At 44.6% G+C, this 72,089-nt stretch overlaps 1 protein-coding gene across 1 annotated transcript; it reads left to right on the forward strand.

The window, feature by feature from the left end:
- The first annotated feature begins 4,109 nt into the window (after positions 1–4,109).
- On the forward strand, positions 4,110–59,135 carry LOC118113259 (metallophosphoesterase MPPED2). The gene is given in 8 exon segments (XM_035162806.2): positions 4,110–5,257; positions 6,350–6,614; positions 23,500–23,681; positions 30,676–30,901; positions 56,801–56,916; positions 57,901–57,981; positions 57,984–58,013; positions 58,994–59,135. Coding segments are annotated over 7 exon segments (867 nt in total). The 5' UTR covers positions 4,110–5,257; positions 6,350–6,501; the 3' UTR covers positions 59,113–59,135.
- The last annotated feature ends 12,954 nt before the right edge of the window (positions 59,136–72,089 follow it).

The raw sequence follows: 72,089 nt of genomic DNA on the forward strand, positions 1-72,089 counted from the left end.
GCCCTGGGAAATTGAAGCATGTCAGTAAAATTAGACAGAAAAAGAAAAAGCTGGCGCTGCCTCGACCAGCAGACATGTAAATGTGGCAGAGCCCCTCAGATGAGTCCATTATGGAGCCTTTTCTCATCAGAAATCCCATCAGTGTATTAAAAGGTATAGCCTTGGCACTGACAAATTAATTCTTTCATCCCCCCCCCCCCGACTGATTTGAATCGCTGCTGAACTCGGGGACGGGCGGCAATTCAACATTATCATTCATCTTCATTCAGCAGAAAGTGGCGCAAAAGAAAAACACGGAAATGATTCATCATGATACACAACTGTGTTTTCTAAATTAATGATATTATGTAAATGTTGTACAGGGCACGTCTCACAAATTAGTTTCATCACACTTTATTTGGTGTGTGAGTTGATGCTGTTGATGTCAACGTGATTATTTTGCACATTTATTTATTCTTTATGCCTCTGAACACTCCTGTATTAAACACTTTATACTGGAGTCAGCCAAGGCCACAAAAAAACACAAAAACACGCAGCGATATTTAGTAACAGGTTTTACAGGATTAAGAGATTACAGCCGAGTGGAGGGAAACAAGCTCCGTGTGTATGAACTAATGAACAGAGTCAGTTTTCATCTGAGTGTTAACTGAAGGTGATAGAATATGAAAAGGACGTTAAGGTGGGGATGAAGAGAACAAGCGGTACTTCCTGTTTACAATCGATTCTTTTCTATATCGACTCAGCGACGACTCACACTGATAATGACGGTAACTCTTGAGAGAAAGGCTGAGGCAATATTCACATCGGGTTTGTCTGTAGCGACGAGGATTTCTCCAGAAAACTGTCCATGAATAGTTCTTCGAAGATTCTTAACTTAACTGTACTTTAATGTTTCCTGCTTCTTACCTTCCGGTTTCTTTGAGATCCTGTGCCACAGTCAATGCAGGTCGCTTTTGTCTCTATCAAACTGCTTCCTTCACTAAGAGTCTAACAGTCAATTAACCAATTAACCAATTAACCAATTAACCAATTAAATAATTCAACAATTAAATAATTAACCTATTAATCACTTATATTTGTGTAGCTCATAATCACAGATCACAGTTTGCACAACCCCGTGATGCACTGAAAACTATATTCCGCTCACATAGTTGATACCAAAATACAACAGCTAACTGAGACTAAAACTGAAGCTGTGCTTCAACATAGTAATATAAAGTTCAATGAAGACATTTCCATGGCAGCTGTAAATCATTATGAACAATAATGGGAACACAAGCCCGTTGTGTAAATATCCAGACACGTCCAACCTGATAATTGACACAACGAAACAAAAGACACGTGAGACACATGAGTTCAGGTGTGTTTGCTTGTTTGTTCTTCGCTATAATTCAGTGAATTGATAATCAGCGACTTAAACCTTATGATCAGGACACGTTTTTTTTTACATCCAATCATCCGATTTGCTGGATTCTCCCAGTTTGGAATCCGTGTTGCCCCAGTTCAGGTTGTGTGAAGCTCTCCCACAGGTACTCATTAGTATTGTTTACTTGCGAACCCAAAGGGGCCGTGCTTTCCTCTAATCAGAGATTTCACAACACCTTCTACACTCTGCCACCATTTTCCCACACATCTGTGATCTCACGGAGAAATATTCCAGGTCAACGATTTGCACCAAACAGTTTCCTACAGAGGAGCATGCATGTTACCTTGTGCTCGAATAGAGAGTGTGGCCTCCAGGTGTCACAGTTATCCAAGGTCCAATTTACTAGTAAAAAACACATCCCCCGTTACTGTCTATTATCATCGAGACGATCAATTGGTTCCAGTGCATGTGAACGCTGGTTTACAAACAAGGCGGTGTGTGCATAGTTCAAGGTGCAGCAACCACATTATTGAATTCTGCATAAGATTTCATGGGATGGAATCAATAAGCTTCTTTTTACGCCATTGACATGAAGCCTTGCAGCCTGAAGTCAACCTGTCACAGTGACACCTTTTCTTCGGGGCCGGCAGAGACACACACAGAGAAAACAATCGATTCAAAAGCATATAGGTGGATGTTCCTGTTCCCCGTGTCTCCAGGAGGTGCAGGAGGAGCAGGGCGACGGAGGCTGGGCTTTGTTTTCCAATCGGAGAATTCAAAACCTCATGAATGCGACCAGCTAACTTTTGAACAAAGTGCAAATGAGGCCAGTTAGAAATGTTTGAACCGATTTGGTACAATGTGAATGAAGATGGACGACATGACGGCTCCCCGTAAGTAAAACATCTCCATTGTTCCCCTGGTGGCCGGCTGCAGTATAGGTTGTAAATCCGGTCTCCTCCATGTCAGTGGATGGGACGTGGACCGAACTAAAAACTGAACGTCAAATACATGTATTTTAAAGATGGTTTCTGTCATTTGAGGTGGTTCTTATAACACCGATCGGCAGCTGAGGTCGGCGCAAGATGGCAGTGTTCGTATCTGAGATGTTTTTGGCTTCATGTCTTTGAAGCTCTGGATCACTAGGAGGATGATATCAGAGGCTATTTAGGATATTTAGGCTCCGAACACGGCGTCAATGAGGCCGTTTCAAGTCGAATGTGAACGTTGGTTCCTCCGGACACTTGGATGACACAACACGAGCGGCACGGAGGCATTTTGTGTGTTTTTCTTTTCTGTTGTTTTTACTACGTGTGAAGAATCGGTCACCGTTTACTCCATCGGCATAATGGTGAGTAGATAAAGAGGGAATTCTCATTTTTGGGTGAACTTTCACCTTTAAATGAACGTGTGGAATTAAACTGTTTTGGTAAAACTAAAATCATCCCTGGACGGTTTCCTGCCTGTGACTGTGACACTTTAACTTCCTGTGGCAAATAACTGAACTTTGCAAAAACCCAGTCTCTTGTGTTTATAGTATTTTCATATGTTTTATGGTGTAAACCTGCTCGGGCAATAAAACCTGATTATGATTCTGTATATAATGTACATGCTCAGCACTTTTAATTTGTATTCTATTGCCTTTTTATAACGTCATATCTTATCTTCTGATTCTGAAATGTTGACGTGGTAAAATATAGAAATATATGAAGTGGATTCCATTAATACGTGAATATAATTATTATTTATATTAATTTTATACATTTCTGCTTTGGCATTATTTCCTGCATGTTTAACACTGAAGCATTTATTAGTGTGTGTGTGTGTGTGTGTGTGTGTGTGTGTGTGTGTGTGTGTGTGTGTGTGCGTGTGAGGTGCATGTTATTATTTCCCACAGCACGTGAACGCTGCACGAACTCCTCCTCCTCCTCCCGCGCCTCCTCGCCGTGCGTGTGCCCGCCGGTGAAGGCGCGCGCACGGGGAGGTGGCGGGGGGTTGTGCTCGCTCCCGGCTCCCGGTGCTCTCTGACCCCAGCGGCGGCTCCGTCTCACTGCACCGAGCCTCGCTCTCCTTCTCCCCGCTGTCCGCCTGCGTCTCTCTGCCTCCTCTCCGGTTCTCCTCTCTCTCTCTCTCTCTGCCTCCCCCCCTCCTCCTCCTCCTCCTCCGCTCTCTTGTCTGGTTCCTACCCACAGGAGAGAGGTCCCGCCGGGTCGAAGGTTCTGCCCTGCCCGCCCAGACTGCCGCAACCTCCGGCTTCTGCTGCCGCCGCCGCCGCCGCCGCATGGACCCGCGTCCCTCCGCCTCCACCGCCGCGTAGAGGGCGACCCCGACCCGACACTCCACCTCCGGGCAGATTCAAACAAAAAAAACACCCGCTCTGAAAAAGCAACCACCAAAGGTAGAGCAACCTTTCCGCCTTGCTTGCTTGTTGGGGTGGGGGGGAGCACCGGGGAGCACCGGGGAGCACCGGGGCCGGGAGGGAGCGGACCCGGGAGGAGAAGGAGGGATCCCTGACACAAAGCCGTCGGTTGAAAGGTGGCTTGTCATCCGGGAGGGAGAGCAGGAGGTTAGCCGCCGTGACACCCACCGCCTCCCCGGCGCTGCGCTGCATTTCACCGGGGGAGGAGGGAGAGCATCGCGCGGATCTTTCTCTTTTTCCATCCTGGGTTTTTTTAAAAATCTTTTTATTATTATTATTATTTTTAATTTTTTTTGATTTGTGCAGGCGCGCGGCGCGTCGCTCTCGCACCGTGTAGCCGACATGCACGCTACCAGACGGGGTCAATCTATTTCGCCTTCGCCCCCTCTGCTGCACCGGAGTGATCCCTCCGCGCGAAGTTAGCTACACGGTGTGGAGATGCAGCCACAGCACTGCCTGTGTGTGCGTGTGTGCGTGCGTGTGTGTGCAGCCTGGTTGTGTTACAGCAGCTAACCCGTGCATAGCAATAAAAAAAAACTATGATAATAAAAAAAAAAAATCTATTATTGCCAGGGCAGGTTTAGCAGCAGGCTAAGCTAGAGAGCTAGTTGCTGCTACTGTAGCCATAAGGTAGGTGCACACACACGCACACACACACACACACACACACGCACACACACAGGGAAGCATGCTGCACACAAATCCGTCCTCAGCTCTTTTTTCGGCCTGCATGTGCAAATAAACTGCACATTTTCCAGGATCCGCAGCAGTTGCACTCCAGATTTTTTTAGGGTTTTTTCCTCAGTAGTGAAGTGATCCAGGGACAAGTGTGTGCAGGGGGGGAGGAGGGGGGTTAAATTATTGTTTTTATTAATTTCTAGAAGGCCCCAGGAAGGATTCACAAGAGCTGGACACATGTCATTGGAACTTTTCAGGACTGTTGTGTTGTGTTGTGTTGTGCAGCTGCTTAACACTCACTTTGTTCTGTGTGTGTGTGTGTGTGTGTGTGTGTGTTGGAAATGAGTTTACCTACCTTTCTATCTCGGCTGGCATAAATCTTTCACACTATAATTCATAGCACACGTCACAGAGAGCAGCAACCGGTTGACCCAGAAAACATGAATCAATTTTCTTTTTCGGTGGAAATAGGACATTTTCTTTAGCTCCACGTTTGGGGGGCGGTTGTTCAAGATATTCAGCCGGAGGTCAGAGCTGTTTTTTTTTTTTTACTCAGCTCGTCTCAATGAACTCTGGAGCTGCAGATTTCCCTCCAAAAAGAGAGAGATGACAGATTTGTAAATTTAAAGTGCATTTTCCTCTTCTTCTTCCTCTTCCTCTTCCTCCTCGTGTGGTGGCTGTGGCGGCATCAGGAGGTCTGGTATATAAAGCTTGTCAAAGCCCACAGTGGCCACTTTGCTATCAGTCAGGGAGGTCAGACAGGAGGAGGCTCAGGGAGCAAACAGCCAAGTCCGGTGAGTGAGCAGCCTGGAAATGCAAAACCTACACAGCTGCTTTTCCTTTTTCTTTTTTTTTTTACTGCTTCTCCTGAATTTAAATTTTTTTTAAAAGTGCATCGTATTCTATTTATTGCGAGCGCAGTTCAGTTGGGGGATTTATATTGCGGCTGCACCAGGCCTGGAATGAACGCAGCACATCCTTTTGTTTTTCTGTTTTTTTTTTTGCGTGTTAGAGGTAAATTGTCAGCAGGGAGGCAGAAGCTGTTTCATGCATGGGTTGTGGAGAATTTCATGTTTTATTGAAAGGCTTTGCAACAATTTGATCACCAGCAGAGACGCTACCTGCAGCGTCTCTTTCTAGGTTTGTTTTAATTCCAACAGGCTGATGCCCCAGAGGACATGCCTGCAGTGGGTTTTTTTTATTTTTATTTTTACATTTATTAGTTTGCATTAAAAAAAACCAAAGCAGGTTATGAGCAGCAATTTAAAAAAAATAAAAAAACGTGCCTTGGAGATTGTAATCTGACGCCTGAGCAATCTTAGTGTGAAGTTGTTCTGAAGGAAAAGACGATTGCAAACCTTTTAACAAGCTTTTAAATCCTTTTAAATGAGCAGAATATTGTTTGGAAAGGTTGAGTAAATGTGCTAATTATGCTTTAGCTCACTTTACTGCATTTCGTATTAATTAGGGTTTCACCAAGAATGGTTAGAGGTTTTGTTTAAGGTGCTGCAGGGATGTCTTGCAAATTGAAATGGTGGCACGACATGAAAAGGAACTTTGTGTTCTCTGAAGCCAAATAAGAAATGTGTAGATGCATATTTACAGAACACATGTTGTGCTTATTGATTATTAGAAAAAGATCCCCTCCTTCACTTGATATCTGCTCTGTCTGTGTCTCTGCCGCAGCCTCAGGGTCGTTTTCCTCCTGGTTTTTTATTTTGTGAACAGTTTAAATGTGTGTTAGTGGGTTGACCCGCTCAGTGCATGCCTCCTGTTTAAAAGCAGCTGATGACTGTGTGTGTGTGTGTGTGTGTGTGTGTGTGTGTGTGTGTGTGTGTGTGTGTGTGTGTGTGTGTGTGTCTCCCTCCTTTCGGTGCAGACTGCAGCTTGTCGTGGTCGAGTCGGTCGGCCGGGTGGCTGCTGCTGCTGCTGGGAGACTCTCCCTGGGCTTGTTGAGCGGCGCTGAAGGATGACTGCTGCACGGCTCGCTGCTGAATCCCGGTGAACGAACGGCGTCTCATGTCCAAACGGCGGAAGGATGGCTCATGGCAAAGTGACCATCGCGGTGGACGAGTACAGCTCCAACCCCACACAGGCCTTCACACACTATAACATCAACCAGAGCCGCTTCCAACCTCCACATGTCCACATGTAAGTACACACACACACACACACACACACACACTGTGGATCACCTACGACGAACTTGTCAACTAAAATCAAGTTTACCTGACTTTCCATTAATTGCATTCTGCCTATTTTCAATTTAAAAACACATTTGATTTATATTTTAATTAAACTTTTAGGGGGTTTTATATGAAAAAAAAAAGCAGCTTTGCAGAAATTATGCACTGCGACAGGAAGCCAATCAGGAGCCTCTTTGATGCAGAGTCTTTGTTTATACTTGAATTTAATTGGCTCAAGCTCAGAGAGGATACGGTGGCTCAGAGAGGACAAAACAAAGTTACAAATGCTATTGTTGAAATTGAATATTGCTGTTTAAAAAGTTTGTGGCAAGTGAAACATGTCGTTTGAAAGACAAAGAGTGAAAGCTATTCAGAATGTTTCTGCTCCCTGCTGCGCCTCACGGACGGCGTGCTGCCGCTTGTCGTGGTCGTATTACGAGGCCGTTATCATTTGTGCCATGTTGTTGCACGGATACTTTTTTTCGCATTAGGCCGCTCTTGTTATTTATTTATAAGACCAGTTGCTTAGCGTTGCTCTTGTCTGATGTGGTTATGCTCTGCCTCTCATTAGTGGGTCAGAGCGCTGTGACCCATCAGCCCTCGACATGCAAACACTCATCAGAGCGCCGGGTGTTTTTTATCTCTGGACCGATTTCTAACTCGGAGCTGCCGCTCGCTTTGTGTCTTCTCACAGTTACGGCGGTTTTGAGCTTTTGATGAAAGGCCTGTGACTGCTTGTTGTTGTGGTTGTGGTTACATGTGCAGGTTGTTTGAGAGCTTTTATATTCACTGAGAGCGACGAGTAAAAAGTTAACCTGCAGCGGTGTGTAGTGTAGTGTCGTGTTGTGTAGCTTGATTGAACTTTTATTCTTTGTTGTGTAACTTTGGATGGATTGGACTCCTCTAGATGCTTGTTCATTTGTTTTTGTTCACCTCTACTGTCTTCTCACTTCCTCTTTGGCATTTTCCAAATTGCAGCTGCAACAAATCAGGAATCGATAAAATCTTTGGCCTAAATAAATGAAATATGAAGCTTATTTGAGCAGATTTTATGCATCAGAGCAACTTGAACTTAAGTTGTGCGAAGTAGACGCTGGATGTGAAAATGGAGCCCGAGCGAACACTGTGCACTAATTACATGAGTGCCATTGTTCTCTTTGTTATGGATTTGACACTAAGATAAATACAAATCTGCCATCCTGACATATAATTAAATTGTTAAGGGGAAAATCACAGTTAGGCTCATTCCCATTTATCCCCCTTTTAACAAAAGGCCAAATGGGAATATCACAGCGTGTCAAGTCTCAAGAAGAGATGCAAACTGTTTTAGAATTCACTGTAAAATAGTCATCTTTCTCAACTATACGTTTTTTGAACTTCCGTCAGTTTCTTCTGAGATCTTTCCTCAAAACAGCAGAATTATCAAAAACCTTAACGTAGGTCTTGTTGCATAATTTCTGGTCGGACTGAAGTTAAAGATGAGATTCAAGTAAAGACAACATCACGAATGAAGTTGGAAAGACTCTAAAGTCAGGTTGAACATGTGCTCAGTCACCGTGTTGCGTTCAGGTGCAGGGAATTTGCAATCCGCACCATGGTTGAACCAAGATGGCAGCTATAGCAGGGAGAGTGACGTGATGCAGGGACAGAAGCATCGGGAATTGTTGGAGAAAGGCCGGATGAACCTGAGCTGTAGAGGAGGATTCGGGCAGCGGGGCGAGATCTCTCGAGAGCTGCAGACACCACACACACACACACACTGCTTCGCTCTGGAGACTCGACGACATCTGCCAAACAAGTTGTTGTTGTTGTTGTTTCATCTTATTTACCTCAGACACTCTGATTCCCACAATTCTCTCTGGATGATCACATTCATGTCAACAGGATTATTTTGGAGGTGACAGTCAAATCGTGGACTTGTGTAAACAGCTAAATGGGACACTCACCTCCCTCCCGGTGTTGGCAGCGTTCACATTATTGTACCGCCGTGTTGTTTTGGGATTCCTCAGCTGTGAGCGGCCGGGCTGCCAGCGCAGCGAGCGTCGGCGCCACGGATGTGGAAAGAGAGACAAGGTCACCTCGCACTTTGTGTTACGTCAGTCTGTTTTAATGGTTGACAAAGGCGGCAATAAATCAGGCCAAATGCTTCAATATGAATCAGGGTAGACACAGCGCCCGGTTCATCTGAACAGATTCTAGTTTGAAGAGGCTCCCTCGGTTTTTCTCCTTTTTGATAATGAAAATACGAGACGGTACCAAAAAAAAGCTTTCAAATAAAACGTCCTCCATAAAGTTGTTTTTCTATTTCTTACTATATAATCCTGCTCTGAGGGACATTGGTGGCTTTTATTTTCAGTTCCCTGGAAAGTCCTCTTTATTCTGAAGTGCTGCACCAGTTGACCATAAGCAAAGTTCAGCGGATTAACATTGCATAAAAGAAACATTACGTTGGGAAGTGGAGGAAACAAGCAGAGTGGGAATGAATGGATCTACCTGCTGCTTTGGAGGAAAACCCCTGAAAATGAAAGTCTCATATAAGTGGATCCTCATCTGGAGACGCTTTAGTTTTATTCCAGGTGTCGACAAACAAAAACATCGCCGATGATTTCTGCCTCTGTAGCTATAAAAAGCAGCTGTTTATTTAGTAAGAAGGAGTCGGAGCAGGAGGAGTCGTCTAGCATCTGCTGCTCCAGCAAATGCAGCCATGACAGAGTGACTGTGTTTAAGGTGCAGAAATGCAGTTAAATGTCCTGAAACGTGGAACAAATAATCCAAACGTTCGTCCAGCTCATCGGTATAAACGCTTTTTGCCCGTAATGTGCGGCCCTGCTGATTTTCCCATCTTCACTGTGGTAGTTCGTGGAGGTGAAGCCCCTGTAGGAAGGGGATGTGTTGGAGCCGCGGGGCCTCTCAGCAGATATGTGTTTGGATAAATACATTAGGCTGTTTCCTGGCTTCCACAGAGCCTGCAGTGTTTTACTTTGTCATTCTTAAACTCAGACTGGGAACCCTGGGATCGCACACACACATATACACGCACACACACGCACACACACACACACACACACACACACACACACACACACACACACACACACACACACACATACACACTCTCTCCCATCCCCCACTATGTTGAAGTGCTTATAGAATACAAGCTCTGTTCTGGGAAAGTAAAGGCTTGTTTAGATTGGAGAGATAATGATCCGACTTGTTCTAGGTTCCTCTCTCACTGCATCCACAGTATTTGGGCATAAATAAAGTTGTTGCTTCTCTGAAAGCAACGCAGGAGAGGGAGGAAAAAAATAAGTCAAGTGAGGCGGTCGCTGCGCCGTTTGAAATACTATCCGTGCCTTAATGGTCCCCCCCCCCTCCTGCCCTTACACAGATTATTTAGATTTGTGTGATGGAGTACAGCAGTACCTTTTGTGCGGTGTGGAAGGTTTTGCTCTCTGAACCACATATGAAAACATTCTTGTAGAGCGTGTACACACTCCAGACTGACACACACACACACACACACACACACACACAGTGGCAGTTACAGGCTAATGCTGTGGAACGTGACCCTGAAGTCAAAGTGGCCCTTCTTCAGAGCATGGGACGTCTCACTCTTGTCTGTGAGTGAGCGACAGACTCAGTCCAGCCCTGTTTATGTCTGGTTTATTTTTCTGCTCCGTCTGTGTGTTTTTTTTTTTTTTCTGTCTTTCTCTTCATTCGTTCTTTCTTCAGCCAGCTCGTCGTCGTCACGTGAAACGAAACGCTCAGCAACTTGGAACAGATGCTTCGAGTTGGGACTCCTAATGGCTTCGAATCCAATTTGAGCCGGATCGAGGCCAGACTGTGGGAAGGCCCGACGCTCGCATGCAGACGGACAAACTGACAAGAGCTGAGACTAGAGGGACTTTGAGAGCGTTTAAATAGTTTGAAGACGTCTTGACTGAAGAAGGTTTAAAAGGCCTCAATTGCCGTTATCGGTCTCAGGAAGAAGGTTCGCGAAGAATCGCTCGAACCATATTTTGATCTCAAAAGTTGAACTTTGCTTCTTCCTAACATTTAATCTCCGGGGGGGCCGTGTACAATCCCAGTACGGCTGCAAGTTGTGGTTATTTTCATTATCAGTTTCTCTGCCGATTCGTTTTTTCCAGTTTGGAGACATTTTGTGATTATGGACCTTGGTGTCGTCTGTTTTTGCCTTTTTGTTTTTTTTGGGGGGTTTTGGGTTTAAAATTGATCTGAATTTCAAATCCAAGTTTTGTCGACATGGTAACGAAAATCACTTGAACACCTCTCCGTGCTAATGCCAGGATGCTGTAACCCAGTAAAGCTTTAAGTGCCACACTTTCAAACTATTGTGAGATTGTTAATCCCAATTTCCCTTTTATTACCTATAGAATAGGGAACTTACTACTTCTCATTATAACATAAAATTATGCACTCGTACTTGCCACATAAGTGGGCCGGTGGATTTCTTTTTTTTACTAGGAGTGTATCATACAATAACCAGCCACCTCAGGATGTGTGGTGTTTTAATTTGTATTCTTTTGTATTCAGATGAACCAGTTTTTCTAAAATGAATTTCACCTCTGGGAGTAAACTGGAAACATTGCACCGAGAGAGAGAAGTGCAGTTGTTGTGGTTACCTGATTTATTAAGGTAAAAAAAAAACCGTCTTTACACTTGTAAACAAAGAGGAGACGCCTCCTGAAAACAGTGTTAAATAATCTATTCCTTTTTATATATGGTTATTTATTTAAAAACATAATTCATCCCAGACACCTGAGCTCAATACATTCATTTTACTCCTGGTAAATGAAAATTCTTTAACAACCCCCCCCCACCCCCTTCTCCCTCCACAAAAAAAAAAAATCCACATTTAACAAACTCCTCCAGATGCCTTGTTAATTATTCCCGCCTTCTGAATAATTGAGGAGCTCATAAATATGAATCATTTAAAGACTCCGCCGCCTGCATCCATACACGTGGATGTTCTGACACGAGCTGGCGAGGAAACGGCACCAGAATCACACATTCATCTTAACAGCGTCCTGGTTTTTATTAATGAACTCCTTCAGGACTTTTTATGTGCCTTATTTCCATGTCTTGGTACATTGCAATAATGCTGTAAAAGTGGTAAAGGAAATAGTTTGGAATTATGATTTTTATTGGACTTGTTTCTGCACAGCGAGAGGAACAGATCCAGTTTCACAGCTCACAATGATACGTGTTCATTTTTGGCACAGAAATCTGCATTTTCTTGCATCTTGTTGTGGAAAACAAGTTAAAACTTGTGTAGTCAAACTCCTCCGCAGCTGTTTTAGAGATAAAATATTGCTCAGATCGTTAAGTTGTTGAAAACATGAGTTAAAGCTCCCCGTGTCAGTTTCTCACCCTCCACTCGCTGCATCGAGCCTCTGATGGAAACATGAACAAGGGAACGCTCAAAGTTTCATTTAGCTTTTTGTGATTTTTGGAGGGAGAACCAGTCATCTTGTGCCGACGAAGCTCTGCTGCGTCTCCACCTCCTCCACTTCTCCTTCTGCTGAACGTTGTCATCGTAACGACAGATAACACACATTTGTCTTGGCTTTTAGAAATATATATAACTGTCACATTTCACGTTTGAGCCTGAACATTTGTTTTTACTTTTCTCTTTTTGCAGTTTTCCAAGTAGCAGCGGGTACGAGGCCTGTGTCTGGCTTTTACTGTTCTGCTGTAATCGTTACAATACAGTTGTTTTATTAGTTTGTGGTGCGGCGAAAAAAAATCTGAGAGTGAACTCCATCTAGGGTCTGTTCTTGTTTGTGGTCGTGTCTCCAGAAGACAGACGATCAGATGACGATGCACTTTCACAAACCAAAACGTGCTGAGGGGCCTTTGACTGATCTGTGCGTGTGTTGCATGTGGCCCTGATTTTCCACTGTGAGTTTTCTCTGCTGCTTCTGCACCTCCTTATGTGTCAAGCCGTCAGGATTGGTCAGTTGCACGTTGTTGCAGGGACTTTTTAATCTCGACCCACATCTTCGATCCCTTTTTATTGATTCAAACGGGTCCAATAGGTTGAAAAAACAAGCGATGCAGTCGACTTTTTGAGCCGGATTAAGGTTCCTGTGCTCCAGTGCCAGGATACACACACCGAACAGAAAAGGGGTGTGGATGATTTGGGGCGTTTTCTGAGCTGAAAGTCTGAAACAAGCCCGATTGTGTTCGTCCAGTTCTTTCCATTTGATCTGGTTACTTTGGGTTTGATGTTGTAATTTAGGGAGCGCACGGAATAGTTTTGTCTGTGGGCTGCGTCTACCTGGACCTGACTGGTTTTCTTCTTTCTGTTTGAGTCGATACCACGAGTGATCCTGGTCATTTAGTTAATTCCGTTGCCATGGTAACATGATGGTGTTACTATCAGCATCGCCGAATTCAGTCACACTAGTTCAAATGAACGTCCTCGTGGTTCAAACATTATATCGTCGGAGGGGAAGACTCCTGCAGCTGCTTCCTCTTCTATATCTTTTGTTTAATGCTGTCTCTACTTCCTGCGATTGATCGGAAGGTCTGAGCCGAACCATGGTTCAGTCGGATCCAGGACCCAGACCGCCTCTTTTGGTCGAACTCAATTGAAACTCTTAAATCTACATGTGTTCTTGGTAAAAAATAAGTAACGCGAAGTAAACAGAGCATTTTTTTTGGGGGGGGGGACTGAAAACACCTCAGTAGCCTGGAAATCAGTGATTAGTGGTGCATAAGAAAAGAGTGTCCAATCAGTGCAGCCTCATGTTCACCTCACACTTCGCCTTTCCCTTCCTTTATTTACTGGCACACAGTTAATGGAGGCGCAGCAGTCAGACCTTCTCTCTTGAGAACAAAGAACCAGTCCCATGTTGTGGCCTTTTCTTTCTGTCGGCCTGCTGCTGCTCGTCGGCAGGAGTGAAGGGGCTTTTGTAACAGGAGAACCCTTGATTAAGTTCCCTCTCCACCCCTGACCTGCCGGTGGAGCCCGTCGGGATGGCGGTGGCGGTGTTGGTAGTGAGAGTGGGGGGGCGGTTAAGTGACAGTTGACATTGGACAGGTCTGCTGTTTTTCAGATTGAAGCCCTTTTGATGTCTTTGGGATTTTGGGCCTCTGAGCCTCCAGAGCCTGGCATCGCAGGGCACGATCTCCCGATGATGTAATTTCCTCCCTCGTCTTGTATAGCCGGGCGTATCTCCACCGCGCTGTGTCAGGGACGGAGAAGGGTCTGCTCCTGTTATCATTATGCCATTGGGGGGGGGGGAGATATGCTGTGGCGTGTTTGTGTTTCCTTAAGCCACGTCGTCCCGGGCCCTGGATGCGGCGGTGACACCCCTGCTAAGTGGTGCTGGTGGAGGAAGTGATCACTGACTTTAAAATGACGACAGAAAACATAGTTGGATTGCACAATCTGAATCTTTGTCAGAACCTGCCGTATCCAGCGTGTAGTTTTCCAACTTGGAGGTTGCTGTTTCTCGTAGCGAGGGGGCTTTTAAAACAGTTGGGGGGCGGAGGACTTCCCCTTTGACCTGAACTAGAGGTGGAGTGATCTGATTCTGCAACTTCTTCATGCCGCAAGTCCTGGTTTATGCTTTTTAAAGAAGTTCTGTGTGCAAATAGACACGAATCATTTCTTAGCTTAACTCCTGATGGAAGCTTGAACACTGAGACGCTCCTTTTTCCTTTCTGCTAGAATGCACCCCCCATCTTTAGAAATGGAAAACAAGTAGTTTAATTCCTCTGCGAGTAAATCGGTGGACAGAACAGCGTTGAAGTACAAAACATGTCCATCAAGAGATCGATGAGCTTCGCCTGTCGCGGTGCTGATGCCGTGGTTTCTTTGTTTATAGCCGTGTTGTCTGTGCAGGTGAACATTACTCTGCCAGGTAGTTGTTCTTCCTCCTCTGGAGCCACTTGGTGCCCATCTCCCCACTCTTCCTCCCATCAGCCCTGCAGCCAGGCAGACTGTCAGCAGCACAATTAAGGGCTGAGCCATAATGAAAGGGGCATTAGCAGAAGCAATTTATTTCTCAGCGCAGCGCCGGAAGGTTTCTCCGCCGCAGATATTCCAGCGCAGGCTTTGTGTGCTCGTAGCCGTAATGAAAGAAGTAACAGGACGAGGACGCACCCTCCCCGAACAAATGGGGCGTGGGGTTGGGGGGGGGGGGTTTGGATTAAGACAAAAGGGCGTCATATTTTCTTTTAAATCAATTAAATCACCTTTTTTTATTTCTGAATTCTTGTGTTTCCTCCTCTTTTAATTTTCTGTAGCATTCTACATTCTGTGTGCCCCACTTGTTCCTGTTGGGTTTTCTTGTCTCCCACCTTTGCCTCGCTCTCCGCTCCCATGTGCCCCCCCTTCCCTGCCACCACCACCACCACCACCACAAACCCCTCTCCGTTATTCCTGTGTTCATTTTGTTCCTCTGAAGTTTATTGAATTAGCGCAGACAGCTGAAACGCAGAAGATAAGAGAGGCGCTCGCTCTCTGCTCCTCTCAGAGAAATGGTATTGCACCGTGTGTGTGTGTGTGTGTGTGTGTGTGTGTGTGTGTGTGTGTGTGTGTGTGTGTGTGTGTGTGTGTGTGTGTGTGTGTGTGTGTGTGTGTGTGTGTGTGTGTGTGTGTGTGTGTGTGTGTGTCTCAGTCTATAGGAGGGGGAGGGGAACCGATGCAGAGGTTATAGAAAGAGGAAACGAGGAGCATTGTGTTTTGATGTTCCTCCTGAAAGAGCGTTGAAAAGAATCCGTGAGCTCAGTATTTTATATTTTGTCTTCAGTTCGGCTGTGATTAGCTTTGGAATTTGTCTCTCAGTGTTGTGGACGCACAAACATCACATTTTCTCTGACACTCTTTGTTGTGTATTTCAACGCTGAGGGAGGCGTTGACGCACACTGGTGCATTTACAGTTATTTATCGGCGGCTGAGATTTTAGTTCTGATCATCGAAGGCACGTTTTGTCTGGAACCGGCTCAACAGTCCAACGAGACCGATTCAAAACCAGGAAACTTGCTTTAACTTTTTAACGGATTGTCTGAATTATGATATTTGCCATTAACTATTAACTTGAAAAGCACAAATAGTTTCAGGAAAACTTGCTGCAGCAAATGTTTTATAATTAACAGATCAATCTGTCAGATGATCTTTGAAAGTAGTTTAACGCAGTAAAAGTACATGAATAAAAGTACCTTTCTAGCTGTAACACTGCAGTTCAGCTCTAGTTGATTAGCCGGCTCTTTCCACATTCCCCCTTTGACCCCGGAGGTTTGAGGTGGATGTGCCCTCGCTGACGTCCTCATTGATGAGAAATCATTAGCGGGAACTCTCCATTAACCAGGAGGAGGAGGAGGAGGAAGAAGAAGAGGAAGAAGAAGAGGAGGAGGAGGAGGAGGAGGAGGAGGAGGAGCTGGAGGCTAATCCTCTGGCAGCAGGTGGCAGCAGGTATAAAACGTATAGACACACAGACCAAACTGTGATTGACGTGTATTTCTGTCTGAGACAAGTGGGCAGCTGAGAGGTCGTTGACCTCATTAACCCTGTCAGGACTGAGGTTGGGGGGGGCTTTAATTAGCTATATTAAACTACAAGTAATGTCGGGACATCGCTGTTCTTAGGGTGGAGAGGGGAATCTTAATAGTTGACCACTCTAATATGAATAAGGTTAATAGTTAAGGTTTCAACAGTTTGCTCAACCACGTTTCTTTTTCCAACATGATGCACAAAACCTGCTCCATAAAGAGTTTGTCTAGTTTGTTGAGGTAGAACTTGACCGTCCTGCACGGAGCCCACAACCCGACTCGCGTCCGGCACCTCGGGATGAACTGGAACAACAAACACAACGCCATCACCCGGAATCAGCCACCCGGAATCAGCCACCCGACCGCGGTGACGCTCGCGTGGCTGAACGGGAACAAACTGCCAGGTTCAACATCTCGTAGAAAACGTGCAGGCAGGTGAAGCAGCGGATAGATGCTCATGTTTTTGGTCATGTGGGGAACACACAGACACATAGGAAACCTGTGACCTTAAATATACTTCATGGAACAACGTGTCTCAGACGAAATCTAGTTTGTGTCTTTCCCAAGAAGAGACGAGTGAGAAAAAAGATTGTCCGAATCAATCACATTCTGCCAAGTTAATAGTTTTATTATTCATATGAAGTAATTAACAGCAGAATAAATGAATCTTAAAACATACTGTTGATTGTACAGTCATCCCAACGCTGGTCATTAATGACATTTAAGTTATGAATGGGTTCAAATCTTTAGAGGTTTTTCTTTTCTAACAGTCACATTTGGAAAGCGGTGACGTCCCAAGCTTTGAGAGACGTCCAGCCTCACCTGACGATTCTCTCTATTGGCTTTAATCCTTTACTCTAATAAAATCTTACATATCAGTTATGCACAGATTCCTGTTCTGCAGTGATTCCTGTAGCCAGCCCTAGTTATACATGTATCTCTCCCGGAGTGATTGGATGACTGAGGTTTTCTACGAACACTGAAGAGCTCTGTAGTTTTTTTTGTTTTTTCGGTACGAGGGTTTTTTTTCTTGAGGGGAAAAAAGAAACTTGCAATCAATCACGGTGATTATGTGGCGTCCTCAAAGAGCTCGACGGGTCCGAGAGTGACGGCGACGGCAGCCTTCTTATCTGCTGCGAGTTAAGTGTCGTGTTTGAAGAAGCAAGCTCGGGGTTGAACTTTGACCCCATTTGCTTGTGTGTTTTTCCAAAAGGCCACGGAGCCAAGTGTGCTCCGTCAAACGGAATATCCTCCCACAGACATCACAGCACTCCTCTCTCCCACACTGGGCTCTGCTCCTCGACACATGTAACCAGCAGCTGTGTGTGTGTGTGTGTGTGTGTGTGTGTGTGTGTGTGTGTGTGTGTGTGTGTGTGTGTGTGTGTGTGTGTGTGTGTGTGTGTGTGTGTGTGTGTGTGTGTGTGTGTGTGGGTTAAACACACACTGCTGGGGGATTTTCATATTTACCTTTTGTAGTTTTCAGATCTGCAAGCGTTTTTTTTCAGCCGAATCGACTCCAGCTCGTCAGGCTCATTTTGACATGGATGTTAGAAATGTGCTATTTGTGTGAGTTGTGGAGGATGCAGGGTTTTTTATTGTGTAGCTGCAGGCTGTCGTGTTTATCATCACAACATAGCATCATAATGAAGCGTTAAGTTTCCAGTTGCAATAAAAAAATCCCTGTTGACTTTGCCCTGTAACATTCAGTGACTTGAGTAAAGCAGGAGTTCAGGTGTTCGGGCTGCGGAGACGCTTCCCCCGAACAAATGAAAGAACAAATTGGATTTGTTTTTGAATTTTCATTTTCATTCCCAAACGCAGAACGTCCTCTGCCATCTGTGGATTTTTTATAATGGGAACACAGGATTTCCTGGCTGTTGTAAGCTTAAGAACTACTGCACCTCATTATAATGGTTATTATATTATAGGGTACATTATGTGACGTTTAATAATGATATTTTTTAATCTTATTCTTTTTTTAATGGTGATAGCAACAGTATTAAATCATATCCTCTTGGTTTATTATAACCATTATCGTGATATTACATCATATATTTATTATCACTGTGGTATTAACGCCACATCTTTTCCTCTCTCTCCGCTTCCTCAGACATTAACTTGTCCAAGGCCACTAAAGATGGACACGTATCATTGTCTCACCTCTCACCCATTATCCTACATCATCATCATATACATCATTCTAACTGCTTTATGTTTTATGTCATCTCATTATATGCGTATTTCTCTCTTTGACACTATTTTCACACAAGAAAAAGAATGAATGTGAAGTTGCACCAATGCAGAAACATCATTTTTTGTTTCCCTTAAAATGGCTGCAGATAAAAGTGACTAACAACCATAGGGTCTGCAGAGTTCCTGGAGGGGGGGGGGTTTGAAGTGGACGCTCTGAGGTTTTCTCGCTGAATGATCACAGACGTTTCTTCATCGAGCAGATATTTCTGCAGCCACAGACTTGGTTTTTGTGTCAGCTCCAATGTCATGGCGGATTTGAGAGTGTGCTGCTGCCCTCTTCGAGCGCATTAGCATTTCTCCTCCCCCCCCCACTCCGCTGCACTCTTCTCCCTCTGCAGTCTTCCTTCTGATGTCACGCCGGAGCTCAGACATGTTAACACGAACCTTCATGCTAGCGCAGATCAGGCCGTCGCTGGAGAATATTCTTTTACCTGCTGCCGGAGCACAGGAAGACTTTTTCATTTTCACCGTCTCCGTTTACAATAGATCAGAGGCGTCTGCTGCACGGCTGAACTCCTGAACCCCTGTATACATTACTAATGAACCTCTAGATTGTTATACAGTCGTATGTTAACAGGAAAGACAGGGGCCCTCTGTCTCTGTGTGTGTGTGAGAAGAAACCGACGCAGCACCGTTGTGAAGGCTTCTTGGCCCGGGCCTGCTCTAATTGATAGGGGCTGCTGGTATTTACTTACATTCTCTGGGCGGATTAAATCTCAAAGGAATGAGGTGGAGATGGAGATTGTTTGTTTTTCTCTCGACTTCGTTTTTAATATGCATGAATATATCTGTGTGTGTGTGTGTGTGTGTGTGTGTGTGTGTGTGTGTGTGTGTGTGTGTGTGTGTGTGTGTGTGTGTGTGTGTGTGTGTGTGTGTGTGTGTGTGTGTGTGTGTGTGTGTGTGTGTGTGTGTGTGTGTGTTGTCATCCTATGCGTCTCCTCATTTGTCCGTCCTCCCTGACGAGAGATGTCCATGCAGCAACAAATCAAATCAGCAGCTGCACTGCAATGTATGTGCTGCTCTGCTGGCTTGGGTTAAAGTGTGTGTGTTTGTGTGTCCATATTTGCTGCACACAGTCAATAGTAAATATTATTACCTCTGTAGCTCCTCTTTCATTCAGTCCAGTTTGTTTTAATACGGAGGCCAGGCCGTTCTGCAGCGGCGTCTCGGAGTAGAGCTGAGATCTCCCTGCTGAAGCTGTGAAAGAGCTTCGGAGGAGAAACCGAACCAGTGATCAACAACTACCGATTACTGACCGACCGCAGGCGGCAGGCGAGACGATGCGTTGTTGGAAATGACCGGAAGACCGAAGGCCACAGACACAAAACTGAAAGCTCATGATTACACTCACCAATGTGAAGACGGGGGGCACACTCACCACAGTATGAGATTACAAATCCTGTCTAGTTACCATGCTCCGGCCGATTGGAGGCTCATCTATACAACCAGTGTTCAGGAACTTGTTTTTTTTCACTTGCTTTCATGTTTTAAGATGGGGAATTTGACATATTTACCAATTTTCCCAGGAAATAATTCATGGATTTTGATGAGAATCTGATTCAATCAAAGAAATCAGACATGTTCAGGGTTTCTTTGAGTGTGTGCAGTTTGCTGCAGCCTGTTAGGCCTCGATGAAGCCACGTGCTCTAAGTGCCTGATGCCGAGCTAGTTTGGTCAATTAATCAAATTTGTCGTTTGCCAGAAACCAGTAGAAGTTTCCCATCCAAGCACTGGAGGTGACAACTTCAAACACGTGATTTTTACACCACCGACAGTCAAATGCCCAAAGACGTTCAAGTTACTGTCGTAGAAAACAAAGAAACCCAGAAAGTATTGTTTTCTAAATTGATGAAGGGGTTGTGTAGTTTTTCTCCGGCTGTGCCGCTGTCTCCCTGAACGCAGCGACGCAGCGACGCAGCCAGTGTGTCAGTCAGATTTCCAGCTTCCTCTCGCTCGCTGTTTCAGATTCATCGGTTTTTTTGCAGAGGCAGCCCCGGGGACTGAGATGCAGCGCGTGTGCAGCTGCTTCACAGGCTGCAGACAGCGGCTACCGATCACAGATGGTGACTTACAAATGGTGGTTAGACTTCGGAGTTGTGGGACACGCACGGCAAGACGACACTAATTTGTCAGTTTAATTTAGCATGGCCGTTTTTACTGAAATGCTCCATCAAGCCCTTTTTAATATCTCAGGGCGTGAGGCGTTCGGTGTCAGGGTCGTAAATCAGTGAATTTGAGTTTTATGCGGCAAAAATTTCATTTACACGATTTTTGCAACTGTGACTTTTTAAGGGCGTAATCCTGGATTGATCAGAAACAGACACTGACGTCTGGTTATTTATCTCTAGAAAGCGTCTCTCAGTTTGTCCGAAATTATTCTGTTAATTACGACATAAAGACGGGCGACCAAACAAGAAGAAATGCAACTTCCAGATTCCTCAATAATGTGAATCGTGTGGCACCAGATCCCAACCCAGTTGAAAAACCTGTGGAGGATTTCTTTTGACGTGTTGGGAGGCGCTCTCCACCCGCAGCGTCCAAACTGAGACCAAATGTGGGACCGTCTTCAGAAGAAGGATGTTCGTCCCTCCAGTAGAGTTCAGAGACGCACTGAGGCTCAGGGTGGATTAACATTTTACTTACACTCTTCACTGCGGCTTCTCCTTTCATTTCTCTCCCAATTGTGAAACATAATTAAAGATGTTATCCTTATTGCCCACCCCTACTCCAGACTTCTGGCCACAGTGAGCACAGATGCTGGGTGGAGTTCAAACGAGGGTTTCCGTGTTAATCTGAATTTTAGGCTTTAAAAAGTCTTAAATATTACGTGCTAGGTCTTAAATACGTTCCGGTAGGTCTTAATTATGTTAACGTTCATTTAACGCTACTTGCTTTGCAGTTTAAAATGAGTTTTAATGTTTTGCCTCCACAGTTTGTGATGTCTCTCTCTCTCTCTGTGTGTGTTGTTGTTGTTGTTCTTTCTCAACGATACAGATATTAATTTGCGATAATAAAACTACAAACAAGACCAATTTGAAACTGAGAACTGATTATCCACAAACACCTCGGTCAGAATACATCTCGTTCCACTCAGCTCGACTGTGGGAAAGACCGTGGACACCAGCGGTCTCTGTGTGTGTAGATAATGTGACGTTTCAACAACCTTTCTTTCAATTATAAGGAAGTATAAGTAATTCTGGGACTATGATATTCCTTAATGTTTGTTGTACTTGACATAGCTCCTTTGAGAACTTGTTGAAACCGGCAGAAACCTTGTGAAACAGCGGTTGCCCTCAACACACTGAGCCAGTGTCATTAACGTGACCTTACGCATGATCGTACAACTCAAAAAAAACAAACAGCAGATTTCAGGGCTCTTTTATGAACAATTTCCACATCTGATATTCTGCTCAACAGAGGCACAGAAACGGGGGAAACTGAAAAATCGCTTCCCGGGAACGAGACCCTTAAAATGCGACGTTGCCCACCGGCCAGGGAGATTTGTCCTTTTTGTGCCGAGGTGCCTATTTTCTCCATCTCCGTTAATAACCTCTTCCTCCCAAAACCTTTTTGGTTTCATCTGCGTCCGTGGCTGTTTTCACGCCATGTTTGTGCACAAGTGCGAGTTAACTGTGTGTGTGCATGTGTGTGTGTGTGTGGGTGTGCACGCGCTTGTCAGGTCGGAGATTGCAGTGTTGATTATTTGTCTGATGTTGTCGACAGAGTGACATCCCTTCTAATGAAATAATGGTCTAGTGGCAGAGTGCTGGAGAATTGCACATTGTAGACTTCAATTACAGACAAGATGATTCCCCCCCCCTCTTCCCTTTCAGTCAGAAAAGTACAGGTTTTCTTCCTTTTTACGTGCTCACGCTGAACAAAGAGGCCGAATAAAAAGGCTTTTTTTCCAGGCAGACTTGGGTCTAAGTGTTTTTTTTTTTTTTTTCTTCAGATAATGGATAGAATGTACGAGGCGAGCTTTAATTCACCGTCTCTTTAGCCAATCTGATGCCACAAAACAGCCATTGCCCTCCGCGTGTGCACAAATCAACCCGAGTGCTGGTTGTTTTCTTTCCAGCGCAGAGGACACATTCATCACCGTTGTAACGTCTCCTCTTTTCTCTCTCGGATGCTTCTTCGCTCGCTCCTGTTGCACGTTTTTGTTCTCTGGACCTCGGGATTTATTTTTGAACAACAAATGATTTTTCTGCGGCTCCAGTTTGCAGCCGAGCGCTCCCTGCACGAGTCTGACACAAGCATACATTACCTAACAATGTGCTTCTTTATCGAGAACACCTTTTTAAAACATAACAAAGGGAAAAGGGCAAATTCTTTGACTCCTTTTTTTTATTTTTTATAGAGCATAATGTTCAAAATGGCTAAATAACAACAGCAAGGGCAGACACCACAGGGACATTTCTCACCTCACAGACGGGCGGTGTTTGGTCCTTTTGTTGGTGGCAGTACAGAATTAAACATACCTCACTGATGTATAAATTCATGGGTCAGGAATTACTTTAAAACGGTCAAACCCTTTTCAAATCGATATCGTGAAGCTCAGAGTTACGCTGCTGCAAACAGTTTTTTAGCGACAGTAAGATGATGATGGAAAATGTTCATGAATCAAGCTCTAAAGTTGAATCTGGTCAAACGCAGGGTTAACAGTGACAGGGCGTTCAATTCAATGGAAGCATATCAAGAGCCAAATGTATTTTTATAGTTTCTTGTATAGTTTATAGTCAAACTTGGGGAAACAATGTGGTTTAGGTTATTCCAACATGACTCCTATCAATCATATTCTGTCTCGTCTGTCAGATCTCTGTTTTGGCCGATGCCCACGCTGCTCGCTCACACCTACCCACAGATTTTCCGAATGTTATACATGCAACTTGTACAACCTTTTAAAGAAAAAAGGTTTTCGATGAATTTTCACCGAGTTATTAAAAAGAACATCAGTGTTCACAGTCACCCAATTGGCTCCGAGTGCTGACGTGAAGTCAAGAATCTGTAACTTTAACGTTGTTTCTCATCCAGCGCAGCTTTGACCAACTCTCTTTCTGTCTCTGTCTCTTCAGGGTGGACCCCATTCCATATGATACCCCCAAGCCGGCGGGACACACCAGGTTCGTGTGTGTGTCCGACACACACTCGCGCACAGACGGCATCCAGATGCCCTACGGCGACGTGCTGCTGCACACGGGCGACTTCACCGAGCTGGGCCTCCCCTCCGAGGTTAAGAAGTTCAACGACTGGCTAGGTACTAAGCTGCTGAACACTCGCATTCATCTGCACACCCCTGGACACACACACACCGCTTTCACACTTGTACACCTCTGACATGCGTGTGTCTGAGGATGGGCAGGGAGGGGACAGAGGCACGTTGACATGTTGCATGTACAACCAGTAGCTGGACCACACAATGAATACCCCCCCCCCGCTTCCCTGGTGACCTCACAACTGCTGCGCTTAAGTGTCCAGTTTAACCTTTCTGACCTTACACCCTACTCCAGTTAACCTTTGACCTATCCTCCTGGCCCCATGCTGTGGGAGGGAGCTCTGGGCTGTGTGTGTCTGTCTGGGTGCGTGTGTGTCTGTCTCTGTGTGTGTTTTCACTCCCAGCAGCCAGTGGTTTCATCTCTGGACTCGCCAGTTTATGAGCAAATTGTTAGTCTTTGTCCGTCGCAGGTGAAAATACAAACAGCCTCTTTAAACTAATGAAAGAAACACGATATCTGAACGACTGAACGTTGTGTTAGCATCAAAATAAGGCTGAGACATTTCTGTACCAGCTGAATTTGTTTCGAACTCCAAATTAAAGTTGTGCATATTCAATGTGTCTCGCTGTCTGATGGGCGGCAAATAAACGTGGACTGTAAAAAAAACGGATGACAGGAGAATTCACCGTGCTGTTTATGCTCAGATGAAAAGAAGGCGGCTCCACACGAAATGTGATGTTGTTTGAAGTAGAAGGAATTAAAGATGTGAGATTGGTGTTTATCTAAAAAAAAAAAAATCTGTTATTTTTCCATCTCGTTACAAACCTTCTCTGCACGAAGGATAATTATTAACATCCAGTGAGAAATAACTGCAACAACACTGGAAATTATAACCTGCTTTTTTTTTGTTGAAAGAATCCGTTATGTTTTGGACGTTTAGCTTTTCCCAAGCTTGAAGTTGAACTCCTCTCGAAGTCTATGTTCTGGGAATCAAACACTCGCCCCCTGTCAAGATGAAAGGTGGCTGTCAGAGTTTTGCCTCTATAGACGACAGCAGTGGCAGTCAGCCTGGATTCACTGCGGCTCCACTGGATTTCCAGCACTGACCCACTTTTCACAGCCAGAAAGATAAAATTAAAATAATCCAGGCATCTATAGGAACTTTTCAAACCCCTCCTGCAACATAATCCACTTCTCAACCGTCCCTGGGTTTTGCTCGCTGTGTTTTGGTCGTGTTCAGCACAGCATTTAGCTGAAAGCGCTCCCGCCCTGCTTCTCTGCCGAGCGTTAAACCTGAGGTTTTGTTGGAATTACAGCCAGGGCTCCGCTCACATCAGCGTTTTGAGGTTTGATTTACAGTTCACACGGAAACTGTTGAATCTCTTCCTCCTCCATATGTTTATGTTCACCACAGCTGCGACTCCTTTTGTTTTCACATGAATCTGCGCTGGAGGGCGTTTTTTAAAGAACGCCAGCTTGATGTAAACTGATTTTTTAAAAGTTTTTGTGCCATATTGTTGACAAATATTGAAGCTTTGGATTCTGCCATTTGTACAATTACGTGCACAACACTGAAGAAGTGGCACTTTGATTTGTCAGGCTATAAAGTGAGTTTTCATCTTGTCGTCTATGGTCTCAAAAGGGAAAACATCAATATTTTTCCCGACTACTCGCTGTGAGATATTGACGCAGGTTGTGTGTGTGTGTGTGTGTGTGTGTGTGTGTGTGTGTGTGTGTGTGTGTGTGTGTGTGTGTGTGTGTGTGTGTGTGTGTGTGTGTGTGTGTGTGTGTGTGTGTGTGTGTGTGTGTGTGTGTGTGTGTGTGAGAGAGAGAACCGGATTCATCCATCGCAGTTGCTGCAGGAGGCCCAAGAATACATGTCACTGCCTTGCGCACAGCAAAAGCAGCATCTACTGTTGTTATTATTGAATTACAGAGGATGGTAAAAAACCTTGTGGATGGTTTTGACGGACCACCGATGCTGAAAGAGCAAGACAAGTGGGAGGGACAGCGAGAGCTCGACGGCGGAGCAATGAACGCTGCACTGAGCTGCGTGAAGGAAGCAACCGCACAAAACAGATCCTTTGTGTTTATTATGAGAAGCCGTTAAACTGTGGCAGGTTAAAGGTTGACTGCAGCCACTTTACCAGGCCGGCTCTTCCCATTCCCTATTTCCTCCTCCTCTGTTTTCTACTGTGCTCTCCCAATACGGCACCTGACGCCACACTGGGAAGACACACAGTTCTGCTTTTCTCTCTGTGTGTGTCTGTGTGTGTGTCTCTGTGTGTGTGCGCTCTTTGTTAAGCCAGGGTGAAAACCCGCAATATCGCCTCTAATGGGAAATCGATGTAGAGCAAAGTGGAAAATGACTCGGTGCAGTTGGGAGCACCTGCCTGTTAATGTCCCAGTGAAGTCTGTGTGTGTGAAGCACCTGGAACTGGAACTCAACGCACACACGTTGTGGGTAAATCTTGATATTGAATTGATGTTCTTACAATTATAGTATTTATCCTTTTGTGAGTCTCCTTGAACTGAAGTGACTTATCATAAATGTGGAATTGATAAATATAGACATGGACATCTGTAGACATCAAATCCCAAAGTGTCTTTAGAATCTAGTTGTTCCACAAAGTTTATAGGTTAAAGTTAGTTGAAGCTTACATCGTGGTTTGTATTGTGCTGCTGCGGCTTTACATTCAGACTCGGCTCTAAAACAGAAAGTGGTGACGTGTGCGAAGGTTTGATGAATCTCTCCAAGGCCGGGTTTTGTCCTCTCTAATGAAGGCAGAGATTCTGAGAGAGGAAGAGCCGGAGTCTGACGAGGTCGATAAACGGCAGCAGGATGAAAGTCACAAGGAAAAATTGCAATTTGAAGATGAAGTAGTTCAGCAATTTGTTTTGTTTTTTTTAATTGAAGAGGGTTGCAGCCCAAGGACTGAGCTACTCAGACAGGATCAAAACTTTAATATGCTGAAAAGCACTGGCAGTGTTCAGGAACAAACACAAATCTTTTTCTGTTATTGCTGAATTTGCACACTTTTCATTTTTGGAAGTTTGTGAAGCTACATGTTCGTCAGTGTCGTTGGTTTTTAAGATCTGACTTGAAGAATTCTTTGAGAAATGCATCGTCTGTAGAAGTCACCCACTGGATTTTCAGTATTTTAAAATCTTCAGTTTAATATTGGGTACAAGAGAGAACAGAGAATTGGATATTGATATAGGGTAAGAAAATGAGAACACGTTCTAAATTATCAGAAGCATGGATTTCCTAAGGATCACGCTGTGATTTTCATTTTGCTTTTCTTAAAAAGTAAAGTTTGGACCATCCTGGAGCTGTTGTGTGCGTCGCCCGTTAATCGTGCACGAGTGCTGCAAAGACGAACCTTCAGAAACATCAACAGTTACACGGCTAAATTAAATCGCTTAAAGCAGAAAAGGAGGGAAACTGTGTAAATCTAAACCGATGTCGGGAGGTGGAGGAGGTCGTGGTGGATTTAAAGCTCTTTTAAACTGAGTGATGTGTCCGTGCTGCTCCTCCTCCTGCCTCCTGCTCCTCCTCTCCTCCTCCTGCTCCTCTCGGACTCTGGAGGAGGCAGCAGGTTGTCTGGCCCATTGACTGCTGTTTGGGTTCCTGCAGAATCTCACTGAGATCAATGCAGATGGACGAGATTTGTGTGTGTGTGTGTGTGTGTGTGTGTGTGTGTGTGTGTGTGTGTGTGTGTGTGTGTGTGTGTGTGTGTGTGTGTGTGTGTGTGTGTGTGTGTGTGTGTGTGTGTGTGTGTGTGTGTGTGTGTGTGTGTGTTATTGAAATACATCATTTAAAATAGACACTGTGCTAATATCACAACCCTAATCTACCTTTTATACACAGTTGCACTGGATACGTTTTAATTTAATTTAGCTGCCAGAGCCCATCGCTGAATGTCAGCACGTTAGTGAAACTGTATATTTAAATGCAGCGATGACACCAGAGTCTCACAATCTGAATCTCCTTCTCTTCATTATGAATCTCAACCCTGACCTGTTCTTTGACTCAAGGAGGACGTGGGTTCTTTTAAACAGAGGCTCCCAAACTAATAACGTATGTTCTTATTTGCATAGTTTTATTTTTAATTTAAATACTATTCCTTCAATCCTTGAATTGTTTTTAAATTCGTCCAGGCCCTTGTTTGGGAACCACTGCTTTAAAAAGTCTGAAAACATCTTAAATTTTCCAAATATAAGCGCTTAAATAAATTGAATTATCTTTAATTCAGATCGGAGGATAAGAAGAGACATTTTAGTTTTGCAATGAACTTGTTGTTTTCTGTTTTTCCTGCAGTAAACTGAAGCCTCTCTTGCCAGTTTGTTTATGAACATGTGGAAATGCAAGTTTAATAACGGGTAGGAGCACTCGTGGCGGTTAAAGCTTTGCCTGGAAGTTTTTATGAAACATTTAACGACACGTAGTTTCAAAAAGCTCTTTGTTTAACTTGCTTACTGTATTTTTGTTGCATTCTGACAGTGACACTTTTCACACTTTTGTTAATTACAGTGTTTTGACTTCATGCGTTTTTTGATTTTGTTTTTCCGAGTGTGACAGTTCGGCTATGAAGTTAATTTCAGGTGCATATTTTTACCTCCGGGTGTTTTCAACATCAACCAAACATCAAAATCTGGATTGATGTGTAAAGGCTTGTTTGACAAAACTAGTGCATATTCGCTGCTTCTGCACTAATTAGAAAAAGGTATCGATTCAGATCCGTCACATTTCCTCGAGGATTAATTTGAGGAGACGAGCGAGGAGACGGGCGGATGACATTTTAATTTAAAAGATATACGCCTCTTTAATTTACAGGATGTCATGTAGAGTGTGATTTTCTTTCTAAACTTAGCATTTCACTGTGGAGAAACACGTTTTAATTTGAAATGTTTTGAATGTGCAGATGTTTAAATAATAAATGTAACTCTGCGTTCTTGGGGTTTTGACAAATCATTCCTCTGAACACATAAAGTAGTTCTTGTTCCTCACAGCTTTGTTTCTGATTCTCTCTCTCTCTCTCTCTCTCTCTCTCTCTCTCTCTCTCTCTCTCTCTCTCTGTCTTTCAAATCCCTGTATGTCGGCGAAGAATAAAAAATAAATCTAGGTGTATCACTCCAGCAGCCCTCGGTAGGACGTAGCATGGCGGCAATAAAAAGCAGTATAAAATCCCAGTAGAGTAATGGAGATGGAGTTGTTTGATGGTAATTATGTTTTCGCCACCTTTTCTCAGCCTGCCGGTGGAGAGGATGATTCGCTTTGAGTCTTCTGTGTGTGTGTCTGTGTGTGTGTCTGTGTGTGTAAATGGATGCGTGATCCAGTTAGAGTGCCGTGGGACTGCGAGGCGGCGCTCTCATATAAGGTTAGCCCGGAATTTATGATCCTGAGATGCGACGAGAGCTAATTTAGAGCAGCAGGAATGAAACTTGTAGACCGGGCGACCATGATTCTTTCATTTTCAGCATTAGAGAACACACAATCTCTCTCACACACTGGGCGCGGTGCATTTTGACTGAATGTATTCGGTTTCTATTAGTTTTATTTCACTTTTATTTCCAATTCTGAACTTGCGCACTTCGATTTTCCCTCTCGCCATGCGTCATAACCCTCTGCTATTACTGGCCAGAGCGATGTGGAGCGCGGGAACAAATAGACAAAGGCACTTAAAAAGAAAATGGGGAATCAGGTAATGTTGGAAAGCTGAATACCTTGATGGTGGCGGGTGGATGCAGGCGCCTCACTTGTAAATCGGGGCAGTAATTGTGTCGTGAATGGGAAAGATTTGACTTTGTTTGACGTTTTCGTGCAGTTTCTACTGATAAATGTCCAGGAAATCTGGAAAAAAATGTTTAAATCGTTAAATGAAAAGTTCATGTTGCAATTAAAGTGACCACAATCAACACGGTCATCAGTATTATGACAGTATGGTCACAAAAACATCAGGCAACATCACCTCCGGCTCTGGAAGAGTGTGACGGGGGTTTCCTACTGTTTTCTGTTATTTTACCGACTTAATGATCGATAGGGTAAGAAATCGGCATATTTAATGCTAATGAAAATAATTAAAAGTTGCAGGCCTTGCATTCAGGGCTGCTGCATCACCCTCGGCTCCCTGCGCTAACTCTGCTATAAATTAGACTGAAGACTGTGCAGCAGCTACAGAGGAGGATACAAGTCAGAAAAGAAGGAGCAGAGTCGGGAGGAAGCCTGGAAATGAGAATCCAGGAGAGCTAAAGGAGAAATATATATATATATATATAGAGGGAGCGGGAGGGTGATGAAGGCCAGACCCTTTCGTTGAGTGCTCAATCGGCCGGAATAAAGCGGTAAGTCAGTCGCTTGATGGCGAAGGGGAAGGAGGAGAGGGAAAAGGGCACAGCAGAAGTTGAAGGATGAGGGGATGTGAATCGTAATAGGTGTTCCTCTCTATTTAGTTCAGGTTCATGCTTTTTTCCAGGCGCCCGGCAGAGATAGACGATGGTCTGATGAGGTCAAGCAGAGCCGTCAGCTGTGGGTGTAACCTCTCTGACGCTGTGAACGGAGGACATTTTTATCCTCTGCTTATCGGAGTTCTCCTTCCTGTCCTGATCTGTGCTCGGGGTTAGGTGTCCAGGGGCTTCTGAGGCTCCGTGCATCACAGAGTAAGACAACCTGCTGTGTCTGCAGAAACACACTGAGCAGGTGGAAAGTACGACTCCTTTGTGATTTCATAAAATACTTCTCCTGCTGAGAGAAAAGCTGCAGAAAGAAAGAGAAATATTTGTAGTATTGTACTTTTTTTTGGTATCAACAGTATTTTGACTGATTTGTTTGTATCATGCACGAACAAATCTGTTTAAAAATTCAGACAACAAGATGTCAAGTGTGTTTGACACTTTCTCTCGAATGCTGAACCACACACACACAATATTGATTTGATATTTTCTTATACATCAAACCCACCCACACTACAATGGGATAATGTGGATTTAGCTTGCGCTCACCTCCCTCTCCCTGCTTTCTCTCGTCTCCTCTAGGTGGCCTTCCATACGAATTCAAAGTGGTGATCGCCGGGAACCACGAGCTGACCTTTGATAAGGACTTTATGGCTGAGCTGGTGAAGCAGGATTACTACCGATTCCCCTCAGTCTCCAAACTCAAACCAGAGGACTTTGACAATGTCCAGTCGGTGCTCACGAACGGTGTGTACCTGCAGGACTCGGACGTCACCATTAAGGGATTCCGGATATACGGGACGCCATGGTAAGAGCTGTTCTCCTCCTACACGTGAAACCTCTCTCATCACATTCTGCCTCTCGCCGCCGCCGAGTCACGTTTCTGTCGTATTGTGTGCGGGATCCCGGAGGCGAAGGTGTGTCGGTGTCTGGCTGTTTCCCAGCTCCGCTCTCTGCAGTGACTCCGTCCTCTGCTTCACGCTCTCACTCCGGGGCCTCTCTTACACGCAGGGTGCTATTCCCAGCTCGCACATTTCTTTATGAGCTCAGGACCTTCGCCTGCTCCCGGGGCTTACGTTACACCTGTGTTTTGACACGAGGTTAAGTGATACGCGTGGTACCGTGACACTGTCAGGAGGCTCTCAGGTGTGGAGAGAGCGCTGGGGGGGTGGGGGTGTGAGCAGCATGTATTTGACACACAGAGGCGGGAGGGAGTGTTGTTAAAGTGAGACGTTTTCACGCAGAGAAAATACTCTCCCGAGGTCACTGTTGGGTTTACGGAGGTTTACTCTCGGCCTCATGTGGGGTTTTTTATTCTGAAACAGCGAAACTCTCTCAGACGGTGTGGTTGTGAATAAGTGTCAGGGCCAACTTGATTTCTGGGGTTGGTTCTGGAGCTCCATCGATTTATTGTGTGGCCGATAAAATCAGCTGATATGAGCCTTTCACAGATTTATTGGTGTCGGTGTTTATCGATATTTTTTTTAATATGCAAAATGGTTGATGGCAAGTTGGTTGAGATTTTTTTCACAGGTGATTATTTTACCTGAGGCTGTGACACTTTTCAACCTGAAGGGAAATCGTCCTCTCAGGCATTTGAAACATGAAACTGATTTTTGTTAAAGGTGCACAAAACATGAGGAGAAAAACTTTGCTCTATAATTTACTACATAAACATGCAAACTGTACAAAACATTCAACCAACAGCAAAACATGAAACGTCATGAAATGTCATCAACGGTTGGAATATCATCACTTTCACAATGAGCAGAACAGAAATGAATTTCAATTTTAACAGATAATGAAATTAGACTTGGAACATGTTATTCTCTATTGTCTCAGGGCCGCAGTGTACTGTTCTTAAAATAACTCAATTATTCTCCAAGACTGTATAATATTAAGATACGAGACAGAGAAACGAAGCAGCTTCTCGCATCACTAAACCTAAAATATATTTTTCCTGAATAAGAGAAAACAAAATAAATCACTGAACAATTTTATAACTATTCTTATAAATCTATGAATCAATTAAATGACAAAAAATCCCAGCAATATCAGTAGTAATAATGTAATTAGATTGCACAGATATTTGCGTGTGTCCAGTTCTTTCCAGCTGAGTTTCTCTCGATGCAGTTTGCCATCTGTGTGCTGCCCTCTCATTGCTTCATTAATCCTCAGCGAATAGAAAAACTCCGAACCGTCTGACGGAACTCGAGCAGTCTTGCGGTCTGACCTCGGCTCGCCGGCGCTGCAGCTGTGCGTTCTGCTGTGTGACGGCCGATGGCTGGAACTTCCCTGTCCTGCTTTGACTCCTCCGCCGAGTGCGCCCGCCGCACAGCGGTTCTCACAAGTCTGCTGCAGACTCAAAATAACTATTTAGGTCACATCTTCATCCTTTAGTGGCTATAATTAGCAGGTTTGCAGCCCGGCTTCAGAAGTGGCGGAGGACAGCGGCGAGGAGGAGGTGGGGGCAGATCCCAGAATTCCTCAGACTTCAGAGCGGCAGGGAGGAGAGATTAGCCTCTGTTTTCCCTCCATCCTTCCTCTTTTCCATCCCACTGCTTGAAAGAGGAAGGATGCTGCCCCCCCTCTCCCTGGTGGGTGTTTAGTGTGAGGATTGGTAAGTGTCTGTTGTGACAGCTGGGGGGGGTCTCGTGAGAGGCAGAGTGGACAGCTCGGCTGCCCCTCCACCTCTCCTCGGCTTCCTCACCTCCTTCACACCCATATGCCACCGTGGCCCGAGGTCTGGCCTGCTTGTCCAGTGTGAGGTCTCACTTAGCCTCGCTGTGACCCCTCACTTCATCAACAGCTCACCAGCTCGCCGCCTGGGTGGCCGAGCTCCTCCGAGCTCTCAGCGGTCTGCTGCCGCGAGTCGGGGCGCGACAGCATCACTCAGGAAACGTAGCGTGTAACCAGCACCTGATAAACGCTGCTGTGCTCTGCTGCTGCTGCTGCTGCTTTAGAACAACAACAAACCGTGGGGAGGTTTCAGCTGCCCGACCACTTCTTTGTATTTTTAATCACATGGGGGCAGCCAGTGGAAAGATATTAAAATCCTACTTTCTATATTTTAATGAAGTAAGAGCTAATTTTAGACCTGATTTGACCCTTCTGACCTTCGCGGGGTTGTTCCCGACTGGAGGTCACGGGGCCGATTATCTGCCCGAATGATCCTGAAGTGTGAGGGGTTAACAAAATAATCTTATTGCCACCGATCGAGTCGGAGCCTCTCCCATCTCGAAACGTAAATATCAAACATGCTTGATGGTATTTACGATAATCCGCTCTGACAGAAACCTGCAATAGTGCGAGAGAGTGATTTGACCGGGAAGCGTCACCAAGCAGATGCCAGATCTCATAAATGTCTGTAGCAGTCCAAGGGGACGCCGTCTTGTTCGTCCGTCTCATCGGACATTTCAAAACCCAAAGAGATTTAATTTACACAAAAGACTGCAACAAATGCACACATTTGAGAAGCTGCGATTTCAAATTACTTAAATGATCAAAGCAATGATCACAATTCAAAAAATAACGACTTATTATTATTTTGTCAGGAGAATAATTGAGTCGTGGGAATTCTCCTGATGCGGTGTTTGAAATATTTAGAGTAAAACTCTGCTCTGACCCAGTTCAGAGTGAGAGCAACGTAGCATGAAAGACACACAACACACACTGTTTAATGACAGATGCTTAACAGACCAGATACCTGACGCTCCCCCTCCTCACACTCACAAACCCCTACACACACACACACACACACACACACACACACACACACTGCTGCACCCTGTCAGTCAAACCTCTCTGAGAGTCTGAAGGTCTCTTGAAGCTGAACACTTTTTAACTCTTTCTGCTCGGGACAGAAAGACAAAGTAAAACTCCTTCTATCTGAACTTTAAACCCATTGTTTATTAATCTTCAATTTTTGATGATCTCTGCTGCTTTAATGCAGGATATGAATCTCTGCTGACCAACAGAAGAATCAACACAGTTCACGCTGACAATTTGTTTTGTCTCTTGTCTCAAACTGTCGTAAAGTTAAAGCGGATCGTGAAACACGGATCAGAGCGATGACAAATCGCTTCTGACGCTTCGAAACTTCAGTCCTTTGAAATGTTGGCACTGAACATCCACACAAAATGATTCTATTTAACGATCTATCTGTTTTAAGAATATTTTCATGAGCAAAAAAAGTCAAATGTTTGCTGCTCCAGCTTCTCACGACATCTTAATATCTCACCTTTTAGATTCGGGGGAAGCTTCTTTCACTGTTTTCTAAAATCGTATTGACAAAATAAATCGTTAATTACCTGTGAAAATATTAATGATGATGAAAATAATCGTTTGTTGCAGTACATGGTACACGTTAAAAAGATTAGCCGATTGATTTTGTTAACTGATTAATTATATTTAAAGTATTTATTCCCAGTTTAAGCTACTCTGCTGCGTCTGGTTGTGTCATCTTAAAGAAAATACATTTTCAGTTTGAAAGACACAGTTTAGAGCTTTAGTCATTATTTTACTGTCTAAATTGTGAATCTGTAAAAATAGAGAATAGAAATAACACACACACACACACACACACACACACACACACACACGGTCAGCTCAGTCCTAACTGCAGGAGGAGTGACGGCAGTGCAGGTCACAGGTATGTGAGGAATCCTGCAGATTTTACCAACTGTGATAAGCTGCTGACGGATTCTCAACAGAGACATACGAGCCGGGAGCGAGGGCGAGAGACAGAGACCTTCTGTGTCTCTCTCTCTCCCTCTCCCTCCTCTCTCTCTCTCTCTCTCTCTCTCTCTCTCTCTCTCTCTCTGAGGGATTAACCTGTTTTTTTTGATTCTGGACTTGACCACAACTTAACTCTCGGGTCAAAAGTCAAACCGTTGTTTTTCTATCTGCTTCCTCCTCCCTGATCCTCCCAGCCCGCCTCCTCTTCGCTCCTCCTCTTTGCTCCTCAACCACTGGCGGGAGGCTCTGTCCTCTCCTCCCCTCCTCTCCTCTCCTCTCACTTCCTCCCCTCTTCATTCGTACCTTTTTCATCTTCAATTTCTGTTTCTCCTCTTTCTTCGTACGACTCGCTTTGGTTCCTGTCAACCAATGAAATGACCATCGCTGTGTTGTATTCCGCAGCAAATCTTGTCTGTGTGACTTGCCTGTGCTGTGTGTGTGTGTGTGTGTGTGTGTGTGTTCACGTGTGTTGTGTGTGTGTGTTGTGTGTGTGTGTGTGTGTGTGTGTGTGTGCACGCCTTCCAGCGGTGGCAGATTAAATCCGCCTGCCCTCATTTGACTCTCTGAAGCTCACCTCAGGGGAGACCCGCAGGGCCAAATGCAGATTTGTCATTTGCAGATTTGAGTTTTATTCATGTATTCATATCTTTTCTTTTTTTTTTACTGTAAAGGTCATCTCTCTGTGTGTGTGTGTGTGTGTGTGTGTGTGTGTGTGTGTGTGTGTGTGTGTGTGTGTGTGTGTGTGTGTGTGTGCAGAAAGAGAGGCATTGACATACTCTGTCCGCATAATGTGACCAAATGTGTATGACACTGTCCACATGCTTTTCTTTAACAAAATCCCAGTCAGGTGAATCTTATTTCTGGGCCCTACAGTTATATTTCAGACTCTATGGGTGGTTTAATGTTTCCTTCCTGTTCATTTCTGCCCTCGTGCTGACCTCCACCTCATCCTGCACCTTTGACATGAACTAGAACGAGTCGGACTTTATCAGCATTTGACTCCCGCTCCTCTGTCGGCTGGACAGACTTCACAGAAGAGCGGAGACGCAGCAGCACAGTCGTGAGCCTGGTTTTGGAATCACATCTTTCAAGCATCACATAAGGTTTTGTCCCTGTAGTGTACGGCAGGAAGGACCTGTTACCTCCCTCCATCTCTCACAGGAAGTGGCCTTTTGTTGAATGAACATCCTGGTGCCGTAAAAACGAGGACCACCCCTGACCCTTCACACACACACACACACACACACACACACACACACACACACACACACACACACTCGATAGTTCTGAATAGTAGTTCTGAAAAGACAGATTATTTTATATTAATGTCCTTGATTCAATTAAAATCTTTGTACTTGTGTGAAGGCTCTGATCGCTCATCTGACAATAACAAGTCGTGTTTCATTATGAACAGCAAAAAATATTAAAATATGAACAAACCTGACGGAAACAAAAAACTCAAAGCCACAGAATTAGATTTAAAAAGTTGACATAATTTGGACCTTTGCCTTTTTAAAGGCATTGAGTGGTTTCTGCTTTGTTAACTTTTCTTTTGATTTAAAAGTGAAAATCACAGACCAGACAGATCTGCCTGAACATGCAAGTCGTCTTAAAATATCTTAATTTACAATAATATTTAAAAAAAGAAATACATGTTAGACAATAAACACGATCGGGTTCAAAGTATTTTTTTCTTTTTGTTGATTTTAATCTTTATTAACTTGCTTCTTTTAAATTTTTGATGGGATATAAAGTTGTCTGGAGCCAAACATCCTGGTTAATAAGAACAAAATTAAAATGGCAATATTCAAAACATCATCCCCTTACAGGGCAGAATATTATATCATATTTAAATGAAAAAATTGAGGCTTTTTTTTATGTGTGTTCTCATTATATTTACCTTGTTTATTTCATGAAATCTGTGAAAGAAACATGAGAATATTGATATTAATAATTCTAATAATCCCAACAACATATCCCAATGGAACTGAAAAGAACATTAAAAAAAGGATGAATTAATAATCAGCACGACATCCACACTGAAATACGTCACGTGCTTCATTTACTCGTGACTCGCTTCATTCATGTGATACCTGCAAACTGCTTTAAAGTCCCGAGCCTGACTTGTGCTCCAGAGAAAACGTGTTCGACTTCTTCAGCAACATCGTCTGTTCTCGTCTATTCAAAGCTTCGGTCTATTTAAACACCTCTTTAGCACGTGAGTGAAAGTGAATACGGGAATTTTAAACTCGACGTTACTTGTATTCACCCGTCCGTGTCGCGGAGGTCTGACATTCGTGTGTCGGCTGCTTTTAGCTTAATCACCCCTAAGTCACCTCTTCGCTGGCGCCAGCCTCCGTCAGTTTATGTTGGCTGTCTGCCCACCACACACACTCCCCTCTCTCTCTCTCTCTCTCTCTCTCCCCCGTCAGACTGCGAGCACATGGCAGCATTACCTCCGATGAGGCAACGGACCCTGACAAATGTCCGTCACCATAAAGTCAAGGGCTTCGTGTTCGCTCTGCCCTCGTTTCCTTCGCTGGCTCCGAGGTGTCACGTGATCGAGACCAGGCAGCCATCGGAAACGAGAATAGCTTCCTTTCTTTCTTTAGGTCAAACATTCGACAAACATTCGCTTTTACATGAGAACTGCGAATCAATTATTTCTCTTAATCCCACATGGAGGAAAGTTTCACCTGCTCTGTGCCTGGAGTAACTTTTTCATAATGTGATCAAATAAACAAATAAAATAAAACGTTTGTCGAGAAACAAAAAGGTGGATTTCTTCTTCTCTTCTTTTAGATTGAATGTTTTCAGTCAGGCGGCAGTGTCACCGGTAATTACAGTAATATGTCAGAATTAATGAGATAATGATTTATTGACGTGAGAATGTGACACCTTTACTTAATGGAGCATAAAATAGAAATCCCTGCGCATCGGTTAACGGGTTCGGACTGTGGTGGACACTCCTGCTTTGTGTGTCGGAGTGTGTGTGTGTGTGTGTGTGTGTGTGTGTGTGTGTGTGTGTGTGTGTGTGTGTGTGTGTGTGTGTGTGTGTGTGTGTGTGTGTGTGTGTGTGTGTGTGTGTGTGTGTGTTGTTGTTGGACCTATGCGGTGCGCCCATGGGTGCTGGTGCAGCTGCAGGTATCGTCGGGTTACAGATGCAGGGAGGTTCAGACTGCATGGAGCCTCCCGCAGCTGGGGATGAAGGCTGAGGAGGAGGAGGGGGGGGTGTGTTAGTGATTATTCCTCGCAGGCCGTCCAGGTCCACAGCTGTAGCACGCTTATGTGTGTGTAGAGTGTTTTCACTGTGTGTGTGTGTGTGTGTGTGTGTCAGAAGGTTGAATGAGAGGGTTAAGTGATGGATTTGTCATCGCGCCCTCACTCTCTGCAGCGTTGAGGCTCAAAGCGTTCACTGCTAAATGAGTACCACACACACACACACATACATGCACGAACATATATGCACAAACACACACAGGCAAGTTTCTCAAATAGCAAAAATATGAAAACAGTCAAAATTCTAAAGTGAAACCAACACACACACACACACACACACACACACACACACACACACACACACACACACACACACACAGAGAGAGATGTGTTCATATACAGACTAAATGTTTCACATCTCCCTGTCTCCTCCTGGCGCACACACCCCACCCCCACCCCAAGATGAGACCCCAATATGTCAGAGGGAGACTGATGGGTCCTCGCCGTCGTTTAATAAAGCTCTCCTCCGTGGCCTTGTGTGCATCAGTCACCGGCCGGGCAGGCAGAGGTCTGCCACGCGCCGGCCGGCCGCTCCATCAAACACTGCCGGCTCGAAAACGGGCTGACGCAGCCGGAAAAAAACTCTGAACACAAGGTTCCCTGCGAAAAAGAGGGAAATGATCCAGTTTAATACATTTTCCTTGTTGTTGTTGTTGTTGTTGTTGTTCTTTTGAAGAAGTTCAAATCAAGTTAAGTCAAGGTGATCTCATGTCAAAATGATGTTTCCTCTATGCAGGAAATTAAAAAGAAAATGCTCCAGCAGAGAGAAATCTTCACTTTCAGTCTCTTTCTGTCCAATTGCAAATCAGGACGCATTGAGAATTGCGTTGACATTTTCTTGACACTCCAATAAAAGACAGAGAAGTCATTTAGTTTGTTATTGATCTGGAAACACATCCAGTCGCAGGATTTGTGGCCGTATTGATTGTTATTTTTGGGACTGAGGAGGTGCAGTTTACTTTCAGTTTGTACTTTGTACCGTTTTTCATCAGAGAATCATTTGATCTGTGAAGTAAAAACATCACACACCACATTTATCCCTAATTCTGACATTTGTAGGTAATTTGACCTCCTGCTTTGCCGTCTCTCGGCATTAAACGCACGATAATGAAGCATTCTAAGTCTTTAATCTGTTTATTTCAACTGCACGTAACTTTACTTCTGAGGTTTCTCACCTCGACGACACAGTGTTGTGTGAATAAAAGTAATAATGTGAGATAAGGAACAGAGACAGCTGTGTGTTTCCCGCTCTGGAGTTGTGTTAAAGCTGCTTTGAGGTCAGATCGGCGTTTGTCGCCGGCGGTGTGGACAGACTGTGGTTACAGTACAAACACAGCCTCCAGCTGGAAGGTAATTGTTCCTGTCTGTTTGCATGTCTGTGCTTATGTGTGTGTGTGTGTCTGTGCTTGTGTGTGTGTGTGTGTTTTCTTGGTCGACCGTGCCTGAGGTGTCGCCGGCCTCGTCCCTCTGGCGGAGACACTAAAGACAGACGACAGATAGGCGACCACAAAAAGAATCTAATAACAAAAACAACAGGATTGTTTTTTTACCTAATGTTCTCGCTCCTGGATTTTTTTTCCGCGCGCAGAACTGCCGCCGATATAAGCCGCCTGCCTCTTGTCACGTAATATGGTTTCCATCTTTTATCTGGAAGCCCTTGGTTTTCTTCACAAGTGAGAGACGCATCCATCTGCAGCAGGGAGACGCGTAATGGCAGCGAAAAGGAGATGCTTCTCCTCTTCACCTGATTAGAGTTGCAGTGTGAACAGAGACGTTCACACGGTGTTTATCGTTCTGACAGGTTCCTCGTCTTGGTTTCAGGTTCACAGCTCGTTTTCCTGATCTTTTAGTGAAATGAGGTTTTCTGCAAGAGTCTGATTAATATAATTCAAACATTGATTATAGAAACAAGAGGAAACAGAACATTTCTTAATCATTAGATTAATTTGTTAAGACTGGAAAATGGCATTATTACATTATTTTACATTGTGCATTCATGCTGATTCAAATTAACACAACAATTCCAGCACATTGTAGTTGCGTATTCACTTCCTCTCTCTGTGTGTACTTGTGTGTGTCCGTGTCCAATAAACCACACAAGGAAGAACAGCAGCACAGCTTTTGTCAGGAGTGAGCATGTAAACCTGTTCACCTCCAGGAAACAACCTCAAAGCTCCAGCGACTGTGAGCTGGAGGAGGAGGAGGAGGAGGAGGAGGAGGACGGACGGTGACATCTGACAACCAGCGGTTCCTCGTGCTCAGAAAGCCAAGCAGCACAAAATACAGCCTGGAAACGCTGTAGATGAAGTTGCACTGACAACACTGTTGACTCGCCTTCTCTCCGCGCTGCAGCCTCTGACCTCTGGAGTTGACATGCTGCTACAACGCTGACCAGTGAACAAGAGACCTCCGAGTCCATGTGACGTCTGTGTACAGGCTCTGGTTCACTCGGACCAAACACATCAAGGGACTTTTGTTTTTCTGCCGCAAAGACCTTCCTGTTTTATAAGCATGATAAATGGATTTCTGTCACTGTTGCTCTCTCCAACTCAACCACCAGCGTCCTCCAAGACCTTTTTTTACTTTTTCATTCAAGAAAACACACCAAGGTCTGGTTCTACTTGGCGGACGAGCAAAGGTCAACAGCGTCTCTTTGTTCTGGGCAGATTCAAGAGATGCACCGAGACATTCACCTCCACCCATGATTTTCATTTCCCCCCCCAGTGATTTGTTTGGCCCTGCGATGATGGCCTTGCGGTTCGGAGTGGCATCCCCACTCTTTTCATCAGGCAGAAAGGGAATGAAGTGCGAGTTTCCTATAGACGTTCCACTGCCGCTGTTAGAAACCCTCTCCTCTTCATCCCCTTCGTCCTTCCTCCTTTACGACTGTGGCTCTCGTCTTTTCTCTCCCCGGTTATTGAATAGATAAATGCATCTTTTTTTTTCCCTTGAGCAGACAAAAGTTGGAGGGAGGAGGATGGAATTGGAGGAAAGAAAAGCGAGGCTGCGACTAGTGAGGGAGGAGAACTGGTTAAGGAGGTGTAAGAGAGGGTGGGGGGGTCGGGGGCGACCAGCCGACCAGCACGTTCTACAGTGGCTGGCTTACCTGCTCCTGTCAGCGGTTGCATGGTGACCTTTGACCCTGAGGCTGGCGGGGCTTCAGTGGCAGCGTCGGCTTTAATTAGAGAGCAACACGACTCGACGCTCTGCAGAGCCTCTGATCCTGGTCGGGGCAGAAGGGGGCGCCAGATGCATATAATGACAAAGCCACGCACACAGGGGTCGAACATATAGCTCACATAGAGGGGTTTGGTTGCCTGCTTGTCAATTCTGGTTTGAATTCTGCTCACTGACTTCTTGTCCTGGTCAACTGTCAAATACACAAGATGTTTTAGGTATTTAAAGAGGTTATGTTTTAACCCCTTGTCCCTTTTATTTGTCGGGTCAGTCCGTCAGCAGGATTAACGCAAAAACTACTGAACAGATTTGCACGAAACTTGGTGGCAGGAGGGGACATGTCCCCAGATAGAGGACATTCAATTCTGGCATGAATCTGAGAATATATTGTCCCTTTCTTTGACGTTTTTTTTTTTTGACATTTTCACCAATTTCCCAGGGAATAATTCATGGATTCTTGATGAAAGAATCTGTCATATTTAGATGACTGATATCAATGTGTGCAATTTGGTGCAGATCTAAATAAGAATCTGGATCGAGCAGAGAGGGCAAGATGACCTCAAACTGGGAATTTGAGAATATATTTTTTATTGTGCTAGCAGATTGGAGAGATTTCAGGTATTTTTCTGTGGGAGTGGCTGAAGTGTGAGGATTTGGCGTCGATGCGTCCGGGGGAACTGTTACCTAGCTTAATGCTCTGAGAGCTATAACGTTACCGCTGTTGTCTTCGGTCTTTGCTGAATCTTCACTCTCAACCTAATCATGATGGATGGAAGGAATTCCCGCAGCAGGAGAGCAGACGGTGTTTTCGTTGCAGTGTTCGACTGAAGGCGTTTCAGACCGTGTCCAGTCTTCCTCTGGAGACGAGGGTCAGGTTTGGTTTGGCTTCTTTCCCAAAGTCACAACTTGTGATATATACAAGGTTGCTTACATTGAATTATGAGGCAATGCAGTACATTTGTCTTTTTGTCTTTAGCGTTCAAATATTTGAATCTGCGAACCCTGGAAAAAGCCATTTATTCTACCCTGTGTGATTCTTTTATACTTCAAATGGGAGCTTCAATGTTTATCTGCTTCATCCTTGGATTCGTGACATGAAGATAGTTTGGGTGTCTTGGTCCTGTGTGTCTAAGCTGTGGAGAGAACTGTTGGCAGGACCCGTCTCTATCTGACCCACTAAACTTCCTGTCTGCTTTCCTCTGCGGTTCAACTTCTGCAGGTTTCCTCCAGCGGCTGCAGTCGGCCTTCACTGTGTGCTACATTTCCAAGAGGATTAATTAGATTAAACAGTGTTTGCTCGCTCCTTAAAGTGTTTGTGTGTTTTCTCCTGCAGGACTCTTGTTAATAAGAAGAATAATCAGTCGCATTAAGGAATAATAGAAGGATTGGTGGGTGGCTTGGAGTCTGTGGGATCAGGTTCCTCTTTGTGGCTGCAACGAGAATCCATAGTGTAGGTTTACAATGTGTGCGCGCATGTTAAATGTGCCCCCCCCCCTGGTCCGTCCATTAGATCTGACCCCCTGTCAACACCGCTGTGTTTGGCTGCTATTGCTCGACCGCAGCACGTTCGTTGTTTTAGGTCTTTGATGGTTAAAATCCAAAAAAACGAATGGATTCTGTCAGTGTAATTAACTAAATTCGGCATGTGTCCTTGTTAGCCTCGACAAATCCCTTTTGTTTTCCAGTTTCGTCATTTCTCTAAAATCCTCGTAAAGCTACGTAATGAGTTTTCGCATTGTGCAAGCCTTTTGTCTGTGATTCCAAACCTCCAGCCTCTGTTAGCCTGCTGCACGGTGACGACCAGAGGAGGTGGAATTGCCAACCATTAAACCCCAGCAAGGATCAGCTTCCTCCTGCCAGCATCACCTGGGAAAGAGAAACTGGCATAGCAGCAGGTTTTAAAGGTGGAAGAGTCGCACATTGAAAGAGTGCAGCGTTTGTAGGCACTCGTTTGAAATTCTGCGTTTCATCCGAGTGTGCTGGTTGAACAATATACTCAGAACGGGAGGGGGACAAGAAACCGGGAAACACTGGTGCAATCCTTTTAATTAAACCGGGAAAGGATTGTTGTCAAACAAATGGACTGAGATGTGAGAGAGGGAGAGTGAGCGAGGGATGAAGAGAACGCCAGTGTTGGGAATACAGCAGGGGATTAAAGACAGTGAGCGAGTGTTACAGACCCCTGGCCAGCTTGCTGCTGTAATGAACATTAGGGCTGCGGCATAAATTTAATGACCTGTGAAACAAACAGTGTGGCTGAGACCAGTGCCTCTGAATGCTAAGTGGCTCTATTATTAATACCAGCTCAGAGATGCCACTGTGTAAACACACTGTAAGTCTCTTTTCCCCTATGAGGCCCGTTAAACACACGGCGGCCGCGGTGATGGCGGCGCACCGGCTCATCGCAGCTTTCTGAAACGGGGTCACGTCTTTCTTTGTACCTTCAGAATTAATGGCACGTCGCCCGTTAACAGCCGACCAGCGCTAACTAGCGGGTTATGAATAGCATCACAGCTAATGGCGGTGGAGGTTAGTCACCTTGATAATAGTGACGGGGCAGGTGAGCGAGCGGTAATGAATGGGTTGGCGAGTGCGAATGAAAGGCAGAGTTCACTCTGCGCTGTTCGGTGACACGTCGTCAATCTGTGCACAATGTGAGCCGCGACCTGAACAGAGACTCAACCGGCGGGTGATTGAAAAAGATTGTTTTGAACTGGAATTTGATTTCAATTTATTTTCACAATTTAAAGTCGAACAAAAGACTTAAACATAACATGGAAATTAGCGAGCAGGGAGAGAGAATTCGCTCAGGAAAGGTTGATTCATTCCTTCAACCCAAATAATATGAAATTATTCACAATGTCAAAGATTCATGTATAACTTAAACAAAAAAATATGAAACAGAGCTTCAGTATTTGAAAACCTACTGTGAAGGACACAAATGTTTTGTGAATCGATTAAAAAGTGGATCTGTGGATTTGTTTAAAAGCTTTTTTCCTTCTGTCTGAATTGCTCATTTGAAAAATATAAATAATAATTCAGTTGAACTTTCGGAGATGATGATCTCGCTTGTAAACTGTGCGGTTTAGAATCTGTCTCACGGGACATGATGCAAATTACATTTTAATGTTTGCTTTGAATCAGCAGAGGAAGACGGACGAGGATGAACACAGCAGTTTCCTTTCAGTGGATTAAATCTCTCTCCTTGCTGCTTAGAAAACGACCTGGTGCAGTTATTGTGTTTCGTTCAGACGGGGTAACTTCAGGTGGGTTCAGTTATCTTATCAAACTTTCTGAAAATGTCAACTTAGCGAAGCGAGACTCAAACTGCAGCTGTCACATGTGACATTTATTGCAGTTGTGCAGTCTGCAGGTATTGGGGGGGGGGGCAGGAGCCCTCAGTCTGATTACATGCGATGCAGGCTTAATCAAACGATCCAGGACAGCAGGGTGCACAGGGGAGACCAGCAGAGCCCAGAGCTAGCCAGATGTCTGCGACATCGAGGAGGGATGCATGACATGAGGAGTCTGCTCGAGGCTATAAAATGCAATCACAATTCCCTGGAAGGGAGAGCAAGGCGGCTCAGGAACCAGGCGGTGAGTAGAGTGAGGGTACGGTCCCCCGCTCTCCCCCTGAACCGGACCACAGGCTGCCTGCACAGAGGAGATGCTGAACCTCCAGGCGGCTCTTCCAGGCAGCAGTGACTTTCTGTCATTATCAATTCTGTGGTCATGGTTACTAAGAGAGCATGTGTACGTCTCTGACATCCGAATCTGCCCATCTGTTTGTTTTTTCCCTTGCCGTGTTTGTGCTGGTGTGTCTGTGTGTGTGTCTGTGTGTGTGTACACTGGCAGATCCAGGGCCCAGCAGGACTCCATCTTGTTTTCTGTCCCACGCTGTGTCGAACGCTATGAGGGGATAAATATTTGAAAAGCAGAGGAAAGCCCCCGTGTCCCCAGCTGCTGTGGCCTGAGGTGTGCCGGCCCTGCATTAGCTGCACCTTTTACCCCTGACTTACTTTCTGCCTAAACATAGACTCGGCTCAAAGCGTTCCTCACTGTCCCGCCCCTTAGCTTCCGTAGAGCTCGGTGTGAGAGGTCGCCAACCTAAGTGCAGGCGCTGCTGAATTCAGCAAATGTGAAAAGCTCAGATGAATAAGTAAAACCATCAATGACAACGAGTCTGGACACGACATTAGAGATGGTGAGTGCTCAGAGGGTTGGTTGCTTGTTTTTTGATCAAGAGAAAAGTGGTGAAGGCTCGGCTGAGTTTTCGTGCGAGTTTTAGAAAGGAGGGAAACATTAATGATTTAAGACGGAGGGAAATGGAACAAGATGAAGCGGAGGCTCGATCCGACTGTTCAAGGTGTTACTTTTTGTTCCCGTCGTCTGAAAGCAGCCAACACCTCTGGCTTGGTACAGAGACTATCACAGAGAGGAGAAGGCCCTGCAGTCGGGACATTTCTGTTCACACAGGTTCGGTTACTTTGGATCTGGGATCTGTTTGAAGCCCAAAGATGTTTGAGTTAAGGGAACTAGTGCTCAGTAGTAGTTTATTTAGGTTTGATTGAGTTTTGTTTACGATCCCTGTCCGGTGTTTGGTTTGTCGTCAGCACGATTGTGAAAAAAACTGCTGAACGGATTTGCACACAATTTGGTGGAAGGATGGGAAACGGGCGGAGAATGAACACAGTACATTTAGCCGTGGATCGGGACAATGGGGCGTATCCAGGAGTTTTATCACTTTCTTTAACATTGCAGGACGGTGTTATTTATAACAATTTCAATCAAACATTGCAGATTTGGTGCAGAGACTAAGGGACTGTGCGAAGGTCGAAGCTGAGACCCCTACAAGTTTGTTCTGAGATGCTTTTGAATGTAAAAGCTGAATATTTTAAACATGACATGAAACTTCAAACATATCTAATTCCACAGAGTTAATGACAGAAAGATGTCTTTCTGAATCTATATGCGTTTTACTGGATGTTAAGTCCGAAAATGGACTTAACATCCACGAAGGCTGAAGGTTTTCTTTTTTCCTCCTCGTCCTCGTCACACACAAACACACTTACACGCTTCTCTCCCATTTCGTCTCCCACGACGCCACATCTCTCACGAGGCCGATGTGGATTGTCTGTAGCGAGCCATCAATCACCGCGGTAACGACAGCTCCATAAACAGAAGGGCAGCCTACCTACTGCTCTCTGCTTGGCCGTGATAGCATTCACATCATCCTGCAGCACTTCCCTTCCTTCCTGCTGACCTCTGCACAGTTTCAGTGGCAAGGACGGGACTCTGCTTATCGCCACTCGCTGGATTTAGCCCCGCGACGGTCGAGGTAGCGACACCCAGGTGTCAGCGGGGATGTAGCGTCGTAAATAAAACGGTGGGCAAACTGTGACCTCTGATCAGTGTCAAGCAAACAAACAACAGTAGAGACAACAACTCTGTTATAATTAGAAGAACGTATGTTAGGGAAGATGTCCAATTCATTCATAAATCAAATCATACATTTCCATTATTGACTCATCTTCTAATCTTCATTCAGTCAATTTCCAGATAGATTAAAATAGTGAAATTGCCATTCCCGATTCCCTAGTGCTTAATATGATGATGGCTTTAAATATTCAGTTTTCTTAAAGATTTATATAACAGGGAAAAGTTGAAGATGAGTTATCAAATATCAATACGATCAGTAGCACTCGGGTTTAACTCCCATTAAAAACAGTGCTTCTGAATATTTCAGTATTTTGCCCCCTAAAAAAAGAAACTGCATTTCATATTAACTCTGTATTTTTTATCTTTTAAAGTTGCATGTGCACGACTGCTGAGCTCCTTTGGGAGCGACTGCCCTGTGCAGCCCGGTGTGTTTTGTTTTCTCCAGGTTCCGGCTCTTTATATACAAAGCCACGACACTAACAATGCCAGTTTGTGTGCTTCCCTGTGCCTATTGTTGCCACAGCGTCTTTGGGTCCTCGCTAACATCCACTCGTTGTAAGGTCGAGACAATAACCATGAACCGAGTGCCACAGCTCTGCACTGGCTTGACCCCCGTGGCCCTTCCTGTTGCCTTTAACACCCCCTCCTCGTCCTCCCTTGACCCCTGACCTCTGCAGTAAAGACTGGCCGGGCTGTCATGTCAGGACAAGGCAGGGTGTGCTCCCGGCCTTTTGACAGCGCGATGAGAACCTGCTGCTTTCTTTCTAATAATCCTCAGGAGGAGAGTAATTCCACTCTGCAGGACAATCACCTCTATGACCAAAGCCTTCATGTCGTTAAACAGCTTGTAGTGCGCTTTAATAATGATTTTTAGTTTTCTTTTCATCTGACTGTGGTGAAGAAAGAAACCAAAGCCATATTTTCAAATAGTAATCGCATACAAACCTCTAAAAATAATTTATTGACGCATGAAACTCAAATTACCAGCTCAGAGTTCAGCCTCATTACTGACCATTGCTCAACAACTGTTTTTACATGTACGCTGGTGAATTATCATCAGTACGTCTTCAACATGCCCCACCTGACCCTCAGTTATGTTAAATACAGTCATGTTCAATTTGAAAATATCTTCTTTCTAGAGCCACAGGCTGCAACGGACAAAGGAATCAAAGAGTGGGAGTCAAATAGCAAACAGCTGAGAACGCTGAGTTAAAAAGTCACACTTGTGATGCGTGTGCACTTTGCACTGAGGGCTCCCTGTGACGACGTAACGAAGAACTAAAATATGATTTTAAAAACATAACAGAATGCTTAAAGGTTTAGGAATCAGCAGCCTATCTGAACATGTATTAACACACTTTTCTTTAATCTTTAGTTCTGGATGCACAATTGCAAGAAAAAGAATTTGAACCCCATAAAACACGATCGTAACGGACAATTATAATCTTTTGTGTCTTTATTGAATTCATCCATTAAACGTTGGCCCTGCTGATGGATAAGAAAAATGAAACGCTGGATTCAAAGACTCGTTCAGGATCACGTCTACTGGTTCAAGGTCTTGGCTCCACTCCAGAAGGTAGATTGTCTTTGCTTGAAGTTGTTTTCTTGTAGATTTACTAAAATGTTAAGAGCAGTAGTTCTGCTACGTCACCGAACATCTGCAGAGCTTCAGCTGTGACATTATCCTTTAAGATACCTCCGATGATGGGAAGCGAGGCAGCCTCGTATCATGACGCCCCCTCCACCAGAGCGTTGGTCTTTGTGCTGTAGAGGAGAAGCAGTGGGAGGCTGCAGCTTTGAAAAGGCCCAGAAGATGCACCTGTGCAGCCGAGTGCGTTCTTTCCATTTCCAGATCACCTTGTTCCCTTTAGAATGGGCTGCAGGCCCGGTCCTTGGAGCGGAGCTGGAAAATGAAACCTTGCCTGTCAGTTATTGTCACTGAGAAAAGCTCACTATTTCCCAGAGATATTATTCCCCCCCACCCCCATGCCTCCCTATACGCTCCTTTCTTCCCCCTGTGTACATTGTTCTCCAGGATCAAGTTCATGGGGGGTTGGGGCTGGAGGAGGGTAATGGGACCCTTGTCCCTGTGTGTCAGGGCAGGTTGAATGGGTCTCGAACCCCCTGCCCCCAGCCCCCTGCCCCCAGCCCCTATACAGGCTCTGTGAATAGCTCCCAGATCCCCCTCTGTTTATTAGTCTGCTCTCCAGTTTCTCTGGACCTGCTTCCTGACAGATCCATATTTCAAAGTGTTTTCTGTTCCGTGTTCACATGTGGACGTATCCGTGTTCCGGTAACAGCTCGCTGCTCCTCCTCAACCGCACCTGCCACATTGGTACAACTTCTACACACACACTACACACACACACACACACACACACACACACACACACACACACACATTTATGAGTTCACAGGTTAAAATAGAGCTCACGTGATGCTGGATTTCTGATATTAACCTTTTATTTCTTTTCAGTATAACATATATAACATAAAATATATTCCCTCAAAATTTGTAAACGAAGAGAAATGGCAAAGATATTGTGTAGAAGGTAGTTTATACTTTAAAAATAAAAAAGCAGAAAACTAAGCATGTGATTAAAAAAGGTTATTTCTAATAACGACATCTGAAACAAACTTTTGAATGAAGCTGAAATAAACAGTTGATTGAATCATTAACTAATTATTTAGCTTTAAAAATCTGATTTATTTATTTTTGTTTGCTGCTTTTTGAATGAGAGGATTTTCTGCATTTCTACGTTTTTTTTCCATGAAAGCAAATTGAATATTTTTGGGTTTGATTTTAACGAGATGAGGTCACCGGAGGCTCCAGGGAACTATTCAGGATGTTTTTCACTTTCTTCTCACATTTTTCAGTTGAAATGTTAATCAATCAATCAGGGAACATAACCAGCTAATGAATTTGCAAAGGAAATAATTAATTGCTGCCAATGCAGTCGATTTTTGCAAAGGAAAAAAATGAATTCCATAAACATTTTGTCATTTGGTTTCGTGTTTATTACCATAAAAACCCACTTAGACTTCAGATGCTGTGAGCGTTTAACCACCAGCTGAGACTTTCAATTTCCCCATGTTATACTGGTCCGTGCAGGACCGGGACTAATGCTCCTAAAACAGAAATGTTGGCGGACTGGTTCCAGGAAATCACAGATATCTGGGCTCTGGATATCCAGTCAGATATAAGGTGCTTATATAAAAGGATGAATGAGCAAGTATTTGGTGCTAATGTTGTTCCGGTTAACCTTGTTATTTCTCTCATAATCTTTTTTTTTTTTTTGCTGTGGTTGCACGCAAATAGTGGGTTTTTTTTCAAATCGCAGTGTGTTGACAGTCGTCTGCTCGTGACACACACACACACACACACACACACACACACACACACACACACAGACACACACGATCACAGGTTTTACTGTGGTCCTGGATCGCTTTCATGCCTATGAGCTAATCCAGCATATCTCCTGTGAGTGTGTGAAGAATACACTCGATCCTCTCCTCGCTCATTTGGTTTCCTGCTACAATATTGGGCACTTGCCCTTTTCTCTTTCGCTCATCGTTTCTCTGTCTGCTCACACACACACACACACACACACACACACACACACACTCTCTCTGACCTGTATGTAGTGAAGTGCTGGGAGCTGCTGGGTCGCGAGAGCAGCTGTGTTTGCTGTGAAGCATCTGCTGGCTGATGCAGCGGTTGTTTTACATTAGCAGCCTGCAGGTCAAACTGCAGCTGGCTGCATCTTAGTGTGAGGACAAACCCTAGGGATGGAGTGTGTGTGTCTCTGTGTCTGTGAGTGTAGGTTTGTGTGTGTGTGTGCGCACCAACCCGTCCCCATGGTTGTAGCCTTTCCTAAGCGGGCTAAGTCTGGTGGCTAACCCTTAGCGCCTCGGCATTTGGCAGCATGACTGCAGCGAGATTAATCCATTCCACACTCCATCAGTCACTAGGCACAGGTTATTAGTGCGGGAGCAGAGCACACACACACACACACACACACACACACACACACACACACACACACACTAACATTCTCGGCCCCTTCACCCTTGTGACTTCGCCTTCTACCTTCGTCCCCAAAGTTTGCAAAGGTGGCCTTGGCGTTGAGAGGCCATTTGTCAAAACCCAGCCAGACTCTCCACTTGGCTCCTTTTAATAAGGCTACCTGGGCTCTGGGATTCCACAACACACACACACACACACACACACACACACACACACACACACACACACACACACAGGTTATGTACTCTGCTTTGGCACATACTCATACAGCTTTGAGTGTCAGGTGGTACGTCCCGCGGGGCTTATAAAAGTCCCATTAACATGGCCTTCCTCATTGGTTCTGACAGGTTGATCAATTAGACCCCTCCCCCCGCTGATCCCAGGGCCGCTCTGACTCAGAGGTCAGACACGATGGATCGCTGGACCTGCACCCTCACTCCCACCCCCCCCCCCCTCTCTCTGCTTTTATCTGCAGGCTGGTTACAGTGCAGTTTCTCTGATATCCCAGGGTGCAGCCCTTGACCGGCTTTCAGGTGGTGGGTCCCACTTCACACACGCTTCGATCTTATCTCCGCTCTCACTACGACACATCACATACATGGTGCTCTGTCTCACCCTGCAGAGGGCTGTGTGTTTGTGCGTCCCTGTGTGTGTGTGTGTGTGTGTGTGTGTGTGTCGGTGTGTGTTTGCTCTTTTGCAGAACAAATGTGTGCATGGGAAACGGAGGCTTTCCTCTGATGTGAAGGTTTCCCAGTTCTCACTTTATTAAAGGGTTAAGCAGGTCTCCTCTGTAACGTTCCCATACAACAATCCAACATTCACACCCACTTCACACCACGGTGGGGCAGCTGTATGGAGGTTTTTGTTACACAACAACTGGTGCTTCTCATGTGAACCGAGGGCAACACTGTGAATGACTTCCCGGAGAACGATGCTACTTCTCCCTCTCCTCTTGGAGTGTGGCCATTCAGGAGGACTGTGAACACAGACGGCGACATCTTAAAAACCTGTTATGTGAGCAATACGCTTTCAGAATCGTTTTTCGTCCATATCTATTGGAATGTGGCCGTCTGTCTCGTTGTTCTACCCACTTGCGACACTGAGGGAGCTGACACCGGTCTTTATCATCGAGGGGCCGTCGGTCTTTTCAGGTTTTTGTGGGTCTGTTGAGCTTGAGAGGGGAAATCGTCACTTCGAGTTCTCAGGCTCAGGAAATAAATAAAGTCAGTGTGTCTACAGGTGTAGTGATACAAATACACAGAGATTGTATAGATACACAGTGAGGTCCGTACTGTAACGCTGTATGTTGAAAGAAACATAACCGTGTGTGTGTGTGTGTGTGTGTGTGTGTGTGTGTGTGTGTGTGTGTGTGTGTGTGTGTGTGTGTGTGTGTGTGTGTGTGTGTGTGTGTGTGTGTGTGTGTGTGTGTGTGTGTGTGTGTGTGTGTGTGTGTGTGTGTGTGGTTCAGGGACAGGATAAAAGAAAGAGTTTTTTTTTTATTATAACGAAACAAAGAGAAAGTCTTCACAGGGCCAACGACTGAATAAACAGCAGGTTTGTCAAAGAAGAAAGGAAGTTATTGGAAATGTGTGACTCCGTTTATTGGGTCATTCCTGTATTATTCATCAGAAAATACCCGATTGACTCGATGACACAGTCAAGCAGTCGTTGAATGCTAAAGAAACGTGTTTAACAAATTGCTGCTTTCTGAGCCGACTATCCACCGACAGGATCCTCGGGTGAGAAGCGTTGGCAGACATCGCCGTAATCTGACAGACTTCAAATTTACAATATCAAACATTTTTGATATTCACAACTGGAAAATCCGGTCACATGACAGGACTGTGATGGAATATTGAGCTTAAACCGGCGATGGCCAATAAGAGCGAGATGACCAGGAAGCTTTAGAATTAATATGGAACAGCTTCATGTTTCTTAAGTCATTCTTTAGTTCATCTTTTAGTAGAATAGTCTGGTGTTGCCCGGCTTGTTATGATTAAAATATTAAATCTGTTAAGGCTGTCATGATGTCTGTGGTGTCCCACGTTTTTAAAATCCCAGGAGTACAGAGGTTCACAAACTTTTCAAACCCCAATCACCAAATATATTGAGAATTGTCTTTAAATTGTATTTGGTTTCTGGAAATCATCTTGACCCTTCTCTGTCGGGGGCACTGCACCAAGTCTAAGGTGTTATTGATAAAATTGGATAAAACCTGAGAAGATACCAAAATATTTGGGGGGGGGGTCGGTGTCACAGAAACGTCAGAGGAGCTTTGCTGATCCAGTGAAGTGTGAAGATGGTCACGATGATCCATTAAGAGAGGGAGGAGTCTGATTAAAAGGCGTAATGAGAGGAGTGAAGCGTTAAGTGTGTGTGTGTGTGTGTGGGGGGTATTCAGGGGATATCATAGCCTGTCTTGGGACCCAGAGAGCGCGGCCCGGGGGAGCAGAGGGGTTAAGAACAGTGTCACGTCCAGAGAGACGCAGCGCTGCCGTACTAATGATGTCCAGCGGCCTAATTGAATATTGACGTTCTGCACACGGGGGCTGAGTGGCCTCTGTCTGTTTCACCTCCGCTGGCTTCCTGGGCTGCTGGTTTTTAACCCGCTTCAACCATTTCATTACCAGGGGCAGGGGGATCCTTCAATCCTTAAATGCCCCTGTTACCATGGTTACCTGCTCTTCATCCCTTTTGATGCAGCGTTTCACTTTGTCGTCCGAGGCTAATGTTGACTGTCAAAGACTATTTCTCCTCCTCAGTAAGTTTGCTGTTTTTGCTGCAAACACTTATTTCCTGGAGTCGGCAGCTGTAACGCATACCTGTGACATCTGGGGGCGTGAAGTCTCCGTCTTACAGTTCCACGTCCTCCCTCGCTCCGTTCTGCACAACTCCCCCTCTCTCTCTCTCTCTCGTTCTTTTCTCTGGTGTCACCTCCTTTTCTTTTTCTATTTCTGTGTCGGTGTTTTACTTCCCACTGTGCCTGCCTCCAGACGCTTCCCCTTTGTTGCCACGGCGACGTGCTCCAGATGGCGAGTGTCAAGCCAAGACTGGGCTCTGAATGTAGTCTGATCGCAACGCCACACACACACACACACACACACACACACACACACACACACACACAATGGTCCAGATATATACACTCTGAGAACAGACTGAGACACTAGCACCGCACATTCTGTTCAACACTCACATCCTACTCAGAAGCTGGTGGACCTGCCCGACACGCACACAGACCTACACACACACACACCACACACACACACAGACCTACACACACACACACACACACACACAGACCTACACACACACAGACCTACACACACACTCTCAGCAGTACAGTATAATAAAACCTGTGTTGCAGCCACACAGGAAACAATCTCTCCTTTATGTGACCGGGATGTCATTAATCTTGGCGGAGGTTAACAAATGCACTTGCGTGGAAGGTATATTTCATAGGCAGACAGCCGACAATGGGGCCATTGTGGCGTCGAGCCGCAGCGCCCCGCTCTGCATTCAGTCAGGACCTTTTGCTTGGCTCTGGATCCTCGGCTCATGTCAGGGGTTATGTTTCATCTCCCAGACGAATGTGTTTGTGCAGGAGAAAACATGTGAAACACGGAGCGAAATCAACGCTGCGGCTGTTTATTTATTTTCGCTGCATGAAACCTCCATTTGTTTTTCCGAACGGAGGGAAAATAAACGCGTTCAGCCATTTTTCAAAGTTTGGCCTTGTTGCTATTACTCAAAAAGCAGAGCCAGACAAATGCCCGGGCCCCGGCTCCTCCACAGCTCCGGCAGCAGCGGTTGTGCTTTCGCCATCCGAGAAGTGGCGAGTCGTCCCAGTAATCCATTAGACTTCCATTAGCTCCGATTTGTGTGATTAGTTCTAATTAATCAGTTCAGTCTGTGGCCTTCACTCCCCTGTGCGCTCCTCACATTTCATTTTTAACCTCATTTCTCAGCTCTCCACCGAGCGAGAGAACGAGGCAACGACTGAGCGAGCAAATCAAAGAGCGCAGGCATCAGGTCTGCCGCCGCCGCCGCCGCCGCCGCCGCCTTCTTGTCCGAGAGCACTCGATACTGCTCAACCACCAGATCCAAATGGGTTGAGCCGGCACTCGGACGCCATCATAAAGCTTTCACCTGGCCCGGCTGAAGTACTACTCTGTTTCTCATGTCTTGTTTGATGCCGTATGAGCCTGGTTGTGGTTTTAAAATGATCCGTGAGGGATTGTGATCTCGTGTTTTACACATCTTCAGTCTGCCCCGGCTCCGGTTAGCCCCCATTCGGCACCTCCCGTGGAGCAGCGAGTATTGATTAGCGTGGGGCGCGTCCATCCCTCACTGTAACAAAGCGTATTGATGTTTGTGGAGCCCTGATTTCCCCTCGGCCAGATCCCAGACGCAGCACCGGCTCTAAGTGCCTGGAAGCTGCTCTGAACTTTGCCGCCCGCCCCCCCAAAGTAACCTGGAACCGGCAGCAGGATCGTCTTTTCATCAAAACCTCAAAGTGAAATTAAAAGATCTTTTTGCGGGGGTGCAGGAGTCAGTCGGTTTATAAACTGAGGTATTATGTGATGATAATCTATCTTCCTTTCCTCTGTTGTCAGCCTTCTTCTGCCATTACTACTATTGTGATAAATGAAGGCTCAATTTATCAACTGGCCTCTGCTCGATTTCTTTTTTTTTTCTCCCCTCGGTTTCCCCAACCCCCCCCCGCTTCGACATACAACCTCTGCACGCTTCGCTTTATTTCTTCATCTGTTTTCAACCCCTTGCATCCACCCATCCGTCCACCCGTCCATCCATCCCTCATTCCCACTCAGCCGCATCGAGTCTTTCTTTGTGTGTGTGGGAGGGAGGCTGAGATGCTGCCTGTCACCCCGAGCTGCAGACTCCCATCCAGCTGCTGGAGGTGGCCAGGCTGCTGTCCATCAATCTGTAACTGGGAAGCAGAGGGGATCGGGGGGGGGGGTTTGACACGTGATGTTTAGACATGTTCCTTTTCTAGTAGAAGCTGCACATCCGGTCGTAACGTTTTCGGTTTCTGATTGTGAAACTACGAGTTCTCAGTCTGAGCTGCAGTTGATGCATTTTACCTGCACACGTGTGTGTAACCTGCCTGTGAACAGTCAACACATAGATTCAGTGTTTCGTGTGTCCTGTTTTAGGGATCGTCATTATTTCATATTGTTTGGCTCAAGCTTTGAATTTAATTAGTAGATTTAAATGTATAAAGGCATTCATATTTCCACTGGAGTATAGCAACAATATTTCTCATCAGTTTTTTTTCTAGAATTAATTAGAATTAATTGAAATTAATTGTAGAAATATTGTAATTTTATGGTATTTCCTGATTATTTTGCTCTGTGAAGATCAGTCGGGCTCAAACTGTAAATAGATAACTAACCGTTCTATAAGGTGGAAAATAGTGGATATCAAAGTTTTGTTGACATCGGGTTGTCGTACCATTTAAGAAGCCAAACACTCAGAGTTTTAAATCTGTATTAACTGATTTAAAACTCACAGACATGTTGTGAGTTTGACTTTTAGCCCAGACTCTCCAAACTGTTCCCAACAATGAGAAATCCAAACTTAAATCGTTCAAGTCTTTTACTGTGAAAGAGTTAAAGGTGCATGAACCTGCCTGCAGCGCTTTGTGTTACACACAGCGTTTAATTTACTGTGGTATTGTTTGTATATTAAAGTCTGTTAGCTCCTGAACATGCATCACTGTCAGTCATGTGCACACTTTGGTTCTGTTTGTGGTTATTTGGATCAAAACACAGATTATGGCTGAAGCTATGAATATATAATATACGTCTGTGAATATGTGGAGTGAATTTATTTAGGAGCATTAAAACAAAACCTTGCTGCCACTGCAGGTTTTAGAAAAGATGTCTGGCTGAAGAAAAGCTGTATAAATGTGATAATAACCGCTGCTTCCTGATAACGATTTTATATTTTTGCCATAATCACGGTTGGTCTCCTGAGCGTCGTTAATGTGATCCCCTCCCCCCCCCCTCTCCGTCTCCGCAGGACTCCGTGGTTTAACGGCTGGGGGTTCAACCTGCCTCGGGGTCAGTCTCTGCTGGATAAATGGAACCTCGTCCCTGAAGGCATCGACATCCTGATGACCCACGGACCTCCGCTCGGTGAGTCCAATTAACCAATCACAGTCCCCCTCATTACCATATCCAACAAGGACGGGCCTCATTATTCAGAATCTGTATGGAATCGCTGGGGGGGGGGCGTCGCAGCAGGACTGTGTGTGTGTGTGTGTGTGTGTGTTTGTGTGTGCGCCTTACACCCTCAACATGGCCCCCTGATTCAATATTTGTTTGACTTTATGGAAAAGAAAACACATTTTCTCAGTCTTCCTTCACCACCGCTTCAGTTTTCCTTCTAGCTGTTGTGTTTTTTGTGTTCCATTTTGTTTTTGTTTTTTTTTTCTTCCCGCTCTCCATCTGGCTTTATTGAGTGATTTCCTTCCCTCTCGCCTACGGAGCGGTGCCGCCGCTGCTGCTGCGGCGGCGGCGGCGGCCGCTGTGGCTGTTTGATTGCATGGAAACTCGATTTTGCAGCAGAGTGACAGACGCTGCAAACGATCGGAGAGAGACCATGGGAAAGGAGAGAAAGGGGGGGGGGAAGCTGTTGAGGATGTAGACACCAAATGGAAGAAAAAAAAAATCTGTGCTGCACAACTGTGGAAGAAATGAAGAGCGGGTTTCATTCACTGATTCACAGGGTTCCGTATCAAGAAGTTGAAACGAGGAATTTGTTTTAGTTTGTAAATTTAGATATTTGCTTTCAATAGAGGTTTGTTTTCTTTTCTCACACGAACAATGAGAGCAGAATCCGAGCAGGGCTGAATAAACAGAATGTGAATCTGAGTCATTAAAACATAAACAATATCAGTAGTTTAGAAAGTAAAGCCTGTTCTTCAGAGAGTCACAGTTCAGTAAATCCATTCCTCACGTCAGGACTGTGGAGGGATCTGACTATTAACTGAAAACTGTGTGTGTGTGTGTGTGTGTGTGTGTGTGTGTGTGTGTGTGTGTGTGTGTGTGTGTGTGTGTGTGTGTGTGTGTGTGTGTGTGTGTGTGTGTGTGTGTGTGTGTGTGTGTGTGTGTGTGCAGGCTTCAGAGACTGGGTTCCTAAGGAGCTGCAGCGAGTCGGCTGCGTGGAGCTGCTCAACACGGTCCAGAAGAGGGTGCGACCAAACTTCACGCCTTCGGAGGCATCCATGAAGGTACGGGGGGGGGGGATGGTCCCAGGGTTTAGAGGTGTATTAGAAGCAGGAGGATTGGATCCCACTCCTCACCTAAGATTTAGAAAAATAGTTTTTACATAGAAACAAGAGCCTCATCCAAAAAAAAAGGGGATTTCAAAGGTAACACAACATTGTGTGTTGGAGCTCAACCTCTCGTCATGTGCACAGATGTAAACTGTGAGGTAAATCCTGCAGGGCGAAGGAATGAAGGTTTCCTGGATGATTTAGTGTCGGCACCAGATGCATCACAGACACTGAGCAGATGAGATGGGAGCAGTCGAGCTGCACTCTGAGCCTACAAAGTAAAGTTTGGCCACATTCCTTCAGATTACATGTGGAGTATCTAAACCTTGGCTGGTCGCACCAAACCAGCGTTGTGTCTCCTCCGTCTCTAAGCGTGTTTTGTACCTTCCACAAGTCGCCATCTATTTGTCCTCCAAACTAAACCTCGAGTCCAAAAGAGAAACTTTATATTACAACACTAACATTTTGGGTGAACTTAGATCCTCTTCTTCTGACCTCACTCTATGAGCCTTTTCATATTAAGAGCTCAAACCTCCGCCAAGGCTCGACTTAAATACTGTCCAGCAAAATTACACACACTCAAAGAAATCAGTTCCCTAAATATATCAGTTTTTCTCCATTAATTATTCTGTGAGAAACTGGTGAAAAATCCAAAAAGCCCTATTTCATCTTGATAATAAAACAACGATCGCCTCTTGACATCTTCGTCAACGTCTTCTTCGCGTGTTGCAACGTTTTTTCATGCAGAGATATTTGTTTAACGTCGTTAGAAAATAGAAGGAAGGTTAATGTTTGAACACTTGATTGGAAAGTTAGTGGTGTAAAATTACACAACTGAGTTATAACAGTTATCAGTAGAGATGCTTGTGTTTAAGATGTTGACGGTAAGTTTCTTAGTGTGTCTCACTCCTGTGTCCTCCGTCCTCCGTCCTCAGGCTACGGGATCATGACAGACGGCTTCACGACGTTCGTCAACGCGTCGACCTGCACTGTCAGTTTCCAGCCCACCAACCCCCCCATCGTGTTCGACCTGCCCAACCCCTCCACCTCCTGAGACCAGAGGGGGCGGGGGAGGGTCTGGGGCAGGTTAAACTACTTTTTTTTTTTTTCTATAAATATGTTGAGTTTAAAAAAAAAAAACAAAAAACTTCTAAGTGTTTCTTTGCAAACTTTTGTTCGTCTCGACGCTGTTGTTGAGGCGGAGAAGATTTGGAGATGTGTGGGGGAGGGAGGGGAAGGGGGGGGGGGTTCAAAGGAGAATATCGGTGTTTTTTATTTTTTTTAAAAGTTTGTGCCAACGATTCTGGTTTCCCTCAGATTTTGTTTTTGTTTTTCTGCACGCAGTCCGTCTGGGTTTGTAGTTTTTTTTTTTCTCAGTGTTTAACGATTTCCACCAACGAGAGAGCGTGAAGCGGCGTCTGCTTCCTGCCAATCACACGACCGCCACAGGAAGACGTGGAAACCTCGTCCAGAAGAAAGAATCCTTCAAACATCACGTTGCCTCAGAGCAGAAAACTTTTATTTCTTGATCGTCTTAGTGACTCTTTGTTTATTTCTCAAGACAACAAATGATGGACAGAAAGAAAAAAAACTGTTTCCTGGTCCCAGATCAACAAACGCTTTTGTCCCCCTCTGGCTTTCCATATCGTCTCACGTCACTTTTGCATGTCTTTCCTTGGGTGTCTTTTGGTTCGATTACAGTTAATTTGGTTTAAAGTTTGTATTTAAAAACACACAAAAAAAAAAAACACAACAAAAAATACGTGTTGAAGTCTCAGTAGTTGCCGCATGCGTTTCTAAACCAATTTGGAGGGAATGTGAAGTGTGAATGACGCCGGTATTCTCCTTTTTCCGAGGGATTTTGTGGTTAAACAATCTTGCTCTTGATAAATATTGGTCAGATCTGTAAAATAAATGATGCTTTGTGAATTTGTACAATTTCTTTTTTGTTCGTTTTGCATTGGCCGGACAATGGATGCCGTTGTTTTATGTTGTGTCATCAGATATTTTTTGCGTTTAGGTTGTCTTCTTCCTTCTTTTTTTTTTTCCTCGGTTCCTCTTTTCTTATTGGCTGACAGGGACGCTGCCTTAAACTAGCTTTAATGTTCTCAGCTAGAGCCCCACTCTCTGCGAGCTCAGAGAAAAGTCTGTATTTATTCCCCATCATCCCCGCAGAACAACACCCGACCAACGCAGGGACAGGAAGCTGTCGACCTACAGCCCGAAAAATTAACTTTGTAACGTCCCGTCGTGGATTTCTGATCTAATTTGGAAAATGTATGTATAAAATATATATATATTATATATTCATGTTGTAAAACATCTGTACTAAAAGTTGTGTTTGACGAAAAAAGAAAAATCTGGTGCATTTTTTTTCCCTGTGTGCACCCGTATGATTGACATGTTTCCCATCGGACGCTCTTCTCGGTTCGCTCATGTTTTTCTACCGACTCCCCCCGTAGGGTAGACGCTCATTTTGGATGAGAGAGGAAAATTTTGCCAGAGTCACAATCCAACAGGTGCCGGTTGTTCCCGACAACACACCTGCCTAAACAATAAGTTGTCCTTTAAAGTGTAAATCTGATAGTGTTTGTGTTTTATTGCTTTTTTCTAATTTTGCACTGTGTGTAAACGCAATCTTGCTAGCACAAAAAAAAATGTTGCCAATAGTTGTCTCAACTTTGCCGCTGTAAATGCTCTTCTCGTGCTCTGCTCCTCTCTCGCTCTTTCTTCTGATTGTATCCCTCTTCATGGAAATGTTAGTTATCTCTTTCAGTTCATTGTGATATATTTAGCTGCCTTTATATGCAAATAAAATTGCAAGATTTTTACTTATAACGCTCGCGTCTTGGTTTTTAATCTGAAGGATGTGTCCAGTCTTCAAATCCGGGGTTTAATCCCGAAGGTTTTTAATCCGACTGTCGTAGTCATGGTTAATACAATGCTTTTGTTTTGCAGGTACAAACCAAAACCAACAGCAGATAAAACAGTTTGCTTCTCGGCTGCAGCCACACTGTCTTTATTTTGAAATGCATCGCCGTTGCTACGGTTACACCTGACGTCCACAATACTCTGGAGCTTCCTGATTGGTTCTTATCAGACACACATCGACAACCAGTGGTGACACAAAAATACTGTAAACACAAACTGTCAATTACTAATAGAATATTCAACTACTCATGTGACTTACTTCAGGTTACATCCATGTTTCCATTTATAAATCACAAAACCTAGAATTTGCTCCAGCTTGTCATGTAAATATTGATGCTGTACAAGTCTTTACACTTTGACCTCTCCAGTCCTGAAGCCTGTTTGGAGTCTGAACATGTTTGAAAGATGATTAGATGTGAAAGTGTAAAATCAAACAATGGGAAAATGTGATGTGGAGGTGAAACTTTCCAGAGCTCTGGTTTGAACAGGTGCCACAATACAAACAATGTTTCCAAACAGGAAACATCGACTGATTCCACAAACGTGTTCCTGTCAGTGTGTGTGGGTGGGGGTGTGTCTTCAGTCTGTGGACATGTGTTGAACATGTCTTCTTCTACGTCCTCAGATAAAATAGTGGTCAGCAACTGGGTCAAAATCGCTGCTACATCATTTTGATTATTTTGTTTATTTGAAGGAGTCACAGGTTCTGATCTCCAAAATTTGTCTTCAAATTAAAAGCATGAATGTTTGTTTTCTGTGATCGTGTCGTTGCTCAACAAACCCAAACCTAAACCTAAAATAACAGTAGTTCACTAAATCATTCAAACTTATATATAAACCACTCTCGTGAACAGTAACAAAGCAAAGTCAGTTCATAATAAGACTATTAAAATCTTCGTTGCAGATGAACCAGGTTGGATGAACACAAAGTTTTCTAACGTCGCTCTGCAGGCAAACAATAAAAAGTGACAGAATATTGAAGAAGAGTTTGAGGGTGAAGACTAACACAACGTTACAAACACACACGTTTACAGCTAGTGTTTCAAATTTCATTGAAAAGCACCACAGGTGAAACTCAATGAGATGAACGGTTGACTTGGCTCAGCAGGACAGAATGAAACATGTCCCGTGTTTCTCCCACACTTGTCCTCTGAATGTTCGCAGACCTGCGTCCGTTCTCATCGGCTTCATCAGGTTTCATTCCTCTTCACCACTTGCCAGCGCCGATCCCTCGCAGGCCAAAAATAAAATGGGCTGGGGTTTGTCGGGCGCCTTTCGCCAGTCGTTTTCCCACCGACCCCCTTCTCTCATCGCCACGACATCAAAGCAGCCCAACCAATTAACCATTCCCCGAAACGAGCGCGGCACCAGATCCCCCCGCACATTACCATAATCCAGTCTAATCATATTAACATAGGCCACAGATGAGCAGGAGGAGACACGGCTGCTCTGGCTCCGCTCGGCTCCAACAGACTCAGTGTGGGTGTGAACCGACACGTTGATGCTGCTCTGTGTGTGAAGGCACATGTTGTTTCTCAGACCTTTAATACACAGAGTCCCTTGGAATAACCATATATTCAATATATGTTAAACCTTATGTGCTGAGCGCTTATTCAATCAGTCGATCGACAATAAAATAATCGTTTAAAACAATAAAAAAAAAAAACCCTGGAGGTCATGAGGCACGGAGAAGATGATTTCCATAAATCAAAAGTATTTTAAAAACAATTAAAACCTTGAAGTTGAGCAAATAACTCCACCAATGACATTTAAAGTCAGTAGATAAATAAAATAAAAGTAAAGATCTGGATCCTCACCTAAATCATGTGTTTCCTGCTAAAAACAAACAAACGTAAACAACCTTGGTGACGGCAATGATCACAAATAATATATTTTAGCCATCATTGTTACTAAACATTCAAGAAATATCATTTAAATGTATAATAAAACTATGCAAATAAAAGATATGCTAGTGGCCGTCCACTGTCCTTCACCCCCACATGACCCCTGAGGTGATTATAACCGATTAGCGACGGCATCAGTTGCATTAAAGCGTCAGTTCACAGCGACACAGGAAACATCGCAGCCATGGAGCTGATTGTTGTTGTAACTGAGCTCTAATCAATAAGCTTTAGATTCATGAGGGGCCCAAATCTCGGGGTATTTTCAGGGTCAGGGGCCGAAAAGACAATAAACTGAAAACGTTTCGGTTCCGACGGTCGAACAAAACAAGACACGGGAAGATTCCACCCTGAGATTAGAGGTTAGAGATTTTTAAAACAAAAGAAAGTTAATTGAACAATGAATTCGTCGATAGTGAAAATAGTTGTCGTTACAGGAAGCCATGGCCACGGTGAACTTGGCGTTTCAGTGATTGTCATGAGAACGACAACGTGGACGATAATGTTGTTGCGTCGTCCATCTTTATTTACGTTCGGTTGTCTACACAGCGACGTGATGATGATTGTTTCCATGGAGACAAAAAGTTCCCCTCGTGTAAATCTTTAAGTTTTAAGGTGGAGACATGTTTTGAGCTTCTTGAGGTTAAATTCAGTTAAGTGGGAGTTTAAGGTCAGAATAAGTCTCCAGGAAATGAATGTGAAGTGTGTGTGTGTGTGTGTCTGTGTGTGTGCGTGTGTGTGTCTTACTCTGGTGCCAGCTCTCTACATGCAGTGTTTATAAGGACTTAATTGCTCGCCAGGGGTATTATTATAATCTGGAGCTCATTTGGCACGACTGGCGTTAGTATGAAATGATTCTCTGGATCACAGTCATGCAGCCTCATGCTTTCCATGCGCTCATCTCTCCCATGTGCTCTTGGTTAACATCCTTATACACTAAATATTTCATTACTATATTTAACATTGTTTAGTGTTCATATTTAGATGTTAAAAAAATCTAAATTGACGCTGGATTCTCATGTTTTCCGGCAGACGTGAACAAACTGTGGAAAGTCATCGGCTCAGTTTTAATTTAGTCGGATCCGAATGTAAAACTTGATTAAATTAAAAGTCCAATAGCCGACGAACGGAGCTTTGCTAATTATTTCTCTGTGTAATTATTTCCCCTGTTGCGTGGACTGACGACGCCACGTCTCTTTACGCTCTGAGTCTTGACAGAATCTCTGATTGAAGAGAGTTGACCCTCCAACCTCGCCAACAATGCGCGATTATCACGAGTGGATCAGCCGAAGCGACGGGAGATGATTAGTCGCTCCACTCTTCCTTTACATCAGCCCGGAGACAAAAGCTACATTTGCCCGATGGTATGCAATTTACCTCCTTCCTGATTCTCGCTCGTTTTCTTTCCGCCGGTTTGAAAGCGCCTCCTTAATTACTCCTGTGGAGTTTGGAAAATTACCGTAATAACAGTCGTTGGGCCCCATTGTCCCATTATTCACTAATCAAGAGCGTCGCTCGATGGACGATCAGGATCCAAGGCGACGCGGCTCATCAGCGGAGCTTCTCCTGCGAAGGTTAAAACTCCACATCAACAAATTATAAAACCCCAGGACTCGCTGATTCATTAATTAGTTTGTACATCAGCAGATTAATTATAAACATAAATGTTTTCAGACCAGTTGTTGTTCCAGAACAAACAGAAAATTTGTTTTAGTGCAACTAACTAATCTCAACTCAAAGGATGCTGTGTGTGTGTGTGTGTGTGTTTGAATATTGGTCTCTAGTTTCTTTTCTACAAAAAAACTTCAAAGCTTTGAATTTCTTGAAACTTTATAAGCGATAGAATAGAATAGAAAGTTACTTTATTGTAATTGCAGAGCACAACAAAATTAAGGAGCAATTCTGTCGCTGCAGCCACACAAGTCAGTTATCAGTTAAAAAAAGAGAATAAGAAATCAACAGGTATAAATCAGGTTAACGTATGAAAATAAACATGAATCAGTTGTTTGGCTGGAAGTTCTACTCATAAACTGTGAAAGCAGCTGAAGTAAAGTTTAGACGCTCTCCTAAATTCCTCAGCTCACTCAGACTCAAAAACCTTTGGAAACCCACTGGAAAACATCAAACATACGTTATATCATAAATGTGCAGAACCTGAAAACATACACGAGGAATCTACGCAGTGGAAATGCACTGAAACAGATGAACCACATTTGCAGTGAAATGTATATTTTTGTTGTTTTTGTTTGTATCTTCATGCAGAAAAATCTGCAGCAGCTTCAGGGTTTTCTCACAATCAGGAGATTCTCAACCATCAAACAACCCCCGAGCAGCAGGTCGATACGACTCGAGACGTAAACAGCAGCAGAGAGCAGAGGTCAATACTTCATTAATGTCTGATTAATGTCTTCAAGCTGATTAATTCAATTGAGCCCTTTATTACACTGTGTGTATTAATAGGAGTGGGGGAGTCCCTCAGCAGGAGATGCTGTCTGCCATATGGGGGGACCCACCGCAGCACGGGGAGGGTCAGGGGTCACGCTGGGAGAACCGCTCACCCTGAATCAACCAGGGAGCCGGGGGTGCGCGCTCCGTACGACCAACGGCTGGTCATCGCAATGTGCTCTGGGAAAATACTGCGGAAATACAAGACAAACATTTGGAAGAAATGTATTAAAAATTCCTTCAACTCCCCCAAAAAAAGTCACCAGACAAACTGTGAAACTTCCCAGAGCTGGAAACGGAACCATTTATATTGAGTTGTTTTGTTTTTCATTTGAATTTAATACTAAAAATAAAAGCTGACCCCAACGACCGTTTGTTGGTTTAATTGTTTGTTTGTTTGTGAAAACCTCTCAAACAGATTTTCCAGGAAACTTGGTGGAAGGACACATTTTTCATCTCTTAGTTTAAAAATTTCATTTATTTCTCAGGGACTCATTAAATCTTGATCAAATTTGATGCAGCTTCTTTTTATTCAAAGTGACTCTTGGGCCTTGGTGGAAGTTTGAGCTCCACTGAGTGATCTAGTTCAAGACATGACAGCTCAATATCACCCCCTGGTGGCAGGTGGCTGGCTGCAGTATGGGTCATAATCTCCACCTCCTCCATGTTAGCAGATGCAACACAACGACAAAACAATTAAAGTCCACGTTAGACACAGAAACAGGACGTTATGATTGACAGCTGAGACTGACTCCTGATTGGTCGAGCACATGTGTCGGCGGGACGTGTGCGGCCATCTTGAACACCAGTTCAAGATGGCCGCACACGTATCCTGTGTATTTTTGGCTTCATTTCTCAGTAGTGGGAGGAAGTGAAGACGCCTTTTTTAAATCCAGTCTTTGGTCGAGTGCTCATTGTGAAGCTCAGATGTCTACGAGCTGTCACGTCTACAAAAGAGGGATTTAAATTTACAGTTTTAAGCCAAATATCACGTTATTTTACAAAAAAATAAAGTTTTATTATAAATACATCTTTTTACAGTCCAAACTTCAAGTACATTTGGTGGCTTATAAATGTGTCCTTTAACTTAAAGGATAAAAACGTGAGACTTGTGGAACCACAGTGTGAAAAATATTCCATTTCAACTCCAGGTCAGTAAAGTAAAATCTCAAAGGCTTCTTTGAATTAAGGACCTTTGTACATGTTCTTGGAGCCAATAAAAGTAAAAAGATTAAGAGTCAAAAAGACAAAATGACAATTAAAGAACCTTTTAAAGGGAAATTCAGTGTTTTTGGTTCAAAATGACGAGGTCAAGTGAAACCATTTCAAGACTTTCTCCTCGTCGTTCATGAATTCCACGACTGTGTGAAAGAAACAAACTATTCAACAAAGAATTTATCAGACATTTTTAACAAGCTCAGCAAACACGGCACATTTTTTAAAAAATTCTTCACATCGCAAATCTCTTCTTCAGAAAAACTGCAGCAACGACGTCAGGAATCAAAGAGATTCAACGGCGTGAGAGAATCGGATTTTTTAATCCTGTGGAATTTCTCCTTCTGTGAAACACTCGGCGCCAGCGTTTCTTCCTCTGGCCCGGTGACGCAAACCCCTGGCACGCACACACACACACACACACACACACACACACACACACACACACACACACACACACACACACACACACACACACACACATGCCTCGCTCAGACACACTACAGCTGTTATAGTTGGCACACAGTGTCAGTTGTGTTTGCCCTGCGAGTTAACAGCAGCCACTCGACACGAGACGCCGCCTCCGCCACGTCGCCGTCACATGACCAAATATCTGTTTCTATCTCGGCGCCTTAATTGAATCCGGTGTCACAGTTGTTTGTGTCCGGCCTCGCTCGGCTCTCCACCGAGTCGTGGGTCGAGCGGCTCTTTAATCTTCAGCTGCTCACGACGCACACGTTTAATGAATATGTTCATTTTAACAGCCGGATGTAAATAAAGTTGTTTGTAAAATGGACAGAGAGTGAACTATATGAGTGAGTTCGCCATTTTGTACTGGTGTCCGAATGTGAATGAATCGTTTTTATCCCCCTACATCGTGCACTCGTTGTTTCCCATGATGCATCATGAAAAAATAGTCCACGACTGATCGAGCAATAATATCTACCATGATGCATTGCGTTCGCGGCAGAGAGACGAGAGGAGCATCAAACAAGTTTATTTCTGCATTCAACATAATATATATATATAAACTATATATAAATACTAAGTGTAAAATAACCATTTAAAATGAATGACTTGCCGACGCTGATGTTGTTGTTTCACGTCTTAATCCTGCGACAGAAAATGCACCGAGTAGTGTCTTCAAGTCTTCTTCAACACAACATGAGGTTTATTTGGTAAATTCTGATCCATTTAGACAACGAGCTGCAGGAAGCTTTTAGTTTCTTGGAAAAAGTTCCTCGCCTCCTCTTGGAACCAGATACATGGATCATTTTAGATGCTGCAGACAAACGACCCACCGCGATCCCACCTCATCCAGCAGCAGCCTCCGCAGGACCGTTGGCCATTTTAAAATATGCAGGAAAAGAAAAACGTACAACAAAATGAGAATATTTTAAAAGTCTGTGTTTTCACCTCCTCTTGTGTTTCAGCTCCGCTGCCTCGAGTCCAGGGTCGAATCATTTAATTAGCCAGGATTCTGTTTTGTTTTTTTGTGTGTGACATGCATGTAGGTGCACGGCCTCCTTTAATTGAACGGCCTTCTGCGTAATTACTGTCTTTGTCTCCGAGCGGGAGATAGCGTGAACCCCCCCCCCCCCCTCGCCTGCTGTGAATCTCAGCAAAGGTGAGGAAACACGCTCAGAAACACCTGAAGGTGGTTTTATATTACTTGCATTTGAGGATCTGCTTCCCGTCTGTGTGATGAGCACAAGCATCCTGAACCTGCGTGAGCGGGTCGAGCTGCTTTTGTTCCCTCACTAACTAACTCTCCTGTATTTATAGCCGGGCCGATGCTGTCAGGGGAGAAAATAGACGAGGAGAGATTCAGGAGAGGTGTGGATGTAAATGCATGCAGACAACATTCATCGCATATTTATAGAGGCGCCGGGTTACGGGTGGGGGCGGGGGGGGGGCACGGTGTTGGTGATTTGATCGGAGGTTGTTTTCTTTTTACGGCTCATTCACAACGTTCACCTCCGAGGTTCACGAGCAGCAGGAGCTCAAAGGGTTGAGGCGGCGTTCAGCGTTGTGCTGGTTGCTATGCAACTAAGTAGCCTTCACGAGGTAACCTGCAGACACAAAGGAGATCGGGACTTTGAAAATAAAAATGGAGTAGAGGAAGTTAAGTTATTGTTTTTTTCCCTCTGACCCCAAACAACCAGTCGGAGGTGATTCTTTTTTTCTGCGTTTAAAAATATAATCCTGCCACAGATGCATGATTGTTTTTACGTCTGGAGTCTGAACTTCAAAAGTTTTTTAATCCCGATTCTTTTGACTTCAAATGAAACCGACTGAATGTAAAAAGATTTTTTTTTTAAGTTTGCCCTTGTTGTCGTTTTACACAGTGAATTAAACACAGATGGAGATATCTGATATTGTCTCTTTCTGTTTCGTCTCTTGTCCTCCACATGACACTGTTTCACAGTTTGACTTAGAATGTAGAGCGCAAACCTCCTGATGAAACCACAGTTAAATCCATCTAATTCCACACACTCCCAAGCTGGGAGATGACTTTGCTGTTTGTAAACTAAACTCAAAGCTTCCTCCTCTGACCAGGACGCTATCGATTCCTCACATCAACGTCATGGTGGCAAATACCGTTCTCGTATGAGACATCCGTCTGAATTCATCTTCATGTTTCAGTTAAACCTCTCAGCATCGTCGAGGGAGTCGTCATCAGAGGCCGACGGCGACGTCCAGCCTGTGATGAATGAACGTGAGAGACATCGGGGGCGGGATGGAAACGTTGGACGGACAGAGGAGTGAGACGGCTTCTTTCACTGCAGTCGGTTGCAGCTCAATCTCCGGAGGCAGAGACGAAAGACACGTCCTCAAAGATCCCTCCATCACACGGACACTTCGTCTTTTCTCTTATATTTTATTACATTTTATATTAATGTCTTTGAAAACCTGACATTATTAAATCAGTTCTTACACAAGAATGTTGCAACTTTGACAAACTTTGACAAAAAAAAAGAATAAACTCACAAGTTCGGTAAATACAGTAACACGGCTTCAGCTCAGTGATCTCACACAACATTCGTTGGCAGATGAAGTGAAGCCATTTGTGGACCTGACAAAAGGACACGGTCCCATTGAAACACACCAGTTTGTTGTCCTGCAGCCACGTCCAAAGTGTTTACAGCTATTTCCAATGGCCACACTTGTAGGCGGTGTGAATATCATAGAGAGACGCGAGACACTTTCATATAGTTTAACTTTGAAGACGTTCGTGGCGTCGCACTTTTTTAATCTGACGACGTTCTCACACGAAGGTGCAGACCAGTGTGAGCGTCAGTGTGAGGCCAGAACACACTTCACAACGTTAGTGAGGCACTCGCACGTTTCGTGCACGTGAAAAGTGGCAGAAGAGAAGCTGAGAGGTTCGAGCTGTGGTCACCAGTCGCTGCAGAAGGTGGGTTTGAATGTGAGACTGTTTGCTGGTTGTTTTAGACTCTGTTAGAAACTGGTGATACTGGAAGAAGAAGTAGTTCGTACGTCATGTCGTCCGAAGGTGTTTTCCCAAACATTAGTGGGATTGTTTCCACCATGTAAAGCCTCTGAACCCGAGGTCAACCTCATCTTGGCCTCAGGCTGGTGTTTCTTCTTGGATCTGTATCAACACTAATACAATTTAATTCATAATGCAGCACTGCTGCTCTGTTCGCACCACGTGTCCACACAACTCTGGAGTTTTCAAGCCCCTAAAACAGAGAACTTTGGAAAATCTGCCAACATTTGAGGTTGAAAACGTCAGGGCTGCGTTTGAGTCTGGACGGAAACGATGGAGGATTGAAAACGAAGACACAGTCCTGATTGATGGTGACAATCACGACTTGACTGTCTGTAAAAGGTTCGTCTTTGGACCAAGACGAGGTGCGTTCATTCTTGTTGTTGTCTGTTGCTCTTGCAGAATTTTCTGCCGTTTCAAGTGAAAACCGGTTGTTTGCTTCAATCACTTCATCCAGAATTTGCTAAATCCTCTTATGGCTCATTTATTCTGTGCGTATTCTCTACTTACATTTCAAATGATGTAACCGTCACTGTGCACATACTTCCACGTGACCTTTACTTAATCAACAACCAGTTTGCTTAACGTGGCACAAAGACTGGAAACAGGAAGAAGTCTGACTCTGTCCACTGGTGTAAAATCTGCCGCTGCAGCATCACTTCAGTCACGTTGACTCTCCATTAGGAACAAATTGACATTTTCCCGTACGTCACATGTTTCCTTCACTCGTCCACCTGCACGCTGGCTTTCATGCACGTCACCGTAAGACAAAGAAAATCCGTCTTCTCCTCCGACAGCGCAGGTCCAAACACGTGACCCGGTCTGTTGCACGCAGAGTGAAACAGAAAAATAAGAAATTCACCTTCTGAGCTAGAGCCATGAGGGATATTTGTGCATGTGAGTGCATGTGAGGAGTGATAACCACCTGCCCTTAAATCCATTTCAGGCTTTCCTATATGTCATTAAGAATGAGGCTCAAATACCCAAGGCCACTCAGACCGCTCTGTGATTGGTTGATAGTCTTTGTTCCCCGCAGCGGTCCTTTCCGAGGCCACGGAGGTCGGGCTTGAAAGCTCTCGTTGGAAGCAACAAAAAAAAAAAAACTGGAATGATGAAAGAAGGACAACAGGGAGAAGCCCCAGATTGATGGTCTCCACTGCGCAGACACAGGAGAGGGATTGTGTCCTCGGGGAGAAAGAGACAAATGTTGAAAGAGTTGTTTGTTGCAGCGATTGAAAGGAGCGCGGAGTTGACAGAGCATTCGGTGCACGAGGCTCGCTTGCCGCCTGCAACTGGTTAGTGGCTTTAAGGCCCGCTTCCTCTGTGTATTGATTTAAATTATGTGCAAACACAGGAATATGCACGGACGCTGGCAAACACCGACACACACAGATATACACGGGCGCCGCTCTCCCCGAGTTTGACATGTGTTTTTATTAAAGTAAGCAGCTGCTCGATAGCGCTAAGGAGTAATGGGGATTGACTCTGGCATAATTATACAAACCCCTGCATGAATTCGGTCCTAATGGAAGCGGAACACTTAACCCAGACTAAATGCAGAAGGGCAGATCAATGCTGAGGGGCTTTTTTTTTCCTCACTTGAGCAGCAGCCAGCTGTCTCCGAAACAGGACATTTACATATGCAATGCATCTCCTTTAAGACAATCACGGCGAGGCAGGAGCTGCGGCGCCTCGGGACCAGTCAGATGGTGATATCGCCGTGGAAATGAAGATGCATGTGCGAGAAAAGCTCGTGTGAGGGAGCTGTACTCAGAAACATGCAAACACACGCTCCTGCTTGCATGAAAAGAGCCCATTTCTCTGGTAAAGACAATTGAAGTGACACATGATGAAGCCAGGAGCACAACAAGCGCTCTCGTGTTTAATGTGCGGGGACGCGGCCAGAATCTGTGGGCCTCCGACAACAGCTCAGCACCCCCCCCCCACTCATCTTCAGCCAACAATCAATATCTTTAATCCCCGGCTTGACCCACATAACAGATACTGTGCTCCAGCCAAGGTGGA

The sequence above is a fragment of the Hippoglossus stenolepis genome, chromosome 1, assembly GCF_022539355.2.
Source record: "Hippoglossus stenolepis isolate QCI-W04-F060 chromosome 1, HSTE1.2, whole genome shotgun sequence".
Taxonomy (NCBI): Eukaryota; Metazoa; Chordata; class Actinopteri; order Pleuronectiformes; family Pleuronectidae; genus Hippoglossus; species Hippoglossus stenolepis.